Genomic DNA, 72,089 nt, shown 5'->3' with positions numbered 1-72,089 from the left:
TTCATATCGATAACATCAGAAGAATGTATTAGCTACCCCGGAATCCTATAGGTTTTTATGCATAAGAAGATGCAAGTCTTAGATATCCGTAACTTTCTATTGTTTAAGTACCTATAGCTGTTATGTTTTGCTTGAACTTCCTCCAACCTTTTCTTTCCTTTCTCACATTTTTGTTATTAAAATAGCATATTGCAGCTATCCACAACTTGAGCAATTTGAGATAGAATTTAACTAATTGGGATACTATCCATGCCAATAGTCGGGCTCCAATGCGGGTACCGGATACCGGGTGAGAAACTAAAAAAAAAATAAAAAATTGATATGGTCTATTTATATTTTGAAGCGCTTATTGTCTGGTCTAAATTTTAAAACATTGAAATTATACGTGCTTTTGAAACGCTAATTGATGTGTTTGGTCTAAATTCTAAAACAATGAAATTGTACATGCATATTTGGTATGAGTGAGAAGAATTTCATGGAAAATATTTTTTACGAGGAAATCATTTTTTAGTATTTGGTTACAAGAAAATTTTCTATCAAAAGGGGGAAAGCATACTCCCTCCCTTTTCATTTTCTTTTCAAACATTTAAATCTTACTCCATATCATTTGGTCCAACCAACAGTTAGACGTAATTATCAATCTTTATACTCAAAAATTTCATCAAGACAGTATTCAATTTGCTGACATTATCATCCATCTTTAATTAATATTTTCTGGATTTCAACTTGCCAACCAAATTCTAGAAAGTGGGACAACCACTTTTCTTCTGGAAAATCTTATAGAACATTTGTCACGGAAAACATTTTCTTTATATTTAACTCACCAAACTTAACTGATCTGATCTGATTTGCTTTTTCAACAACAACCCAGTATAATCCCACTAGTGGAGTCTGGGGAGGATAGTGTGTACGCAGACCTTACCCCTACCCTGAGGTAGAGAGGCTGTTTCCAAATAGACCCTCGCATCCTTCCCTCCAAGAACTCCCCCACCTTGCTCTTGGGATGACTCGAACTCACAACCTCTTGGTTGGAAGTGGAGGTTCTTTTCAACATTGTTTTCTTATTACTGATGGTTGATCAACCATCACTGAATTGCAGGATAAAACTCAGTGTCCGAGGGCCATTATTTATGGACAACTATATAACCATTACTAACCTGTGGAGTAAGTTGGGTGGGTTTTGAATTATCACTGAAATGAGAAAACTCTATTGAATTTTTTTTATCAACGTGAGGAAGTGGATAGCAGCACAGTGATGTAGGAGTCAAATGTGCAGACGTCTTCTTGAATTAATGTAATATCAGGACATTTCACTTGGATATTTTACTTGCTAGAAAGCCGTAGCAGTCAGAAAGCATCAATTTCTGATGGAGTGGAACGATGCAAAGTGATAAAGGTGAAGAACCTTTCTCCCTACTAATAAAATTGTCATGGAAAACAGTTTAGAAAAACGTTTTTGTCACTGTACTTCTTTAGGGTTGTAGGTTAGGTTGTAGGAAGCTAGTCTGGAAGTGTTTTGTCTTAGGATGTTAGTGGCTCTTGTTGTGTCCATATTATTCCATTGTGTATGTAGTACTGCGCCGTTGTTGTTTATTATTACTTTTCTCTCTATTTTCTGGTTATTGCGTTGTTGGTGTTATCTTTTTGGATTCCTTTGCTGTTACTGCTACACTGTCTCGTTTTCAATCTTATTGTGTCGAGGGTCTATCGGAAACAGCTTCTCTACTCCTCCGAAGTAGGGTAAGGTCTGCATACACACTACCCTCCCAAGACCCCACTTGTGGGATCTGGGGGGTTGTTGGGGAATAACCATATGGTATTTGGAACCTGCTGGTCCGACTATTGCAGATTCGCATTTTATAGGGCCCATTAAAGTTGAAGTGCTTCATATCAGGAGTTTTTCCATTTCGAGTACTCAAGCCCGATACCTGTGATTAAGGGTGGATGAATCTCATGTATCTTACACAAAGTCACACACCCATTGGTGGTCATATACTGTTATAGTTAATGTGAAAGGTTAGTCGAAAGAAATCTTTATCATAACTGCTGTGCTATCTGTTTTGGGTTCTACAGAATATTTGCTGAATAAAAGTATTGTCGGGCTATTACGTAGTGAGGCCTACTAATGGTGAACAATTACAACCAACGGGTTCTGGTCACCACCATTTCTGTCCTTTTTTGTATGGCCTACAATTTCTTTTAAGACGCCCATGAGTATATCTACTCCAAATAGCGTGCAAATCGTAGGTGTTCGGAATTTTTTTTGGTAAAAGTTAAAAAAAAGTATTTGAAGTAAAAGTTGAAAAAAGAGTACTTGGATTAACATGATCAATATGCCTAAATGACTAGGATTAACCATGAGCGGAATTTTGAACGTGTAAAACTGCAACTTGAATAGTAATTTTTTGGCGATTGAATTGTGCTCTAATCAACCTGTTGTATGAATGTTAGATGGAGATAAACGTATTCGATGAATTTTGTTAGTCCTATTTCATCAACAAAAATGTTCTTGACAATTTTCTCACTTCGTTTGCCAGATTTCTTTGGCAAGAAGATTAGCCATAAAAACTGTTCACTTGAATGACAAATCGATACAACCCAATTGGTGTTTGATACCTTCTTTCTATAATTCTATTTTTGGCTTGTTGGTCTCATGATTGGTATTGGCTGGCTGATTCTCTTTGTAAGTTATTAAGGTGTTACGATCAAAAAAGAATAGAGCCACGGAATCTTGAGTCTTTCTTTATCGCCTGCAGCTCTTTTTATTGGGGTTGACACAGCTACCCACAAAAACAAAACTATTTACCCTTATCTATCCATTTATTTTTCTACCCATAAACTAATTATATTTCCTATCCATAGTAGTTTTGTGGGGAATTTTTTCTTTATTCTCTATTTCTTTTTTATTTCTATGCTTCTTTTCTTCCTTTTTTCTTTTTTTTTCTTTTCTGCTTTTCTTTTTTCTCGTTTTCTTCTTATTTTTTTTTCTTTTTTCCTTTTCTAATTTCATTTAACTTCTTGTTTTTTTTATATTCTTTTTCTCTTCATAATCTAATTTCATTTACCTTTTCATTATTTTTTATTATACTTTTTTTATACAATAAGAAAAATAATTGATATAGTAAATATTTGTTCACCTTTTTTAATATAACTAGTACAATATACCTTTTTTTTCTTTCTCATTTTTTAAATTCAATTATTAAACTGAAATAATATCAGTTGTCACTTGATCTAGTACACTGAATACTGTTTTTGAGCACCATAAATTACATAATCAGATTCTAAGAATCAACACGTGATTGTCATGCAAACCTTGATCTCCTTCCCTATAAATATCAATACACACTCTACCATTAGCAGTAATACAACCAGTTATAGAGCAAGAAAACATAATCTACGGCAACCGAATCTCCATATATACTAGTTAGAATAAAAATGATAATAAAATACTAAAAAATACAACAAAAGTGTAAGTAGCGAAAAAGACTTCTAGTACCATGTGATACCAATATGGTATATATGTATACCAACAGAGCATATGAATTCTCTAGAATATTGCTACAACTATCTGCGACTATATTACTCTACCAAAACATTAAAGGACACAATAAAAGTATGAGAAAATTACATGCTCGTATTACAAGCTAAATATTCGCAAAACAACTTGCTCATTTCGGATACTAAGAGGGTATATAGTTGTATGGGGTCATTCCAACGATTGCTTATAACTATAAAAACTATTAATACACATAATTTATGTCCACCAACGCTTAAAAATTCCAGCATTATTGCAACTCATGTTGATATAAATAATTTCATAATAGAATTCACTTAAAATTCAGCTAAAACAACCAAAACAATGTTCAAACTACCATATGATACCAATATGGCATATAACTATGCGAACATGGTATACAGTTTTACTAGTTAATTCCCGACAACTATATGACTATACTACTATTACATAACACACATGCATAAAGAGAAAAATAAAAAACTAGTGTACCACATATTAATATAATAAGGTATTTCAAGATATTGTACTATATTACTATTATTAAAAGAAAATCAAATATTGTACCAATTAAATGCAGCTAATACAACCAAAAAATAATTCAACTAGCATATGATACCAATATACTATATAGCTATACTAATATGGTATATAGTTGGAATGAATTGTATACTAAAATGGTATATTTGTATACTATTTGGGTATACAATACAAATTCGTCTTCTTCTCTGGTTCAACTATATTTCAACCCAAATTTCTAAAATTTACTACAAAATCTCCACCAAATTGACTAAAACTTTAGCTACAACCTCCAATCAACTTTCCAAACTAACCCATACAGGATCGGATCAAAACAATTAAAAATTCAAACAAACCAAGTTATGAGTTTCAAGCTTCAAGATCTGTCAATAATGGATTTAAATTTTTGTACAATAAATCTCCAAAAATATGTAACTTTTATCTCTTAAGAAAGCTATAGAAAAAAGATACTAAAGAAGTTCAATGTGCTCGATTTTAACCTTGTGAACACACTGAATGCCTATTTATACGAATGCCTCAAGTTTGGCTGCATGCCAATTTTCTCTTTATAAATATATAAATTTTACTTTGTCAGGAACAAATTATCTAATTGAAAAAAAAGAACCAAAAGGGAGAACAAAAAATAGAAGAACCTAACTCGTCTTTTAAACTAAGTTTTGCGTGAAAAAAGAATCTTTAAAATTGGAGACTCATTATTATTTGAAACAGCGAATTTCATTGTTGAAGTTGGATTGGAGTTTCTTTTAGCAATAAGCTTTACTCCTGATTCAGCTCACAGTTACAATTATTAAACCATCTGGGCGGGTAAATAGTATTGATTGCATAGGTAGGAAAAGTAAATAGTTTAGGTATGGGTATTTAAGGGTAAATAGTTTGAATTTAATGGGTATAAAGTGAGATTTTCTCCTTTTTATTAGCCTACCTTGTGAAGATCTCTTGGGGTGTCTACTGCTAAATCTATCCGTCACATGTTTGCATTAGGGTAGACTGTCTACATTATATCTTATTGAGGTGCGGTCTTTCCTCGGACCTTGCGTGAATGCAGGATGCTTCGTGCACTAGCTGCTATTTTTCTTCTCTTCAAAGTGTCTTCAGGAAGATAAGTCTTTTCTGTTGTTGAAAGGTATCGTAACGACAATTGAATTTGTCTAGTAAATTACTCGAGGTTCCTTATGGTTTAATAAAAAGGTGAAAAATATAGGGGCTTTTGCATCTATATCTGGTTTTGGGGTCACAATTTAACCTATACCCATTTTGCAAAAAAGTTTGCAAGCGTACCCACTTTACGATCAAATTCAGATTTATCGAGTCTGAAGTTAAAAAAAAATTAGTCTGAAGTGAAAAAATCGCACTTCAAATGCACTTAAGACCAAATAGGTCTGAAGTGCAACCAATGGTTTCATGCACTTAAGGTTAATAAGTCTGAAGTGAAAATTTGCACTTCAAATGTACTTAAGGCCAAAAAGTCTGAAGTGCAACAAATATTTTCATTCATTTAAGGCCAATAAGTCTGAAGTGAAAATTTGCACTTCAGATGCACTTAAAGCCAAAAAGTCTGAAATGCAACACACGTTTTGCTGCACTTAAGGCTAATACGTCTGAAGTGAACAATTGCACTTCAGATGCACTTAAGGCCAAAAGGTCTGAAGTGCAACTAGCGTCTTCATGCATTTAAGGCCAAATAGGCCTGGAGTGCAAATTGCTCAAAAACAGAAATTTGTTCTTCGAATTATAACAATCCAATATACAATTTCATACCTAAATCTACTCCAAATGAGCTCAACTTTAAAACATAACCTCCAAATATCATTAGGAACAAACTCCAATCATCAATTTGTCAAAGCAACAATAAATCTAATGAACCCATTTTGCAATTAAGAAAAAGAAGTAGAAGAAACCTTAAGCAATAGTAGAAAATAAAGCGTCATAACAACTCACCATTGTAAAACATCATAAAATATATTCACAACCACCATGTAAAATCATTGTCACCCAAAGAAGAAGAAGAAGAAAAAGAAGAAGGAGAAGAAGAAGAAAATGAAGGAGGAGGAGAAAGAGCCCGGAGTTGTTTAAAAAGTAGGTACAAGTTATAACTTTTAAAAAAAATGAGTATATGTTAAATAGGGTGACCAAATAAGGCGCCTCTGCAATGTTTACAAAAATGTAATTAGTATTAAGATCGAATAGGCAGAAAGTATTGAAAGCTTGCCGCCTGTCCTTTATCCCTTCTCTCGACCAACTTTTCTCGTCTCCAATTAACTTTTGAAATTTCTATTCATGATAGCTACTCATACATGCCAAAGTAACTTATTACATGGTTGTGAAGAAACAGACACGAGCAAACGTGGACCCAATGTCTCACATGGAGGTTTGTTATGCTCTGTATGCAATTATATATTTGCCAGAGTTTTCTTATTAGGATGAAGAACCCCATGTGGGCTTACATTAGTTATGGATAAGTCTTTTTCCTTTCTTTTTTCTTCTTAAAAAAAAGGGCGAAATAATAGACATAACATGCAAATCATAGAAACCAGGAAGCACATCATCAATCTAGTTTTGTAGAAAATCATGCATTATTAATCTGTTATTTATTTATTTATTTATTTATTCGTTTTTTCCTTAATTCGAACTTCAATATTTTATTATCATATTCATAATTTTGCACGACACATATTGAGTTGTACGAAGTGGTTATGACAAAGAGTGAAGTCAAATAATTGAATAAGCCATTATGTATATAAAAGTAATAGTTAGCATTCCTAGATTATTTTTTTCACCGTCCTAGATTTAGTTGGGGTGATGAATTAAATGTGTTTTGAGTTTTTATCATTTTACTGTACTTTCGTGACCATGACATGTATACTGAGTTCATTAATGTTATAAAATTATTCCTAATGAATTAGTAATGCTTGGTTTTGAGTTTTAACACCACAATATTCCACATTGCTGCCTTGTTCCACTAATTATTTTAACACTTTATTGTTTGCATTTGCACGTGGTCTATTAGCTTATTATCCACCTATTTGAAATTAGCACTGAATGGTAGAATTTCAAGGTCTAAGAAATCCTCATCCATCCATAGCACAAATTTTTATCGTTCTATATTTTATTTGCTTCGATGACATAGCCTATATTTCCAAATCGCAAACACAAGGATAATTGAAAAGTGAAGTAAAAAAGATGAACTGAATGAAAAATTACGTTCACTATCAATATATTTTAATTTTTCATAGAAAATAAGTTGATTGATTTTTCATAATTACTAATTCCCTTTTTATGAACAATGATCCGTTGACAGTGGTGGTATTGTGTTGAGAGAAAGTTGCGGCGGCCAGGGTTATTGAAGCTCTCAGATGATAACAAATGAGAGAAAGCAATACACAAAGCTATCTCTGTATTAGAGAAAATTGAGTTAACATTTGGAATTAATTATGTGGCTGAAATGATAAGACACGTGGATCAATAAAATAGTGACAACTATCAAAGAATATTTAAGGAGACGCGAGCCTTAATAGGTATGGGCAAAAGTTCAAGAAAACAAGAAAGAACGGTTACTCAGATCTCTTGATAATTTGAATAGACATCGCTGGAATGAACCTAGATAGCAAAAAGTACAGATACGTATTATCTGCAATTAATGAGCATAAATGATGGGAAATGTTATAGAATCTTCACGAAACAGTTACGATTGCAATTATAACGTTTTATTAATGCCATTAATAGCTCATAATGACTCTATTATGAGAGAAAAGAAACGTAGTACTTAGAAATAGCTATAAAAGGAGAGAAATAACATTTGTATTGGACACACTGATTATTATTGGAATATACTTGTTTGCATTGCTTTAAATTGCTTACTCGGCTACTTCTCAGTCCAATTTTTCTTCTCTTGTTACGTAATTATTTCCTTATTTGATTATCAGTAACCCGAGTTCTTCTAAAATTACGCTTTGACCGAAATTCCTATTTTTTGGTTAAACAAATTGGTTCCATTGCCGAGAATCTGATAATATTTTACTTTCTAAATCAACTCTTTTGTCAAAATAATCATGTCAAATGTCAACGACAACGACCAACAAAATTTACAGCACCAACAAAATTAGCAAATTCAGGAGAATCAACAAGGTGATGGAACTCCAGTCACCTCACAACGAAACTCTCTTCGACATTCTCGAGAAGGGTCTCCTGCCAGATTCAAATCAAATATGAAGGAGCAGTTCGAGATTGATAAGGCTATTGATGGAATTTTGAAAAAATTAATCACTCAACAGGCCGACAATGATCTTCAGGCTTTTGCTAACCAGTTTCCGGTTATACCACCAACACCAACTCCAAACAAAAACACCTTAGAAAATCCTCTCTCAGGACTCGTTAACTCAGGCAGTGGAGGAACTCCCAGCGAATCTCGTGATGGAGGGTCAGGTAACCCAGTTAATTCTGATTTGTAACGTTTAGTACTAACTTTGTAGAAACAGCTCAAGGAGAAGAGCGATCGCATAGAGCACATACCTGGAGTGCCGGCTGTAATCAAGGGGATAGATATGGAGAAATACTCTCAATAACCTTGGAAGCCAAGTGCCGCTCCTTTACCAATTTCAAAGAAATTCAAGATGCCCGATATTCCGAAATATAATGGAACAACTGATCCACGAGATCACGTAACTACATTTCCAAATGTAGTAAAAAACAACGATTTGACCAAGCAAGAAATTGAATCAGTGTTGGTCAAAAAATTTGGAGAAACACTCACGAAGGGAGCATTGACATGGTACTCTCTTTTACCTGAGAATTCTATTGATTCTTTTGCTGAGCTTGCAAATTCATTTATCAAAGCACACTCGGGAGCTCAAAAAGTTGAAAAGCGAATGGAGTACATTTTCAAGATAAAACAAGGAGATACGGAGCTGCTCAGGAATTCATAGACAAATTCCAGCGTGAAAGGATGATGTTGCCACGTGTACCTGATAACTGAGCGGCTATGGCCTTTGCCAGTAATCTAAATGAAAAAAGCCCAGAAGGCACGAGGAGACTCAAAGAAATCTTGCAAGAATTTCCAGCAATAACTTGGAATGATATTTATAATTGATACAACACAAAACTGCGGATAGAAGAGGACACTATCATTCAGTCTCGAAAAGATGAAAAAGTGAGTTCAAGACGAGCTGAAACTGAAAAAGGTCCGATAAAAATAGGTACGAACCTTACATGGGTCCAGCAGGAAGGGATTCTCGTTCGAAATAGGAAAACCCAAGGTATGATCCTAGATCAAGAGATAGAGAGTCAGGTTCATCATCAAGGTTCGGAAAAGAACGAAACATGCGAGATACACGAGATGATGACAGAAGCTCGAAAGCAAAAATCGGCGCTACAGTTTTAATGTTAGCATATCCGAGTTGGTGGCTGTTTTAAGAAGTATGGGAGACAAGGTACGCTGGCCAAAAGAAATGAGATCAAACCCAAACAGGCGAAATCCCGACTATTGGTGCGAGTTTCACAACGATCACAGTCACAAAACTGTGGATTGCAGATTGTTACAAGGTGAAGTGGAACATTTATTAAAACAAGGGTACTTAACTAAATTGTTTAGTGAAAAGGGAAATCAAGCATATATGAAGAATAGGCAGGAATCGCCAAAACCTCCTTCACCAAAAAGGACGGTTAATGTCATAAGTGGAGGGGAAGAGATCAATGGCATAATGTATATGACATCAAAGATGTTGTCAAAAATTATAGTTACCCACGGGAAGCGAGTTCGACAGGTTTTGGAAGAAGATAGTATAACATTTGATGATGTAGATGGCGTACTGACCCCGCATAATGATGCACTGGTAATATCTTTAATTGTTCATGACACTAATGTAAAACGAGTTTTGATTGAGCCAGGTAGTGTTGTGAATATCATTCTGTTGAGAGTGGTAAACGAGATGCAAGCCAATGATAAGCTGATACGCAAGGCACACACCTTGTCTGATTTTGACAACTCGAGCGTCGTAACAAAAGGGGAGATAATACTCACCACATTCGCAGAAGGAGTAGTCAAAGACACCAAATTTCAAGTAGTAGAAATGGATATGGCTTACAATATGATTCTCGGCAGACCATGGATTCACGAAATGGATGTTGTTCCATCTACTTTACATCAAATTATCAAGTTTCCTTCATAATAGGGAATATAGAAAATCCGTGGTGACCAACAAGCTTCTCGAAGCATTAACTCCGTGGCAGATTCAAGCGCAAAAAGTGAAGAAAAATAGCAATCACAAAATTCAGTTGAGGATGCAGCAACACGAACCTCAACTGAAGACGGGCAAATAGATGTAGACTCAAGGCCTGATACTATTCAAGAACCAGAAGAAAATGAAAACATCAAAAAAACAATCGAGGAATTGGAAGTTGTGGTACTATTTGTACATTGGCCGGACAGAAAACTCTATATTGGAACTAACCTCAGCTTAGAGATGAAACGTAAGTTGATTGAATTTTTAAAGGCTAACACAAATTGTTTTTCTTGGTCCCATTAAGCTATGATAGGTATACCACCGGAGGTAATTACTCACAAATTAAATGAAGATCCATCATACCCACCTGTCAAAAAAAAGAAAAAGAAGCAAGGCTCATTCAAGAATCAGGTGATTCAAGATGAGGTGCAAAAACTTTTAAAAATCGGGTCCATCCGCGAGGTAAAGTATCCAGATTAGTTGGCTAATACTGTAGTAGTGCCCAAAAAGAATGGTAAGTGGAGAGTTTGTGTAGATTATACTGATCTAAATAAAGCTTACCCTAAAGATTCTTTTCCATTACCGCACATAGATCAATTAATTGATGCTACTGCAGGGCATGAATTATTAAATTTTTTAGATGGCTATTCAGGATATAATCAGATTAAAATGGATCCTCTAGATGAAGAAAAAACTTTCTTTATCACAGACAGGGGGACTTACTGTTACAAAGTTACGCCTTTCGGCCTAAAGAATGTTGGGGCCACATACCAAAGGCTAGTGACCAAAATATTTCAACAAGACCTAGGAAAAATCATGGAGGTGTATATAGATGATATGCTGGTCAAATCACAACAAGCAGGGGATCATATTCAACACTTGACGGATACATTTCAGATTCTTTGCAAATTTAACATGAAGTTAAATTCTGATAAATGTGTATTTGGCGTGTCATCAGGTAAGTTCTTGGGATTCCTTGTTTCTAACCGTGACATTGAAGTAAATACCGCACAGATTAAAGCTATTGAGGAAATTCGGATATACTTACGAGCAAAAAAGAAGTACAGAGGCTGACAGGAAGAACAATAGCTTTGGGAAGGTCTATTTCCAAGTCATCGGAAAAGTGCTTCAAGTTCTTTTCAGCCCTAAAAAGAAAAATCAATTTGAATGGTCTGAAGAATGTCAACATGCGCTTAAAAATTTAAAAGTGTACTTGTCAAATCCACCATTGCTGGCCAAATCAAAGGATAGGGAAAAACTACTCATCTACCTCGTTGTTTCAGAAGTAGCGGTAAGTGCCGTATTAGTTCGAGAGGACCAAGGTAAACAATCTCTAATTTATTATGTTAGCAAGTCTTTATTAGATGTTGAGACTCGGTATCCTCATTTAGAAAAACTTGCACTAGCATTAATTATGGCATCTAGGAAATTAAAACTTTATTTCCAATGTCATCCAATCTCTATAGTAACTGCCTACCCTTTACGTAATATATTGCATAAACAAGAGTTATCGGGTAGATTAGCCAAGTGGGCTATAGAGCTAAGTGAATATGACATTACATATCAATCTAGAACTGCAATAAAGTCACAAGTTTTAGCAGATTTTGTTGCAGATTTTAGCCAAGGGATATAAGTAGAAGCAGAAAAAGAATTGCAGGTATTTAACGGGTCTAATCCAGGTACTTGGACCTTATTTACTAATGGTTCATCAAATGTAAAAGGAGTAGGTCTAGGCATTGTCTTGGTCCCTCCTGCGAGAGAAACCATATGACAAGCCATAAAATGTCATCCTATCACTAATAATGAGGTAGATTATGAAGCTGTGATTGCAGGTTTAGAATTGGCACGAGAGCTCGGAATAGAGTAGGTCATAATCAAAAGCGATTCGCAACTCGTAGTAAACCAAATGCAGGGGACTTATATAGCTAGAGAGGCAAGGATACAACAATACTAGGAAAAGGCACGAGACTTAGTCAGACAATTCCAAACTTGGAAAGTCAAGCAGATACCAAGGGAAGAGAATGTCGAGGCAGACGCTTTGGCTAATCTTGCATCCACTGCAGAAGTGACAAATGAAGAGAAACCCTTCCGTAATACATTTGTTTCATTCAGTGCTTGATCAAGATAAAAACGAGGTAAATTACAATAATCTAACTTGGGATTGAAGAAACGAGATTATCAATTTTTTGTAGTGTGGAATACTACCTGAAGACAAGAAAAAGGCTCAGGCACTTCACCAAAAGGCTGCTCGTTACTGTTTAAATTAGGTAATTGATATCGAAAAATGTTTGGTAGCCCTCTAGCAAGATGTCTCGGGCCTTCTCAAACGGAATATGTGATGAAAGAAATACATGAGGGACATTGTGGAAATCACGCTGGAGGAAGAGCTTTGGTAAAAACTATAATTAGAGCTGGCTATTACTGGCCAAAAATGGAAGAAGAGGCAGAAAATTTTGTGGCTAAATGTGACAAGTGCCAAAGATATGGAAACAACATGCATCGACCAGCTGAATTATTACAGCCGGTTGTTGCACCATGGCCTTTTATGAAGTGTGGGATAGATATCATAGGTACACTACCACAAGCCAAAGACAAGGTAAGATTTATGTTAGTACTCACTAACTATTTTACTAAATGGGTAGAAGTAGGAGCCTTCAAATTGGTACGAGAAAAAGAGGTCAGAGACTTCATCTGGCGAAACATTATATGCCGGTTTGGGGTTCCAAAAGAGATCGTGTGCGATAACGGCCCGCAATTCATAGGTGCACAAATCATAGAATTCTTCCAAAGTTGGAAAATTAAAAGGATTACCTCGACACCTTATCATCCAGTGGCCAATGGACAAGCTGAATCAGCAAATAAAGTTATTATCAACAACTTAAAGAAAAGACTAGAAGAATCAAAGGGCAAGTGACCAGAGGTACTACCTGGAGTCTTGTGGGCTTACCGAACCACAACAAAAACAAGTACGGGAGAGACACCGTTCTCACTTGTATACGCTGTTGAAGCCTTAATTCCAGTCGAAATAGGGGATCCAAGTACGAGATATACTCAAGCTACTGAAGAGTCGAATGAAGAAGAGATGCGGGTAAATCTGGATTTGCTTGAAGAAAGGAAGGAAACTGCCTTAATAAGGATGGCAGCGCAAAAACAAGTTATTGAGCGGTATTACAATCGAAAAACTTGTCTCAGATACTTCAAGATTAGGGACTACATACTCAAGAAGTTTTCCAATCCACAAGGGCAGCCAATGTAGGAAAGTTAAGTCCAAATTGGGAGAGGCCTTACAAGATTCATGGTATCGCAGGAAAAAGGTGCATATGAGCTTGAAACCCTGGATGGCAAGATTATACCTTCAAGTTGGAATGTTGCTCATCTAAAGAAGTACTATTTCTAAAGGAAGAAAATACCAACGGTCAGGTATCCCCACTTACGATTTTTATTTTTGAATTGTTAAAGTTGTACTAACAATTTTAGATGATAGGCAAAAAGCTAGCCCACACTAAATGATGACTTTAGACCTGAAAGACACGCGAAAGGAACATAATTCCCGGTCTAGGGTTACAACTATTCTGATAGAAATGTAATGATTTAAGCAGTTTTCATCTAAAATTATATCTCCGAGTCCCGTATGTTTTTCCTTTTCAGGACAAAAGGACCGCATGGAAGGAATAATCAAGTGCTCGAGATTTCATACTTCAAAGCTCAAACACTTGGGGGACTATATAATATACATATAATATATGTATAAGAAAGGCAAAGAAGGCTGAAACAATTCAATTTCAAGTCAAGCCTAAAGTCTACTCAACAAATATTAAGTTAAGAGTAAAGTCACGAGTCAAAAACGTAAGCTTGATCCAAAAACCTGTGATGAATACACTCGTGGATACAAATTTTAAAATCTTACGAATGTTTAGGTTAAAGGCAGTATTTAGCCACGGGTCATAAAGAAACCCTTGGATTTTCTTTTTTACAAATCTGTTGTAAAGAAAACAGTTACGGAACTGTTATAGAAGATATTTAAATACATGTAAGGTGTTATTTAAGCTTGAAAAAGTTCGAATGAAAACTTTTATCAAAGTTATTCCAAGAAACATGTGTGTTCCTATTTCTCCTTTCGTATGTTTACACCATTATGAAGTTGAGACATCTTCTTCATTAAGTGTCGTATATAAAAGGGCCCTCTTTTATAATTCATGCTTGATTCAAAAATCCACGAAATTAACTAAGCACTTTTAAATGCAAAAAGTTAAAAGGGTAAAACAAAAACCTACATATTAAAATTGAAATAGAAGCAAGACCCTGAACTTTTAAAGAAACAAGGCAAGATCAAATCATTAAAAGAGTATAACAGAAACTCAATCAAAGGCATTATAAAAAGTTGAAGCAAAAACTTTATAATATTTAGTTGAAACTAAGTATGAACTTAGTCCTAACTTAATTTGTCATTATTAATCCCCGAAAAGACCTGGGGATATGTTGTTACCAAAAATATTACCCTAAATGGGACCAGGGGTAAAACCACCAAATATTCCACCAACAAAATAAATAAAAAAAAGTTAAACTTCACAAACAAACTTTCACTATGGAGCAGGTTCTGAAGAAGAATTCAAGATGACATTATCAGCAGCAGAAGACTCGATATGATCAGAAGGAGCTGGGACATCCAACGCACCAGGATTAGCTTCAACATTTTCGGGAGTATCAGCCATGGGTGAAGAAAAACCTTGGCTTTGCTGAGTTTTTTCAATTGTTTTTTCTTAATCTTTGCTAACTCAGCATCAAAGTTAAAACCTTCCTGGCTTACCTCTATAAGAGTATCATGACGCGTGTTCAAAATTGCCCAACTTACTTCAACATCAGCCTTGTCCTCAAGAGCCTCGTAGTCTCTTTTCCAATGATCAATTTCACTTCTGAGCTCCTCCCTCTCAGCTAATAGCAGCATCATAACAAGTCTGTAAAGGGGCAAGTGAACTCTCCAAGAACTTGACCTTATCGGAAGACACTCGGAGATCTTCTTGGGTCTGGGTGAGTGTTTGAACAAGCTCACCAGCATAAACCTCTTTCTCATTCAACATGGCCTTTAGACCTCTGATCTCTTCTGTAACTTTGGAGAGTTGTTCAGCAAAAGACGACTCGAGAAGGTTTTTATCCTTGCCCGCCTGGTTGGAAGAAGCTTTCTCAACAGCTAGGTCCGATGCAATGACTCTTAGTTGTTGCTCCAAGGTACATTTGTTTTCTTCTAAAACTTCTATCTCAAGATGGAGGCTTTCTGTCACGACCCTGGTTCGCTCTCCGTGAACCATCATGACGACAACTAGTCTCTACGACAAGGTAATCCTAACAATACGGAATATAAACAAAAATCGCGGAAGAAAATAATATATAACTGAAATAACAATTGAAATAGCGTTTAAGATGCTGCCTGACACATAACAGTACAAGAATCTCAACCTAATACTTCCCAAAATCCGGAACCCCATGAATCACAATCTAAGAGATACATAAGGGACTCCTCGGTCTGCAGACGCCGCAGATATACCTCGAAGTCTCTACAGAAGCGCCTCGCCTCAAGGATGATAAGACTAAGTGGAAGTACCTGGATCTGCACATGAAAAACATGTGCAGAAAGGGCATGAGTACACCACAACGGTACTCAGTAAGTGTCAATCCTATCCTCGGTCGGGTAGTGATGAGGAAGGTCAGAGCCCTACTGAGGTTAAATAAAATATAAGACTTAACAGTATAGAACAAAACAATATAAATGAGTACAACAGTAAAAGTAACACAGGATATAAAGGACAATAACAACTACCACAGAGGCCAAGTAAACACAGAAAAAAATACAGTTCAGTACAAGGATAACAACCGGGGATCTCCCAGGATCCCGTCCTATAGTCCCAAATTATAAATATCCAGTAGATCTCCCGGGATACTGTCCTGTAGTCCAACTCATAATGCGAGGGGATCTCCCGAATACCGATCCATAATCCCAAATGTAAATACTCAGTACAGGGGGAATCTACCGGGTGCAGTCCCATAGTTCTAATGTAAATGTGCAGGGGGGTCTCCTGGAATACCGTTCCATAATCCCAAAGTAAACTTATAGGGGGATCTCCCGGGATACCATCCCGTAGTCCCAAAGTAAACACACACAACAACAAGAAGAGTACACGGTTCATTTCAAGTTCCATACCAAGGTAAAACAGGTGTTTCTAACCTAGCATGCTGCATGTAATCCAAATTAGGCAGTTTGAGCAAGTAAGGCAATTAAGTCAATTAGACATGCTTTCCTAGGCTAACAACAAGCTTAAATTGCAAGTAGTATAAATAGGAAAAGGAACATAATGGTAATTACTTACTGAAAAACTGGATTTTCAACAATTAGCACAAGTACGCACTTGTCACCTCACGTACAAGGCATCTCAATTATCAATAATACCAAATCCTAAGAGGAAGGTCCCCAACACAAGGTTAGGCAAGCCACTTACCTCGAACTGGCTCAAAGTCAACCCGAAACCACGTTCTTTCCACGAGTACTCAACTCCAAATGGCCCAAATCTATTCAATTCAATTGTATAATGTAATTAACACTTAAAGTAACTTATTCTACAAAGAATTTCTAATATAATACGCAAAATTAGGTAAAATGATCAAAATACCCCTCGGGCCCACGTCTCGGAATCAGATAAAATTTACATTTTCAGAATCCTTACTCTCACGAGTTCAGTCATACCAAAAGTACCAAAATCAGACCTCAAATGGTCCCTCAAATCATCACTCAAAAGTCTCTAACTAATCAAGCCCTAACCCCAAAATTACCACTGATTTTCCTCAAATTTTCATGCTTATAATGATAAAAATCACCTCAATAACAAGTTTAGGGACCAAAGACCTTGCCTCAATGAATTTCTCTGAAAATCTCCCTTGAAAATGCTCACCAAGGCTTCTCCCCGTTTGAAAAGAGGTGAAAATAACTCAAATTCGCGAAGACAACTATTTATATATTCTGCCCAGCTAATCCGCTTCTACGGTCATGGGACCGCACCTGCGGTCCCGCTTTTGCGGAACAAAGGTCGCATATGCGACAAATCACTAAACTCAGCTTTCCGTACCTACGACTCCCCTATGCAGATGTGGTACCGCTTCTGCGGTGAAGCTCCCGCTTCTGTGGTTCCTGCTGGTTCTCCCCCTTTTACGCTTCTGCGATGATGCCGATGCTTCTGCGGCTACACACCTGTGGGACCCAACTGCATGTGCGTTTATGACAGAAGATCAGCAGCTGAAGCTGCTCAAACAACTCTCAATTCTTCCGACAACCTTCCGAAACCAGCCTGAGGCCCCCGGGACCTCAACCAAAAACACAAACAAGTCTAGTACCACTGTCCAAACTTATACCATTCCTTAAAACACCTAAAACAATATCAAAACAATGAATTAACCACGGATTCAAGCCTAAGAACTCTAAAACTCTAAATTTATGCTTTCGATCAAAAAGTCTATCAAACCTCATCCAAATGACCTGAAATTTTGAACACAAATCATATTCAACACTACAGAGCTACTTCAACTTTCGTAATTCCATTCTGACTCTCGGATCAAAATCTCACTATGGAACCGGAAATTTCAAAATTTGACTTTCGGCATTTCAAGCCTAAATTAGTTACGGACCTCCAAAACACAATCCGAACACGCCCCTAAGCCCGAAATCACCCAACGAAGCTAACAGAACCATCGTAATTCCATTCCGAGGCCGTCTTCACACTGTTCCAACTATGGTTAAATTTCCAAAACTTAAGCTCTCATTTAGGGACTAAGTGTCCCAAAACTCTCTGAAACTCAAAACTGAACATCCCAGCAAATCAAAATAGCAGAAATAAATACGGAGAAAGCAGTTAATAGGGGATTGGGGCATTAATTCTTAAAATAACCGGCCGGGTCGTTACACTTTCATACTGCTCTTTCCAATTATCTGCCTCAATCTGGTAATCATGCATCAATTACTCTGTATGGGAAACCCTTTCATCATCTCCATGCCGATGAGATTGATCTACATAAAAAAAAGTGGATAACAATCCTAGTAGAAGGAAAATGGTATACGATATGAAAAGAAATTTATACCTTCAATGATGATTGCACGATGTCATTCATCCAAGTCAAAGAACTGTGACTTTCTAGCTTGGACTTTTCAACCGGACCAATCAAGGTATTTAATCACACTCAGCCTGGCTTGACTTCTTTAGAAGATTACCATCGGCAGGAACTTCAATGGTAATTTGCTTCATTACCCTTCTTCTACTTGAAGAACCAATTTCAGTATGAGAAATATTGGTAGCAGGGACAGCAGACAAAGTCATAATGGCTTGAGGCGGAGCAGAAATAACAGCAGTAAGAACATGCAAGTGGAATTCCATTGGCACAGATACAGGGAAGGAGGCAAGAGGTACTTCCTCAAACACCAAATCAAAGCCTTCATTATCAAACCCACACGAAAAGAAGTGTTCGGCAGAGTCACGAGGTGCCATGGGAGTTTCTTCATCAGAGCTCACTAAAGTGGCTTCAACAGGCTCGGTCACGGGAACAGAACGAGGAGGAGTAACTTCGTCATCCGAAATGATGCGTCTACCCGCGACTTTCTAACCAAAGAACTTCCATCCCACTCCTCTTTATCTTCAGAATCTTGAGGTCTGTCAGCTTTCCTTTTCAATGAAGAACTCAAGATTATCTCCTGAGCTCTCGCCAAAGAAAGTCTAGAAGCTGCGATTGACTTGCGCTTACACCAGGAATATGATACCCTGATAAAAAGAAGGGTTAAATACATTCTAATGAAAGAATGAACAAAAATAGAAGGGAAAGAATAATTTTTTTACCGTGAGTCTTAACTTTCCAACCAAACCTATTGAGAGTTACTTCCAAGTTCTAACTTCCATCGGAACAATAGTCAACAATTTCTCTACCCAACCATGGAAATTGAGAATTTCTTCAACAGTTTCCATGGTTGCTGACAAAAGAAAAGTGAAACACTCACGGGAAGTATAAATTCTTAAAAAAAAGAGACGAGAGAAAGTTGTAAAGAAAACTTACGTGCAAAATTCCACTTTTCAGGGAATGTCATATTTTCTTCACCTACTAACCCTATCATAGGAGTAGCAACAAATCGGGCATACCAGCCACGATCTTTATCGTCCTCAGGACTGACTAAAACTCTCTTACTCCTCGCCACCAAAGTAAATATTCCATGACGGAACAACTTAAGGGAGTAGAGATGGATTAGATGAAAAAAGGTGAAAGTCAATTGAGCCAAATTAGCCAAATACCCTAAACATGCAACAACCCTCCATATAATAGGGCCAATTTGTCCTTAACACACCTTGAAGAAGTGGCAGAATTCAATAATGACTGGATTAATAGGGGGTCTAAAGTCCAATGTAAAGGGGTATGTATACACAAAAGAAAAAAAACAACTTTGAAAGAAATGATCATTTGATTTGCATTAGGTATCAGAATTGGGAAATCGAACTTCCAATAACAATCTCTATGAACAATAGAGATCAAACCTTCAGTAATATGTGAAGGGTAAATATCGGCACGATCATGAGAGGACATAGAGGAAACCTAGTTTCTAATCGATTCTCTATCAATATAAAAAGAAAGTTCAGAAAGGATAATCTCGTCTATTGTAGGTTCACAGATTGGCTCATTGGAATCTCTACTTCTGGCAGAAGACCTATGTGGAAGAGAAGCCCTAGTTCTAGAAGATGAAGGAAGAGTGGAACTAGGTTGAGAAGAAGAAGAACCTCGAATAGAAACTGACCCTAAACTACGCAACCTTCCCCCTCTCCTGCTTCTAGTAGGACCAAAGGGAAGTTCATCTACGATAAGAACTTTTTGAGGATCAGGGTTTGAAGAAGACACAGTTGTACGAAGAAGAAGAGAAGATTGAATAGTCAAAGATGGAAAACTTTTCTATGAAAGAAAATACAAAGGATATATTTATACTCAGAAGCAACCGTCAAACAAAAAGATATTGATGTGAACGCCATAATGAAAACTGTCACTTTGTGATTGATGTAGCCGTAAAAAAGCCTTAAAAGACGCTGAAGAACTACAGAACCAATCAAAAATCACCACGTGTCATATGCATTAAATGGAAGTGACATGCGAAACGTCAGTTCTGGAAAAAGTATAATGATATGTGGGAATGACGGCAAAAATTCTCGCTTTAATAAGATCCACTTCCCAGATATTCAATTGCTGAATAAATGGCAAGTGGGGGGACTATCTGTATTGGGGAAAATCGAGTTAACATTTGGAATTAATTATGTGCTGACATGTCAAGACACGTGGATCAATAAAAGAGTGAGAGCTATCAAAGAGTATTCAAAGAGACTCGAGCCTTAATAGGTACGGGCAAAGGTTCAAAAAAATAAGAAGGAACGGTTACTCGAATCTCTTGATAATTTGAAGAGACATCAGTGAAATGAACCTAGATAGCAAAAGTACAAATACATATTATCTGCAATTAATGAGCATAAATTATGGGAAATATTATAGAATCTTCACGAAACAGTTACGATTGCCAATTATAATGTTACATTAATGCCATTAATTATTCACAATGGCTCTATTATGAGAGGAAAGAAACGTAGTACTTAGAAATAACTATAAAAGGAGAGAAATAATATTTGTATTGGACACACTGATTATTATTGGAATATACTTATTTACAATGCTTTAAATTGCTTACTCGGCTACTTCTCAGTCCATTTTTTCTTCTCTTGTTACGTAATTATTTTCTTATTTGATTATCAGTAACCCGAGTTCTTCTAAAATTACGCTTTGACCGAAATTCTTATTTTTTGGTTAAACAACCTCATTAAACAATAGCAGGGACACATGGACTGATCATAACCTTTGTTCATTAAGTAATGTGTTTTGTTCTCAACCATAGGATATGTATCTAGAAGCTTCTTGTGTAAGGACTCAACATCATTATTTATGCACACACGTGAGAATATAGGGGAGCATGTGATAGGCAGTTGGTATGGTTGATGTGTGTATATAATAAGATATTGTACATGCATTTTATTTTGAGCCGAATGAAATTAATTTTCTTCTTCCCCAAGTTTTACATGGTATCAGAGCAAATCAATTTCATCATATCTAGTTTAGATTTTTTTACAGAAATTTCTAGAAATCTTAGAAATTCCTTGATTTTCTTCTGTTGAATATGGTCTTGATTGAGGATTCTGCTTCAGTGATTCTGCTGCTTCTGTTCCTCCTCTAATGGCGAAAATCGATCGTCTTCATCCTTACTATCTTCATGCATCAGACTCGCTAGGTATGGCTTTGGTATTCTCTGCTTTTGACAGCACTGGATATGAATCATGGAGGAAATCTATCTTACTCTCTTTATCTGCTAAAAACAAGCTTGGTTTCATTGACGAGACCTTGGTGAAGCCAAAGGAAAATTCTGAATTTTTCAATCTATGTACGAGATGTAATGATATGGTATTTGCTTGGATATTGAATTATCTCACCAAGAAATTAGATGCAGTATAATTCACTCCAAATATGTGCATGATTTGTGGAAACAGCTTAAGAAAAGATATGGACAGTCTAACCTAGCATAATTATTTGAGCTATAAAAGCAAATAATGAAAACTGTACAAGGGTCAAACAATATCGCGACATATTTCAATAACATGAAAGTTATATGGGATGAAATTAATCTACTCAATGCTAGGGCAGTATGCAGTTCTGTTGACGATAAGTGTGGAGCTGTGGAGAAAAATAGTGCACTTGAGAAAAGACAAAATTTAGTGCAATTTTTAATGGGACTCAATGAACGTATACTGCTTGTAGAGGTAACATAATGATGATGAATCCCTCACCAGACATTGACCGAGCATACTTTCTGCTACTACAAGAGGAGAGGCAAAAAAGTATACAACCTATGGAAAATTTACCTACAGAGTCTAGTTCTTTCTCTGTTGCTAGACAATCATTCACCATAGGGTAATGAAATCAGAGGTTCAATATGCAACAAGGGGAATCTTGCAACACCTCAAAACCAAACTCCTATCAGGACTACAAGGGCAATTCTAATTGCAAATATTGCAAAAATCCATGACATACTATAAAAAAATATTTCAAACTTCATGGTTATCCCACGAATTTTAACAAGGAGGCTTTAAGAACAACAAACCAAGGTAGAATACACAACCAACATTCTATAATTCAGCACATAGTAATGCAATAAGTACTGAAGCAGAATCTACTTAATCTCCAAGTACTGATGTTACTGTTGGATCGAATCAAGAGCAAATTTCTCAGTTATTGGAAGTACTACACCAAGTCAAAATTGCACAATAAGACACATCTGGTTCTGAAGCAAATGTGACAGTTAACTGTGCTGGTATTACTTTCTTTACTATCTTAACTACTCCTAAAAACTCTATTTGTCATTTTTGGATAATGACTCTGGGGCTTCAGAACACTTCACCTTTGATGAGTCCATTCTATTCAACATTATGCCCTTACAACAATCTATATTTGGTAACCTACCTAACTTCTTTAGGATTAAAGTCACTCATGCAGGTCAATCTTTTATTCACCTGAATTAACTCTAAACAGAGTCCTTTTCGTTCCTAGTTTCAAATTCAACCTATTATCAGTTCAAAAATTATGTTTGCAATTTAAAGCTTGTTTACCTTCTCCGCTACTTGTTTCTTACACGGCCCATCCTTGAGGAAGCCTCTGGATCTTGGTAGAGTGAAAGATGGGCTTTATCCGCTGCAAACTTTTCACCCTATTTCTGTTAATAACCTGCAGACAAATAAGACAAACTCATCATCTGTAAATAATTTGTCATCAGTCTGTTTGCACTTCATTGTCTAGTTCTGAAATTTCATGTGGCAATCTATGGCATGTAAGACGTAGGCATATGCACACTTCCAGTATGAAACACATTTCTGCATTGTCACAGAATGCTTTTACTACTGATTCTTTTCTTTGTTCTATTTGTCCCTTAGTCAGGCAACATAAGCTACCATTTCCCAACAGTACTACCTCTACATCACACATTTTTAAACTTCTACATATCGATACTGGGGACCTTACAAAATAACTACCCATTATGGTTTTAGGTACTTTCTCACTATAGTTGATGATTTTAGTAGGGGTATTTGGACCTATCTTTTGAGCACAAAAGGAAATGCATTTAGTGTTCTCAAATCTTTTATTGCTATGATAGAAAGGCTATTTGCCACCAAAAATTAAAATCATTAGATCTGATAATGCCTTAGAACTGGGGAGTGGTGCTATTGCTGCCACCTATTTTCAATCCAAAGGTATCTTTCAACAAACTAGTTATGTGGCCACCCCTCAACAAAATAGTATTGTTGAAAGGAAACACAAATACTTGCTTGAAACTTGTAGAACTTTGCTATTTCAATCTAAAGTTCCTACTATTTACTAGGGTGAGTGCCTTTTGACAACCACTTTCCTTATCAACAAATATCCTACCAAATTGCTTCACTACAAAACACCCTATGAGGTTCTTTTTGGCAAATCTCCTGGTTATAATTTTCCTAAGTGTTTTGACTGCCTATATTTTTCCTCTACTATGTCTCAACACAGAGGGAAACTTGATCCTAGGGCTATTGCTTGTGTCTTTCTTGGTTACCCTTATGGAAAGAAAGATTACAAGCTAGTGAACTTACAAACTAACCGTATCTTTATTTCTAATAATATTGTTTTTCATGAGTCTATCTTCCCCATCTTTATTCTACCTTCTGTTTCTTCCCCACTATTTTCTGAATCCCCTACTGTACCTTTTTCCTCATATCCTCTCTATATACATATTACTGCTTCATCTCTTATTCCCTCACCTTCTCCTCTCCTTCCTTCTAATCCTTCCTCTCCTTTCCCTGTATTCAGGTCATGATCTTCTGCCCCATCATCTTCTGGTTCTACATCTTTGGTTGTCTTGCCTCCTTACAGATCTTTTCGTACCTCCCACTCTGCCTATTCCTCTTCATTCTGATAGTCAGGCCGCGATTTACATCGCCAAAAACCCCGTCTTTCACGACCAGACAAAACACGTCGAACTTGGTTGCCATTTCGTCCGTCGACAGTTTCAATGTGGCCTCATTTCTCTTTTTTTTTTCTTCCCACTCGTTCTCAGTTAGCGAACATTTTTACCAAACCTCTTTCTGGGTCTTCTCATCGTGAGCTTCTGAGCAAGTTGGGGGTCATTCTTCCCCCTTCAACTTGCGCGGGGGTGGGGGTGGGGGGTGGGGGAGGGGTGGGGAGGGTGCTGACAGTGGTGGTATTGTGTTGAGATAAGGTTGTGGCGGCTAGGGTTATTGAAGCTCTTGGATGATAACAAATGAGAGAAAGCAATACACAAAGCTGCCTCATTAAGCAATAGCAAGGACACGTGGACTGATCATAGCTTTGTTCATTAAGTAATGTGTTTTGTTCTCAACCATAGAATCTGTATCTAGAAGCTTTTTGTGTAAAGACTCAACATAATTATTTATGCACACACGTGAGAATATAAGGGAGCACGTGATAGACGGTTGGGTTGGTTGATGCGTGTATACAATAAGACACTGTATAGACATTTCATTTTGAGCAGAATGAAATCAATTCTCTTCTCCAACTAATTTTCTTCTTCCCCAATTTTTACATGATCTGTATTTATTATTAGAAGTAAATGATTTAATAATATAAATATTCTGTTAAATTTGAATTTCATAGAAGTTAAACTCCTACAATAATGAATAAAAGGTCATTCTTTGGAGTAAATATAAACAGCCACTTATGTACACAAAAGGGAACAAAGATGTGATGGTAAATTAAGCCCTTTGGCCTTTGTCCCGATAAATGGATCACACTGTACGATCTTTGACATTGAGTAACAAAATAATTCCAGGTGTAGCGGGATTTGAACTTTGACCGGAATAAGAAAGTCATCGTCAGTTGAAACCGTGGGAAATTTTATACGATGATTATTTTATCCAATCCATTAAACCAAACGAGTCCTCATAGTTTTCGTGGTTAATTATCAACCCGGAGAAATTCCGAATAGAGGCCTAAATCGTTCGTAAAGACAGATTTTTTTGGATACTAAGATCTAAAGCTGAGAGGAAACTAACTCAGACCTCAAATTGTACGCTAAGGTACCTAAGCAATCATTTAGTAAAAAAGGAAGTGATCGAGCGATGATAACCAAAGCACAGCTAAGTCAATTTCCCGAAGAAAAGAGAGGATAGATTGCCAAAGAGGAGCAATCATCTACTTTAGAAATAACTATTCAGAGTTCTTAGAGCTCTTCGGCTTGCTGAAAACCCCGTTGTTGGACTTGATTAATCGGCCTTTGATGTTCACACTGAATCGTTTCGTTTTTGTCACATTGACATTCCGCATTTGCTCACTTAGAGTCAATTACTTGGAAGCAACTTCATCCTTACACCACGTAGATAAGAAATTCTCTAACTTCAATAATTCAATCAAGCGTCTGAACAGCAAATTAGCTACTAAAAAAAATCCCAGGAACTTATTCTCTCTTTTATTTTGTTTATTTTTTTGGGAGGGGTGGGGAGGTCCCTCCTCCTTTAATATCGTACTAACCCATGCACAGCATGGTATTAAATTTAGTATATTATTATGTATATTATTACTATTAAAAGTTTATACTTAATTAAGTATTTTTTAAAATTAGTGAATGTAGATTTCAAATATTATACAAAAAATTAATAAAGATAAAATATTATTCTAGTAGGAAAGGAGTTCAAAAATTATTATATCTTTTATATTATTGTAAAAGTACTAAACCCCAATGCAGAAAAATAAAATTATTTTTTTAATATTGAGAACAATAATTAAATCTTTGAATTAATTACTCCCTCAGTTTCAGTTTATATAAAACCTTTTACTTTTTCGAGATTCAAATTATATAAAATTTGACCAAAATATTTGAATCTTTTTCATCGTATTGACATGAAAATATTGCAACTTATAGTATTTCTCGTATAATTTTTGAATATCTAAAATTTAACTTTAAAATATCAAATTAAGCTAATCCAATTTAGCTTCAAAGATTAGTCAAATTAACTCTTGAAAGGCGAAATATTCACATAAACTAGAAAGGAGGGAGTAATGACAAACATTTTTAAAATTATCATATAAATATAACTATTTATTAAATTTATGAAACTCTTAAGGTACATAAATTTATTTTCACAAGAAGAGCATTGACGATTAAAAAAATAAAAAATAGAGCAAAATTGATTATGTTATAGTCTAACTTGTTATTTGTTTTTCATATTAGGTAACAAAAATAACAATAATGTTAATTTTTTTTATTTAGTGAACTAGCTAAATTGGATCAATATTTATATTTTTTTTAAAGTTTAGATCTTTTTCCTTAATTTTTGTTCAATAACTCAATATAGTTAACTATTTTTGAAAAAATTATATACTCATGATATAGGTACACACGCTAAGTGCGTACCCTAAGACTAATATATATATATATATATATATATATATATATATATATAGAGAGAGAGAGAGAGAGAGAGAGAACGACTTTTGGCGAATTGATGAAGCTTTGAATGACTGCATATATTGTTCACCGTCTGATTCTCCAAACTAAGTCTTTTATTAGCACATGTGAAAATATCTATAAATATAATATTTCTCCATTCACTCCCAATAAATTCAAATTTATTAACTAGAATTAAAACAGATCTGGCATTTCTCTGCATATCGATTATCTTATAACCACAAAATCTACTTAAGAATTAGTTTTAGACTTTAATATTGAGTGGATTGCACAAATTTGGAAGTACTTTTTTAAATGTTCAACTGAACTGTTCCAAATAAGAAGGAAGTAAAATCTTTTATCTTCTTCTTTTTTTGTTTTGTTTCCACCCGGTGTCTGGTACTCGCATTGGAGATCGATTATATTCGGATTCTAGCCGCGTAGTGCCCCATTCGGGGAGAAGCGCTCCCTACCAAAATTTTTTCCATACCCAAGGCTCGAACTCAAAACCTCTGATTAAGGGAAGAACATCTTAAATTACAAGCATGTTACAATGTCTTTTAGTCTTTGTTAATTATCATTTCTCATCTAAAATTGAACTTAACTACGTGTATCAAATTCTTTGACTTTCTGAGTGAAACTAAAATAAAATGGCAACTTTGACATTCCTAGGAGAAGCAAGGAGTGAATTTCGATATCTATCTATTTTCAGTATTACAGAATTTTAAAAACTATCAATACCATTTAATCGATTTAGAAAAATACACAATCATTCACGGTATGATTGACCGAGGAGCTCCGATAAATACCGCAAAATGTTGTAATAGAATGATAAGCATTTCTCAATTCTTAATTAATGGTTTTGAGTTCGAACCTTAAGAATGAAGTTGACTTGGATAAAAAAACCTTCTCTCCTAAAGTAAAACTTTCCGATATAAATCTAATTAATCAAGCGAGCGAATACTGAACATCTTAAGCAAAAAAAAGTGCTCCAATAAAGAAATGGCTGAGGTGCAAAAGCAGATCCAGAATTTAAATTTTATGAGTTCAGCATTTAAAATTCTAAACATTGAACTCATCGTATCTTTAAAATTATGAGTTCTTATCAATTAATTATTACAAGTTTAATGAATTTCTTTTTCATAAATATATAGACAACCGCCTCTGCTGAGGTGGACGTACGTGGTGGTCCTACAGCTGATGCGGTGAATGAATTTAAGTAAATATGGTCAAATTTTATTTGTCAGACAGCTCGCGAGGAAGAGAAATGGAACAGTGTAACATTTGCAGTGTCCGGCACGTGAGTGACCGACGCATTGACACGTGAGAGAAGACTACAGTCAAACTGGATATAATGTAGAAAGTTGAAAAGGAGTGACAGTCATTTTGAGGGGCGGCTCTAAAGACTTGGCCCCATTACCTTAAGGCCCCAAAATTTAAATGACCCAAATTTACTTAATACTCTCCCTCTCCCTGTTTCAAATTATGTGAACCTATTTGAATGGACACGAAGTTTAAAAAAATAATTTTTTTTAGAATTTGTGATCCTAAACAAGTCAAAAAGTGGCCTAAGAGTATTTGTGTGGTTATAAAAGCTTCTCATTAAGGGTAAAAATGTAAGTTTAATCTAAATTGTTACCAAATTTAGAAGAGATCATTCTTTTTGAAACGGACAAAAAAAATAGGTTCATATAAACTGGAACAGAGAGAGTATCTTATTACTATGATTATTATATACTATAGAATTTATATAAGTAATTATTATAAAGAAAAGTATTATAGTATATCTTTTTGTTATTTGATTGAGGTTATTTTATACCAATAAGTTCATAAATTATAATAATTTTCTCACTTATTGATTAATTAGTATATTTGCTTCACTTTTCAATTTCACTTTTATCCTTTTTAAATATGAATTAAGATATATATCGACAACATAATGAATTTCTTTTACAATCTTCTTTGAAGTTGCATGAACACAAAATCCTTCATGCACCGGTTTTCTTTTAATGTAATTTAACATATTATATTAGGTTATTTACAATTAATTTTAGATATTCACCAATATGTGCTTCTAATTAATAGAATGAACTATAATTATTATTAAAAATTGATCATAATGAATAGATATTTTTGGCAGTGTCAATACTCAAAACTTAAGTTAAGTATTACGTTATGTATGTTATTTTTTTTTTTTGATTGTGACGATAGCCAAAATAAAATTTTCATTTTGAGTTTTGGACCTCAACATCCGATAATCCACCACTTTATTCTTTGTGCTCCCCCCCCCCCCCTTTTTGAAATTCGCTATTTTGTGTCTTAAACGATTAATTTGTTGTTTAGAAAGCAAAGTTGTTATTAGTGTAAAAATTTTATAAAATAAATTTAAGGGTTTCTCAATACGGTTTCGCTTAAGCCACAAGAACTATTGAGCCGCCCCTGATCAGTTTGTGGCCGTTATGTTTAAGATAAAGATTAATTAACTCTAATTGAAAACTTTAGTTGGAAACTGACGTAGATGGGGCAGCTCGATGCATAAAGCTCTTGCTTTGCACGATGTCCGGAAAAAAGTCAGACTACAAGGGTTTATTATACGTAGTCTTACCCTGCATTTATGCAAGAGGCTATTTTCATGACTAGAACCCGTAACCTCCTGGTCACATGCCATATATGAGCAGAATGACTATTAATTAACTATAATATTTATTAATTTAACACTATTAATGGCAAACATGAATTAATTTTTATTGAACGAGTACAAATTTTCTACTAAATTATACAAAATATTTTTTATATCTTCGCTTGCTACGGTTACTAGTTGTTGTTACTGCTTCTTTTTTACTTTTGTTTCTCTTGAGCCGAGGGTCTATCGGAAATAATCTCTCTGTCTTCGTAAGTAGGGATAAAGTCTATGTACACTTTACATTCCTCCGACCCACTTTGTGGGATTACAGTGAGTTTATTGTTGTTATTGTTGTTGTCATCAACAGAACAAACTTTAATTAACTAATCGGATTTAAACATGCAAATATGTACAATTAGTTGATAAGCTTAAGTTTATTAATTTAAGTACTCCAATAATGATAAACCAGAGATTAATAAGTATAATGAACAATATCAAAAGGTGGACAACTATTGGATGTTTACCTCTGTCTCTCTCTTTAGGCCTATATAATGTTTCCTCCATTGAAGCTTTTTCTTTCACTCATTTTGCCCTCATTTATTCATTCATTTCTAAACAGAATCAGCCACATTTTACATTCACATTTTCCTTTGCCAAAACAGAGAGAGACTCGGAAAATTCTAGAGATTCTTTTCAATGGCAACCGCTCTGTATTTTCTTTGTCCATTGCTAATTATGATGATGCTTTTCATCACTGCCACAGCCAGTAAAAGGTAATTATGCTCTTTTTCGACAATGTGGATAGCAAATTAGTTCTCTTAATTCCTCACTTCATATAATTCCTCTTTTTTAATTCGACATTTTCTGAATTTGCGTGCTTATCAACTCTGTTTCTGTTTTTCGATTACTCATTGGATTTTTACTTTTTCAATATCAGTATTGAAGAAGAAAAGCAATTTCAGAGCTTAAGGAACTCGACTATGGTGAACAGGTTAGCTTCGTTTTCACTTTTTTCGCTTATCACTGAAATGTACAGTAAATTAGCAATTGCATCAGAGAAGAATTCGTAGTTCTTTTCTTCTTTGTAATCCTGATCGTATAGATTGGATCTGGAATTAATTTGGTTATATTTTCCTTTTTTCAGTTTTTAATTTTAAATTATTTAAGTTTTGCAGGTTAAGTGAAAATGATGAACTCAGGCATGAACATGCTGAAGTTGATCCAGAAGCTATTGCTTCTATGGTTGCTATGTGAGTTCTTTCCCTATCACAATATGCATTTAATTAATAAAATTAAATTCTTCATTATGTTTAATGTTTTATCCCCCGTCCTTTCAGCATTCATGTGTTTAAACTTTAAAGTTAATGATATACTCCATTAAGAGGCTTATTGAAAAACAAAGTCAATAGAGTATTAATATACTCACTACTCTTTTATGAATTTAAAATATTTAGGATTTTTTTCTAAATATGGATAGTTTGAGTAGAGAGACAAGTGTACCCACATCCATTGCAAAAATCGCTCGTAACGTCTCGTTTTATGTGAAGGTATTTAACATATACATTATTTCAAAAATTTAAATATTCCCTCCGATTACTTTCACTTATCCATTATATTAAAAATGTATTTTTACATTTACTTGTTGGTTTTAGCAAATCATGTCATTAACTGCCCTCACATGATCTGTAGTACAACATCACCCACAAATTAAAAGCAATGTCACAATTCTCTTTAATTTAATGTGCAACATTTTCCACCTACCAAAGCATTTCCATACAATTCTCAGTACTTCCACTCTGCTGGGATTCCCTTTCCAAATTCATCTCCTCTCTCTTTTCCTTGTTGCTGATAGTTAAAAGAAGTTACTGATTATCATGAGACTCCCTTGAGGAATATTGCACATGCAATGCGACAGGCTCTCTTTATGGCAGCTTTTATAAGCGTATCATTGATTAATTAATTAAATTAAGCATACCAATTCTGTGAATTTTCTTTGATAACCGTGGTATTCGGGTCAGCTAATTTCACAGGTAATTGCTATCTCTTACCTGAGTACCACGGTAATATTGTCCACCAAGGCTTAGACGAATGAAAAAAAATCATTAACTGTTTTTGTCTCTACTGAAATTTGAACTTGAAACCTCATGGTTCTCAAATCACTTTACTGATACTATTAAATTTATTCCTTCGGATTATGTGTTGAGTAAAATCTATAATAGACATCCAATCTGGTATGATAATGTTGTCAGCAATGTATTGGTCCAAAACTCGAAGTGCCTTTTTGGGTTGTTAATCATATGATTAAAATGGCCATGTTAGCATAATTAGTTGCATTCTCTTCCCTAATCCATTTGGCTTCCACATGCCTCCGTTGGGAGATTCGCGCATCAACGCACATTATAGTTTATCTCGTGTCATTTTCATTTCATGTTATCTATGTTTCTCGTAGAAACTGAAGGTTGCTTTACATGCCGGTGCACATTATATTGTTTGTTCTATTTTGGGTTTGCTAATCCTTTATCATGTTACTCTCCTAATTATGATTTTATAAAATGTAGTGCCTCATACTTTTGTATGTCCATGGCGCCATTGGCCACATTATATCGAGTCACAGGCTAAAGTAGAGACGGCTAGAGTATAAGTTTAATAGGTTCATCTGAATCCAATATTTTCACTACAGAGCGTGTACGCGCACATAATTTTAAATGTGGGCTTATAATTTTAAAAGTGGAATGGGTTCATACTAATGCTTCCTCTTGCTAGAGACTCAACAAATGCCTCCATTAGCTAAAACAGAGTGTGTCGTGATAATATAACATTAATTTAAAAATAGGGATGAATTTAATAGTTAAGTTAGTGGATGCAGGCAATTGCATCTACTCTTTTGTGTCAAAGGGTGCAAATGCCCTTTATATATGTATATTAAATTTTCAGCTACATATATTTTGAGCTGAAAGCGTGGCTGCGTTCACGTCCATAGTTCAAGAAAAATATCAGGGAGTTGCAGCCTTGAAGTGTACATTAGTTCTTGAAAATATATTTTCCTTATGTTAAATAAAGTAAAATGGTGTTAATGCCTACTTAAATCCTAGACTATCCTAATATTACAGTACCACTTTATGGAATATCATGTGCGCCAAAAGTTTTATGTTAGTGATTTATATGCTAGTATATACTTCAAGTGCTAAAACAAATTAACTTTATAACATTGGATCAAGACGGGCTTAATTGATCCCGACCACCAAAGCTTGTAGAGGGATGGATAGGATCCTTCATGTTTAATCAGATATTTCGGGTTTGAGCCATGAGAATAAAAAAAATCCTGATAGCGAGTGATTCTTTCTTTAATGGGTCTTATCTGGCCCGAATCAATATTAATCCGGACCTCAACAAGGATACCTAAATCAGTGGAAAACCAAAAGAAAATTTGATCCTAGTTTATTTGGATTGAGACATAATATTATTGTAGAAGTTAATAGAATACACACTCCTGGGACCATATGCATGAGAAGAGTCACAAAAATCTTTCTTCTTATGCCCCACTAATCGAAGGCCTCATTAATTTTTCCTTCACTCTGTCCTTGTCCCCTGCCCCAGCCTGGCAAATGGCATAAGAACTAAGAAGAGATCAGATCTGGGGCTCAATTCCGGCAAATTTAGGGATGCCTCAGCTGGCTGTACTGACAAACCCATCACCATATATTAAATGACTTTTGGCTATCAATAAATAGTTTCTCCTACCGACACATCATAAATTCATAATGCATTTATCTGCCCACCTTTTGCATTTATTTGGGACTTCTCTTACGTATTTAGTTATGTTTATACTTAGAATGATTGAAAAGTACTGGTTCCGTATTGACCGTATTCCTCTATCTACTGTTTATCTCATTACATTAATTAACTTGACCCTAAAAGGCATGTTTGAGTGGATCAGCTTCCTCCCTTAAATAGGCTTATATCAAAGTAGTCACCCGTGAATCTTCTTGGTTTTGTTTGTTTCTTATAACATAATAATAATTTCGAATACAATTTAAAAGAATCAAAATATCTTTACTAAATTTCACTGCCTGATAAATACTGATCCACTATCAAATTTCTTGGACGCATGGATTATTTGTTATAATACAGTAACAAACTCAGTGTAATTTCAAAACTGAGATCTGGGGAGGGTAGTATGTATGCAGACTTTACCCTATACCCTACCTTCTGAAGGTAGAGAAGTTATTTCTAATTGACCCTCGGCTCAAGACAAGCAAAGGCGGATCCAAGATTTAAACTTTATAGGTTCAACTCTTAAGGTTTTTAACATTGAACCCATTATTTTCTTTAAAGTTATGAGTTCATATCTACTATTTGCAATTTTAGTAAATTTTTACATAAATTTTTTTACTCCGTTTCGAAAGTAATTGAAGCCATTACTAGAATACTACATCCGCCCCTGAAGACAATCATAATCAGAACAGTAATGAAAAGAAATACGATAGTGGAGAATCCATGAAAAGTAGCAGGAACAACAAGATAGTAAGATATCCGAAGCACAAGAAACAACCGATAGTAATAAAAATCTCCGAAAAAGAAAATATGTGAATAATATAGATACAACATGTCTGAAAAAGAAAGACGCTCGACTACCTGCGAGCGTTTTGCTGAAGCATGGATTATTTGGTATCTTTAATAATATTAGGTACAATAGTGCAGTAAAATTGTTCAGATGAGTGGATTAGCCTTTAATAATTTATCTAATCTGCATTGTTATACAGGAGCATTAGGAATAGCACAGAGAGGAGGAAATTAGGCTACTTCTCATGTACAACAGGAAATCCAATAGATGATTGTTGGCGTTGTGATCGCCATTGGGTACGTAACCGCAAACGCTTAGCTGACTGTTCTATTGGCTTTGGACGCAATGCCATTGGTGGTCGTGATGGCAGGTATATTCAGACGTAAATCTAGAGCGAGTTCGAGTTCTGTAGCTTCAACCGAATCCATTGCTTTCAGAAAAAATAAAAAATAAAATGTATACATACAATTAGATCATAGTAATTCTCAACACACCAAATCTATGCATGCAGGTATTATGTTGTGACTGACTCAGGTGATGACGATCCAATAAATCCCCGACCTGGAACACTTCGTCATGCAGTAATTCAAGACGAACCATTATGGATAGTGTTTAAACATGATATGGTCATCACACTTAAGCAAGAACTTATGATGAACAGTTTCAAGACAATTGATGCTCGTGGTGTGAATGTACAAATTGCATATGGGGCTTGTATTACTATCCAATTTGTTACGAATATCATCATTCACGGCCTTCATATTCATGACTGTAAACCCACTGGTAATGCCATGGTTCGAAACTCACCATCACACTATGGTTGGAGGACAATGGCTGATGGCGATGGCATTTCCATTTTCGGTTCGAGTCATATTTGGATTGACCACAATTCTCTTTCTAATTGTGCTGATGGTCTCATTGATGCTATCATGGGTTCAACTGCAATTACCATTTCAAACAATTACTTCACCCACCACAATGAGGTCCATTTTTACCCAAGCATAATCTTTTTACCACATTGTAATGAGTGATACTTTAGTTCAAAGACTAAATATTCACTTATCCAACTTTGTGCAGGTGATTTTATTGGGGCACAGCGACTCCTATATCAGAGATAAGGTTATGCAGGTGACTATTGCCTTCAACCATTTTGGTGAGGGTCTGATCCAGAGAATGCCAAGGTATCAATGTGAAAATATTAGTCTTTTTTTCTATCCATCTGATTTAGTTGCACTTATCTTTGCCATAATATTGGACAGAGATGTCCTTACATAAAGTAAGGATTCATATAGCCGACTATAACTTGCTTGGAATTGACGCGTAATTATTGTTGTTGTTGTATTAATCTTTGCCATGTCGTCTTGGACTAAAATTGTATGGCCTAAATTCATATGCAGATGTAGGCATGGTTATTTCCATGTGGTGAACAATGACTATACACACTGGGAGATGTATGCAATTGGTGGTAGCGCTGATCCTACAATTAACAGCCAGGGCAACAGATACCTTGCCCCAGTGAACCCTTTTGCCAAAGAGGTAATTAGCTCAAAATCAGAGGTGAATCCAAGATTTAAAGTTTATGGGTTCCTACGATATTCTCAAATTAATATACAATAATAACTGGGTTCACAATCAGATATTTATATATGTCTAGTCGATTAGTTAATAGAAATATAGGGTTTACGCAAAAGTAACTGGGTTCCCGGAAACCCATATACAATGCTCTAAATCCGCCATTGCTCAAAACTAACTTGGATTGATGAACTTTTACTGATAATATCTCAAAATGAGAAATATAAGGAGGGCCAAACTTTACCTTACGAAATTACTGAACTTTATGCAGGTGACGAAAAGAGTGGAACCATGGGAAGGATCATGGAAGCACTGGAACTGGAGATCAGAGGGAGACCTTATGCTGAATGGAGCATACTTTACTGCGTCTGGACGCGCCGCTCCACGTAGTTATGCAAGAGCCTCAAGCTTAGCTGCTAAATCCTCTTCTATGGTGGGAACTATTACATCAAATGCTGGTGCACTTTCTTGTCACATTGGCTTCCAATGTTGATTTCAAACACATTGGACACATCTGGTGAAGAGCATTACCACATTACTTTTGCATGTCCATTGAGTTCATCAATCGAGCCTATTTTCACCAATTTCTCTTTCTTTTCCTTGTTTATGTCCGTCCCTGCTCACCCTTGAGCAGGGGGCGCACTCACAGTATTGTGGATGGGCTCAATTCAACCCCCACCATTTTCAGCTTAAAACTTAGATGTATATCCGAAAAATCTTGAAAGTAATATGAATATTAAGTTCTGAATTTATATGTTCAAAGAGCGCAGAAACTTAAACCTATTAAAGTAAAATCCTGAATCCATGTCATCTCTTGAGCATGAGGATTTTGTCCATTGCTCCACTTGTCTTTATGTACCGAGTGCTCAACCTTGTCCTGAGCAGGTTTCTGAAAATGTTGTATTCTTCACATATCAGTTTAAAAATCTTGCTCACCAAACAATATCTCTTGCTTTTGGTTCAGAGGAACTGGATCTCTCTATTCCCTCTCTTCTCCATAAGTTCAATTCAGATATGCATAGCATCAGAAAGATTGTGAAAAGAAAAAAGAAGGAAAAAAAATGAAAGTCAATTTTTAAGTTGTTTTCTTCTTATTGATGTTCAGCTTCAAGATATTGTTGTAATTGTTATCTTTATATAGTGAATGTAACTACTATGAATTCTGCTTCAATTTCATATCTATTAGAGGTGTATTCAATGAACAAGCTATAGGTTCATCTGAACCCCTAACTTTCAGCTTAAACTATGTATATTTGTTAAAAGATCCACTAAATATAACAACAACAATTCAGTGAAATCCCACAAGTGGGGTCTAGGGAGGGTAGTGAGTACGTAGACCTTACTCCTACCCCGAGAGAGTAGAGAGGTTGTTTCCGAAAGACCCTCGGCTCAAGAAGACGAAAAGAGATAAATACATCAGTACCATCAATAGAAAACATAGAAATAATAACAGCGACATAAGAACCAGAAAATAGATAAAAACAATAACAATAACAAGTAAATAAGGCCCTACACTATGAAAAATAGAAGAATAGTGAGAACACAACATTAACCACTAGCAACCTAAGATGAAACCCTATCAGGCTAGCCTCACACCCTGTACGAAGTAAAAATTGTTTAACTACCTCCTAACCTACAACTCTAACCCTTGAACTCCACACCTTCCTATCAAGGGCCATGTCCTCGGAAATCTGAAGTCACGACATGTCTTGCCTGATCACCTCTCTGTAGACATGCGATTTTTGACCCTCCCCGAAATTTCACCCATTTTAGCATGTAAATATTTAGTTTAGGCCTAATATCGCTATTTCAGCTAATTTTGACTCTTTTACTTTATTTCGTCACAAAAAATGAAAATTACAAAAAATATTTTAGTTTACGTGTCTTTCATAAATTTAAATAAAAAATATACAAAAATAGTACCTTATCTTTATTTTTATATAATCTTGAAAACACAAAAAATAGTTCTATATTTTATAGTTTAGTTCAATTAATTAAAATCAATTTTATATTTTTATATTATAATTATACATAATTTTAGAAGGAGGAATTAGTTTTAGATTGGTTTATCCCGTCTTTATAAATCTTGTAGTCCATTTTTCTAGTCTTGGCCCAATTACCTAGCTCATAATTCCTAGGCCCATACCCCTAACCTAATCCCTACCCCTATATAATAGTACCTAACACCTAAATATAGAGACACAAAAAAAAAACGCCTAAAAACCTAGAGTATCAGCCGTTTTCCATCAAGGCTACAATTTTCTTCTTCATTTTGGAAACAAAAACCAAGAACCAAAAGAACTTCTTGGACTTCTAAAGAACGGTAACCATTAGCTTGAAATCTCAAAAATTTCCTATACCAAAAAAAGGGAAAAGGCAGTGATCTCCCTTTGTTGGAGAAAGGATCTTTGATCTTAATTTCAAAAACAAAAAACGGCAACTAGCTTTTGGGATTTGGAAAACAACTCAACAATTTTGGATTCTTACACAAGAAAGAGGAGTTGCCGGCTGTCTTCAACAAAAGAAACACGCTCCATTTCCTGTCCGACGAGCTCGTTCTTTGGACAAAGTAGAGAAATTCTCTTCTGATTTTCATTTTTAATTTTCTTGTATAAAATTATCAAAAATAAAATTCTGTTCATTCTTACCACAAAAAATGGAGTTTGGTACTTTGATTGAAGTTTTCTGTCAGATTTTTAAGGTCGTAGTTGGGTCCGGCTCGTCGATCTCCGTATTTTGACCCGGTTTCCTTCCCAGCAGTAAGTCCGTGTAATTGTCGCAACTCAATTAATCGGAAAGCTCTAATTGAGGTTCAATTCTTCAATACTCTACTCATTTTATTCTAGCTTAATGTTAATTGTTGGTTTGATGATATCTGAAGACGAAGTATGAAGCTAATTTCCTTTTCTTTCCATATATTGAAGTTTTAAGTTTCAAATTGTCTGATAGGTAGACCATGAAGGCATATCTGGAAAAATTCATTAAAGCATTAGAGAAAAGTTTTTCTTTGTTTAGGCCACATTTTGTCGCTTGAATAATTGAATGTCTTAGGCCCTATTTTCATCATTATTCATGATACTTTCCGCTGAGCCTAAGTCTATTGTGTTAAAGGTTATGCACTATCTTGGTAATCTGAAGTAGAGCTCGTGTATCCCTTTTATGTTGGTTGTGTGCTTGTGTTTGTAAAGTAATTCTTCTGGTAGTAAATTTTAAAGTTTGGTTTCACTTGTTTGATTATTTAAAAGCTACTCCAAGATCAGCCATGCTTCATGATCACTTAAAAGTCGGAGTTTGCTACATTGCTAATTATTTTTGACTATATGTTTAGGACCTTTAGGTCGTAGGAGTACGATTTTGGACGATTTCACTTTCTATAAACTGAGTCATCTTATTTAATGAACATTTTGCACAATTTAGATGTACCATTGGCCTTGTCATGTAAACTAAACACTACCCTTTTTCTACAATAATTTCCATAAGCCCATGGCCCTCACAAAACTAGTTAGCCCTTAAAATTAGAATCGAGGTGTGCCGTGCCAAATAAAACCTTAAATTGCATGACCCTCGTTTAATTAATCTTGTTTATCCTTAAAAATCGAGGCACACCATTTAGTTGAATTTTCATGGCCCTCGCAAAGTTGAAAGTACGTAGTTGCTTTGGGCGCGCTATTTAAAAATTATCTTCCTAAACTCGGGTGTGCATTTCATGTGACCCAACTCCAATTCTCAACAACGTTAAATAAAATATGTCGTGGACCGCGGGTGCATTTCATGTAGCGTGGTTCAAGGCGTGTTTTATATAACGTTGAATCATCCTAAAATTAATTAAAAGCGGTTTAAAGTTAAAATGCACATAGGTTTAAAAGCGTACTAAAATCAGATAATAGGCCAATTGTAACAGTTGAGCGACCGTGCTAGAACCACGGAACCCGGGAATGCCTAACACCTTCTCCCGGGTTAACAAAATTCATTACCCGGATTTCTGGTTCGCGGACTGTATAACAGAGTCAATCTTTTCCTCGATTCGGGATTTAAACCGCTGACTTGGGACACCATAAATTATCCCAAGTGACGACTCTGAATTTAATAAATAAATAATCCTGTTTCGATTGTCACTTTAAGTTGGAAAAAACTCCCTTATATACCCCTTCTCGGGGTGTAGTAAAAGGAGGTATGACAGCTCTGGCGACTCTGCTGGGGAACGAACCCAGAATCTCTGGTTCAGGGTTCAGAATTCGAGCTTAGAATAGCTGTTGTGATTGGCTTTTATTTGTTATATGATTTTTACATGTTTGAGCCTAATGTGCTAAATGCCGCTTTTTACCTATTTGATATTATTTGGACTGTATATAAATTGTTACGAAACCTTCCTCTCTCTGAGTCTTCTAAATCATCTGGGAAGTGTGCACTTCGTGTGACTTCTTTTCTGTTAGAGTCATATCCCAATTTTAGAACGAGGTTCAGACAAGTTGCAAAGCCGGTGAAACTTCTGTATTCCCGGTACGCTACCCCCCTCTGCTTGAGCTGTCCGCTCGGGTAAGCCAGGTCTAGAACAATACACCCAAGTTTAAAACCTAGAATAACATAGCCTCGTGCCGGATCCCTAGTAGGAACGCTCGTTTGCATCACGTGCATTTGACTTTGGGGACTCAACACAGGGGTTGGGTCCGTCTAGGACAAGTGTACCCGAATTAAAAGACCATCCTGATGCATCTTACGTGCTACTTGTGTATCTGTCTGTTTCGACTTGCATGTTGACTGGCTTCTAGAATAGGGAAATAAAATAAATAAAAAAAGAGAAAAAAAATCAAAAACGAAAAAAAAGAAAAAAAATCAAGAGTGAGAGGTAGGTATTTGCAATATCCTGAAACTCTGCCGAATTTTTGAAAAAAAAGTCATTTCAAAATAAGTCATGTTTTTCCTGTTCCGTCAAAATTGGGTGAACTACGCGAGTCTGATTCTCACCGGATGTGAGATACGTAGGCAAACCTCATCGGTTCCGGCCCATAATTTTCAAAAAATCCAAAAATATTTTCCTTTACTTCCTCTCTAGAAAAGTTTTTTTTTGAGACCCCAATTTTCAAAAAATCCAAAAATATTTTCCATTACTTGCTTCTTTAGAAAGCCTTTCTTTTAGACCCTAATTGTTTTTTAAAAAAAATATATAAAAAAATATTTTCTTTTAATTTCTTCCAAAAAATCCAAAAATATTTTCATTCTTCTTTCAAAATTGAAAAGAAAATTCAAAATTCAAAAATATTTTCTTTTTTTAGAAGCATTTCTTTCATAAATTCAAAATAAAATTTCAAAAATATTTTCTTTCTTCTTTAGAAGTTTTTCTTTCGAAATTCCAGAAAAAAAATTCAAAAAAAAAAATCTTTCTTCTTTAGAAGTCTTTCTTTGCAAAAATGCTGAAGAAAAATTGATATCAATAAATATTTTCTTTCTTCTTTATAAGTCTTTCTTTCGGAAATTAAAAAAATAAAAAATTCAAAAAAATAGTTAGTTTATTTACTTTATTCATGATCTTCCCGAACTATGCAAGATCTGATTCATGTTCCTACATGATACGTAGGCAACCCACAACAGGTTCGATCAACCATTGAAAAGAAAGATGAGAAAAAAATGAAAAAAAGAAAAAAAATGAAAAAACAAAAATGAAAAAATATGGATAATAATAAGGACCGACTGAGTCCATTCTAACATGTTTTGTTTTGAATTGTGAAGAAAGTTGAGGTGGTCGGTTTGTGGTAAGCTGGAAACACAAGATCCAAGGAAAAATGATAACTGACATCGAAGTTGTTACAAGTGCTCAAGAAACTCAGGGTCAGAGGGTTCAACAAGAGTCTGCTGTGTTTGAGAAAAATAGAACACTGAAACAGCAAATGATCGAAATGTGTCAACCATGGACCAGTGGTCAAGGATAGCCTCGTCATGAGTCACAATTTACTACACAGCAAGAGCAGTACCACTATCCTGAGTACCACTCGTACTCGTTTGATAGCCTCGTCATGAGTCACAATTTACTACACAGCAAGAGCAGTACCACTATCCTGAGTACCACTCGTACTCGTTTGATCTTCCTGCAAACATTGAGAAGCCTGCCCGAAAGATGGTACAGGAAGAAATGACCCAAAGAGTGAAAAGCTTAGAGCAACGGTCGAAAAATATACAAGGGTTGGCAGGTCAAAAGAGTATTGCCTTCAAAGATCTATGTATGTTCCCCAATGTCCACTTGCCGCCTGGTTTCAAGACTCCCAAATTTGAAAAGTATGATGGACATGGAGATCCTATAGCCCACCTGAAAAGGCATTGCAACCAACTGAGAGGTGCGAGAAGAAAGGAAGAATTGTTGATGGCTTATTTTGGGGAAAGCCTCACGGGAGTAGCCTCTGAATGGTTTATGGATCAAGACACGTCTCGCTGGTATGCCTGGGATGACATGGCACAAGCCTTTGTCAAACGGTTCCAATACAACATTGACATTGCCCCGACCTCAATTCCTTTTCAAACTTGAAGAAAAAACCAACTGAAAGTTTCAGGGAATATGCCATTAAATGGAGAGAGAAAGCAGCCAGAGTTAAGCCACCCATGGATGAGCACGAGTTAATCACTGTCTTCCTTCAGGCTCAAGAGCCAGATTATTTTCAAAACATGATGTCCGCGGTGGGTAAATCCTTCTCGGAAGCAATCAAAATGGGGGAAATGATTGAGAATGGTCTTAAGACATACAAAATTATAAGTCAAGCAATTCTCAAAACCGCAACTCAGGCTGTCCCGATTGAATCCGATAATTTTAGTGACATGAATGAGAAGCACGAAGAAATCATGATGACATCAGGGTTGAGAAGAGGTCCCAGGAGAACATCTCGAAGGTATGAGTAGCCTCTTCAAGTTTTCCATGACTCCCCTGAGCAGTATTATCCACCTCAGAACCCTCAATACTCTGTCGCTCCACCTTAGTATGTTGTCCAGCCACCAAAACACCCTAGAAGGCGAGCACGAGCATCACGAAATCTCCAATAGCCTCCACAAAGTTTTCAGGTGCCCTATAACCCACATCCAAGTCAGAGGTATTAAGGGGAACAAAGGTTGAAAGATAATTTTACAGCAATAGGAGAGTCCTATGCAAGCTTATTTGAGAAGTTAAAGCATTATGACATGATTGCACCTATTCCTCCAAATCATGTGGACCCACGTGCGAGAATCTTTGACCCTTCTAAAAGGTGTGAATACCATTCAAATGCCCAGGGACACAATGTTGAACGTTGTCGGGATTTGAAAAGAGAAATAGAAAGGATGATCCAGGAAAACCTGATTGTGATCCAAGACAGTGACATCCAGAATATCGCGCAGAATCCTTTACCTGCACATCATGATGCACACTTTGTAAGGATGATGCCTGGTGACATGGAGTATTAGAATCCTCTCGGGAACTTGCTAACTGAAGTTAATGATGTTGAAATTGGAGAAGGCTCTGCTGATTCTGATGAGCAAATTTGTGGCAAAATGCCAAGCCTAGCAATTGAAAAGTCATTCCCTCCTCACTAGGAAGGAATCTTGGTAGCTTGTTTTGATGTTTTTTCTATTATCTAGGTTATTTTAGGGTTGTGATCCAGATTTTATTTGTTTTATTGAGTCAAAGCCTTCTATCCCTCCATTCTGTTTGTGTGAGTCTTGTCTGTCTGTTCTGTTGCTTTTTTTTCATTATTCGGGTTATTTTAGGGTTGTAACTCGTATTTTAGGTTGCTTGTTTAGTTGTAAAACCCTTTCATCATTTACTCAATAAAATACAGTTTGTCCTTTTGTGTCATTCTGTTCCTAGTTTTTTTCTCGCTAGTTCTAATGACATGACATGCATGCGAAAATTTTGGCCAGATCTTAAGACTAATTTAATCTGGAATTCGATAACTAAAAAAAAAAAAATACTTTTGAGGATGAATAAAGAGTTGGAATACTTTGGAACTAAGGTCGAGTAAAATTCACCTTCAAATCATTGTGAAGATCGGGCTTGAGGATGTTTAATCAATTGAAGTTTGTTGGAAAGTTTGTCACTAAGGGATGAAAAAATGTCTTGTAACCACGGCACACCAAGAAGATAGACATGTTCGTTAATGCTGTGATCGCGAAAAGATACCATGTTTGACGTTCTTGAGGTTGTGAGGCCCTTTTTCTGCTACCCAAACACTTTATATCATTTGCTACCCCTTTTGAGCCTGTGTTATTTTTCTTTGACTACCCTCTTTTGGAATCAAGTTTAGAGTAAAAAAAAAAAAAGAAAACAAATCTATGTCCCAAGAGTACAAACTGGGGCAATTCTTAGAAAGTTCAGAAAAAAAAAGAATTGTCAAAAGTTCATACCCTCAAAGAAGCTGGGGCAAAAAAAAAAAAGAGAAAAGAAAAAAAAGAAAAGGAAAAAAAAAGAGAAAAGGAAAAGAGAAACAGAAAGAAAGATGAAAAATAGTTTAGGTCAGATGTTTGAACTACGTTAGACCTGATTCCTTTAAAAAGGATACGTAGACAGCCTCACGGTTCAGTCCAACCAAATAAGAATTCAGAAAAGAGAAAAAAAATCCAAAAAAAAAATCCCCTGTATCTGAAACTGGGGCAAAGATTTTGTTTTATTTTTGAAAGAGTCGATTCCAAGAGTGGTAAGTCTACCTCCCTTTATTTTGAGTCTATATTGAGCCTTCAGTGCCCAACCCTATCCAAAACACTTCCAAATAAAGACCTCCCGATATGCTTTCAAGAATGCCAAGAAAAGCATGCAATGAGCAACGGTTGTCACGCGACATAGAACACTATCAAGTTGCCCACACAATAAAGCAACAGAAAGAAAAAGAAAAAGAAAAATGAGAGAGTCTTACTAGTGAAAACCTTCACGTGCACTGTAAGGCGACAGTAAGCAGAGATGAATAAATGAGAGAGACTTGTTGGTGAAAACTCCTCGGGGCACCACTAGTCGAAAGTGAGTCATGAAGTTGATGCGAAGAATTGGCATAAACAAGCTCGACTTCAAAGGTCATAAGAATGGTAAAAGGGAAGTTTGGTAGATCGACCGTTAAGTCCAAAATGCATGTCATGATCATTAAGGCTAGTTATTGAAAAAAAAAGAACTCTTCCTTCTGTCTTTCCGACAGGGGCATTTCTTGTTAATACTTGTTTCTTTGCATCATTGTGTCCTTCACTCCTAGTCGATCCTTGTCAAAACAAGCAAGAAAAGATTTCAAAATCTGCTACCAGCTTTTCAATTGCATAAAGAAAATTTGGCCAGCACTAAGTTGTTTCTGTCAATATACCTTGAGGATTTATACAAAGGCTTCCCCAAAAAGACTCTTCTCAGCCTACGTGGTTCAAGAAAGATAACTGGTGATCCTCTTTAACAGACAAATTGCTCAAAAAGCAGAAAGTCATTCAAGATATCGGAAAGGGTCACCTAGGCAAAGATCTCCAGTTGAGATAAGGCTGATTGAGCCGCAAATACAAATTATACTAGGTGTGAAACAATTAATATTGATGTAGAGCAAAAGTCTCTTGAAGCCGACTCAAGCTGATTGAGTAGAAGCCAAGCTGCCCAAGACTCAAGGCCACAAACCGACCACCATTTTTCAAAACTGACAAGTATTTCTTTGTATGAAACAGGAACAAAGCGGTGCAAGGAAAGTGATTCAAAAAATGAAAAAAAGAAAAAACAACAAAAAAAAGAAGAAAAAGAAAAGACGAGAAGAGCCGACAAAGGGAAGTTTCTCAAATCTTTGCCTTTATTTGTCTTGCTATTGTGCATAAAATCTTGCCATTGATCTTCACATTTTTCCTCCTGGGATAAAAAGTCCTAGTCTGATGGATTTTCCTCTCAATATAAATCTTAGTCTGATGAATCTTTCTACTAAGATAGAAAACCTAGTCTGATGAATTTTCTCCTAGGATCAAAATCTTAGTCTGCTGAATTTTCTCCTAGGATAAACGTCTTAGTCGGATGAATCTTTCTCCTAAGATACCAAAAAAACAAAAAAAAAAAATAAAAAAAAAAATGAAAAAGGACCTAGTCTGATGAATTTTCTCCTAGGATTAACGTCTTAGTCTGATGAATCTTCTCCTAAGATAGAAAACCTAGTATGACGAATTTTCTCCTAGGATATTTTGAAAAAAAAGAAGAAGTCTGAATTTGAAAAAAAAGAGGGGTCAATTTTTAGTTTTCTTAAGTCATCAATGTTTAGTTTTCTTGAAATCAGGGGTCCCGCCTGGAGAATAGGGCCAGTCTTTACTTTAGTCAAGCTTAATTTATAGTTTTCCGCAAGCTCAATCACTTTTAGGAGACGTACATCCTAGTCTAGTTTTTAGTTTACTCATCATTGCATCAATAGTATAAGTGGTTTACAATATTGCTAACAACTCATAAATCTTCCTAGTGCAAACCGGGGCAGAAAATTTCGTTTGTTTTGTTGGTTTTGATTGCACGCACCCACATGGAAAACAAGGGAACACAGAAAGTTTCAGCAAACAGGCGCCCACCTGGAGAACAAGGGAAAATGGTTCCAGTTTCACAGGAAGACAGGTCAAGTTCAGCAATCAGGTGCCCAGTTGGATAACAAGGGAAGATAGTTCAAGTTTCAAGGAAAAACAGTTTCGAAGGAAGACAGTTCAAGTTCCAAGGGAAAACAGTTCGAGTTTCAATGGAAAACATTTCAAGTTTCAAAGGAAGTCAGTTCAAGTTTAGCAATCAGGCGCCCACTTGGAAAAAAGGGAATTCAATTCAGAATGCAATTCAGGTCAGCAACAAACGAAGCTCACGTCAAGAATGTGAGTCAGTAGTCCGAGATGATCAACAGAAGTTTGTCACAATCCAGAATAAAAAGAAAAAAAAACAACAACAAAAAGAAAGATAAGAAGTGAATCCAAATGCAGAAGTTAATGAAAGATGTGAGCTGCTCAAGACAGGGCTGAGGTCACAAGCTCTGCATGTCCCGTCTTGGTTTGAAAAGCTGAAGAAGATTGAACCAACACTTGCGGCTAACAAGCATCAAGATTCAGATCAGGGTCCGTATGAAGAACCAACCAAGACTTAAGACCAAGCTTCAGAAGACTCATAGATAGGAATCTTGTAACTCGTAGCTGATAGGCTTTGTTAGTCTTTTTCATTTTTGGTTTTGATGTAATAACGGGACCGCGGACCGGAACCTCAGCGGAACGGCACCTCGACCGGCTCTCCACCTCAGTATATTCCATCACTGTTTTTACTTCTGAACTACACGTGGCCTGATTCCTTTATAGCCAAGCATATGTAGGCAGCTCAGATATCAGGGCTCAGTCACATTTTCCTTTCTTTTAGCTTTCGGTTTCCCTAAATAAGGGTCGGGTCAAAAAATCTGTCTAGTCGTTCTTTGTCTGAAAACTCTTCGCGTTTTCAGTCAAGGAGGGGCAACTGTAGACATGCGATTTTTGACCCTCCCTGAAATTTCACCCATTTTAGCATGTAAATATTTAGTTTAGGCCTAATATCTCTATTTCAGCTAATTTTGACTCTTTTACTTTATTTCGTCACAAAAAATAAAAATTACAAAAAATATTTTATTTTACGTATCTTTCGTAAATTTAAATAAAAAATATACAAAAATAGTACCTTATCTTTATTTTTATATAATCTTGAAAACACAAAAAATAGTTCTATATTTTATAGTTTAGTTCAATTAATTAAAATCAGTTTTATATTTTTATATTATAATTATACATAATTTTAAAAGGAGGAATTAGTTTTAGGTTGGTTTATCCCGTCTTTATAAATCTTGTAGTCCATTTTTCTAGTCTTGGCCCAATTACCTAGCCCATAATTTCTAGGCCCATACCCGTAACCTAATCCCTACCCCTATATAATAGTACTTAACACCTAAATATAGAGACACAAAAAAAACGCCTAAAAACCTAGAGTATCAGCCGTTTTCCATCAAGGCTAGAGTTTTCTTCTTCATTTTGGAAACAAAAACCAAGAACCAAAAGAACTTCTTGGACTTCTATAGAACGGCAACCATTAATTTGAAATCTCAAAAATTTCTTACACCAAAAAAGGGAAATGGCAGCGATCTCCCTTTGTTGGAGAAAGGATCTTTGATCCTAATTTCAAAAACAAAAAAGGGCAACTAGCTTTTGGGATTTGGAAAACAACTCAACAATTTTGGATTCTTACACAAGAAAGAGGAGCCGCCGACTGTCTTCAACAAAAGAAACGCCCTCCATTTCCTGTCCGACGAGCTCGTTCTTTGGACAAAGTAGAGAAATTCTCTTCTGATTTTCAGTTTTAATTTTCTTGTATAAAATTATCAAAAATAAAATTCTGTTCATTCTCACCACAAAAAATGGAGTTTGGTACTTTGGTTGAAGTTTTCTGTCGGATTTTTGAGGTCGTAGTTGGGTCCGGCTTGTCGGTCTCCATGTTTTGACCCGGTTTCCTTCCCAGTAGTAAGTCCGTATAATTGTCGCAACTCAATTAATCGAAAAGCTCTAATTGAGGTTCAATTCTTCAATCCGCTACTCATTTTATTCTAGCTTAATGTTAATTGTTGGTTTGATGATATCTGAAAATGAAGTATGAAGTTAATTTCCTTTTCTTTCCATATATTGAAGTTTTAAGTTTCAAATTGTCTGATAGGTAGACCATGAAGGCATATCTGGAAAAATTCATTAAAGCATTAGAGAAAAGTTTTTCTTTGTTTAGGCCACATTTTGTCGCTTTAATAATTGGATGTCTTAGGCCATGTTTTCATCATTATTCATGATACTTTCCGCTGAGTCTAAGTCTATTGTGTTATAGGTTATGCACTATCTTGGTAATCTGAAACAGAGCTCGTGGATCCCTTTTATGTTGGTTGTGTGTTTGTGTTTGTAAAGTAATTCTTCTGGTAGTCAATTTTAAAGTTTGATTTCACTTGTTTGATTATTTAAAAGCTACTCCAAGATCAACCATGCTTCATGATCACTTAGAAGTCGGAGTTTGCTACATTGCTAATTAATTTTGACTATATGTTTAGGACCTTTAGGCCGTAGGAGTACGATTTTGGACGATTTCACTTTCTATAAACTGAGTCATCTTATTTAATGAACATTTTGCACAATTTAGATGTACCATTGGCCTTGTCATGTAAATTAAACACTACCCTCATTCTACAATAATTTTCATAAGCCCATGACCCTCACAAAACTAGTTAGACCTTAAAATTAGAATCGAGGTGTGCCGTGGCAAATAAAACTTTAAATTGCATGGCCCTCATTTAATTAATCTTGTTTATCCTTAAAAATCGAGGCACGCCATTTAGTTGAATTTTCATGGCCCTCGCAAAGTTGAAAGTGCGTAGTTGTTTTGGGCGCGCTATTTAAAAATTACCTTCCTAAACTCGGGTGTGCATTTCATGTGACCGAACTCCAATTCTCAACAACGTTAAATAAAATATGTCATGGACCGCGGGTGCATTTCATGTGGCGTGGTTCAAGGCGTGTTTTAAATAACGTTGAATCATCCTAAAATTAATTAAAAGCGATTTAAAGTTAAAATAGGTTTAAAAGCGTACTAAAATCAGATAATAGGCCAATTGTAAAAGTTGAGCGACCGTGCTAGAACCACGGAACCTGAAAATGCCTAACACCTTTTTCCGGGTTAACAGAATTCCTTACCCGGATTTTTGGTTCGCGGACTGTATAAGAGAGTCAATATTTTCCTCGATTCAGGATTTAAACCGGTGACTTGGGACACCATAAATTATCCCAAGTGGCGACTCTGAATTTAATAAATAAATAATCCAGTTTCGATTGTCACTTTAAGTTGGAAATAACTCCCTTATATACCCCTTCTCGAGGTGTAGTGAAAAAGGAGGTGTGACACTCCCCCAAATACTTCTTAGGCCGCCTACTACGTCTTCTTGTACCTGCCAAAGCCAACCGCTCTGGGGCATCTAGGCTTCTCCTCCACACGTGCCCCAATCATCTGAGTCTCGCTTTCCGTATCCTATCATCAGCCACGCCCACCTTCTCCCGAATAGCTTCATTCCTAATCTTATCCATCGTAGTGTGCCCGGACATCCACCTTAACATCCTCATTTCTGCTCCTTTTATCTTCTGGATATATGAATTTTTCATTGGCCAACACTCTACCCCATACAACATGGATGGTCTAACTACCGCTCTATAAAACTTATCTTTGAGTAACAATGGCACTTTCTCGTTACAAAGGACTCCAAATGCTAACCTCCATTTTATCCACCCCACCCCTATACGGTGTGCGACATCCTCGTCGATCTCCATATTCCCTTGGATAACCGACCCTAGGTACTTGAAACTGCCTCTCTTGGGGATGACCTGTGATTCCAGCCTCAAGTCCACTCCCGCTTCCCTTGACTCGGCGCTGAACTTGCACTCCAAGTATTCTATCTTAGTCATGCTTAGCTTGAAGCCCTTAGACTCAAGGGCTTGTCTCCAAACCTCCAGCCTCTCATTAATGCTGCCTCGCGTCTCATCAATCAGAATTATGGTTAAGCGAATAACATACACCATGGCACCTCCTTTTGAATATGGTGCATTAGTGCGTCCATCACCAGGGCAAATAAGAACGGGCTAAGCGCAAATCTTTGGTGCAGCCCCATAACAATCAGTAAATGCTCAGATTCGCCTCTCACTGTTCTTACCTGAGTCTTAGCTCCATCATACATGTTCTTAATCGCCCTAATATAAGCGACTGACACACCTTTAGCCTCCAGACATCTCCAAAGAACCTCCTTAGGCACCTTTTCATACGCTTTCTCTAGGTCAATAAACACCATGTGCATATCTTTCTTCCACTAAATATGTCCCAATAATACATTTTGATGGTAGGATTACGAATTGGACTCATAAAGGTCAAATCCTGGATCCGCCTCTACAACCCCAGATTTTATGCATGTTGACTTATGATGATGGTAATTACAATATTCATGTCCTTGTTGGTCATTGTTAGCATAAAGTAAGTAGTTGCATGTTGCTGGAATTTTAGCAAAACCAGGGAACATCGTGTCCATTCGTTAAGTTCATTCTGAAGTTTAATAGCAAAAAGATGGCGCAACAGACTTGTGATGGAGTATGGTGAGTGTTTTTACTGTTCGACAGTACAGGTCAATTGTATACCTTTGACACTGGTTCTATTGATGGTAGAAAATCGAGCTATGAGAAAGAATTTTACAGAAAAGAAACCCTAGAAAATAGAAAGAGAAGAGAGCATTTTTATTTCATTGATATTGTCTCTGAATATACAGAAATGAATCACTATCTTTTTTTTAAACCATGTAAACATTACCATTGACAAACAAATACTTACACTTAAAGAGCACTTGATCTCGCACACATACAAAGATCAAGCCTCTAACAGACAAACAAAGAAAAGACTAATTACATTTGCAGCTGCTCCACAAAGCTCCTACATCTATGAGCTTTCTGAGATGAGCTAATTGTGTCTACTCTAGCTAGAATCTCCCTTTTTATCTGTATAACTATTCCTGCCGCCTGTACATGTATCCCTTTAAACAATTTCCAGTTTCTTGCCTTCCAAGTGTGATAAACCATTGCTCCCCATGTTGCTGCAACCAGCTCTCTTTAGAATTTCTTCCATTTCTTATTTTTGATGCACTGTAGTACTGTCTTCAAACTTCCTATCTTTTTGATAAATCACTATCTTTCTAGACCATTCTATCACTATATATACATGAGGTATTACTAAAAGATACATGGACTAAACTGTAATAAAAGAAAGTTGTAGTATAGTTAATTGGGCTGCTGGGTATCAACTATTGTTGGGCCTAAAGTTGGGCTCCCGTTGACACCCCCCTCAAGCTAGAGGGTGAAAACACTCCTAGCTTGCCCAAGATAAAATGATGAAGAGGACCATGCAAGGCTTTAGTCATAATGTCTGCCAGTTGATCAGAACTACGAACAAACTGAAGAGAAATCAGGCCAGAAGAGAGACAATCGCGGACATAATGGAAATCCACCTTGATGTGCTTCGTACGCTCATGAAAGGCAGGGTTCTTTCAATATATAAAGCAGCCTGGCTGTCACAAAACACAGGTACGGGAGAAGTAATAGAAAGCCCAAGATCACCAAAAAATCAAACAAGCCAAGATACTTCAGCCACTACCTTCCTCAAAGCCCTATACTCTACTTCAGCAGATGAAAGGGAAATAGTAGGTTGCTTACTCTTCCAAGAAATGGGGCAACCATCAAGGTAATAAAAAAACCAGTGACATATCTCCTTGAGAAAGCACAAGTGGCCCAGTCAAATCAACAAGAGAAAAATCAGTTGTATTGGACAACAGAACCCCCTGATCAGGAGCAGTCATAAGGTATCTCAAGACATGTAGGGTAGCTAACATATGAGGAACCCTGGGAGTCTGTAGAAATTGACTCAAATGCTGAATAGAATAAGCAATATCAGGCCGGGTATGTTGCAAGATGTTTAGCTTGCCAACCAGTCTACTGTAAAGACTAAGGTCTGGAAGAAGGTCACCCATGTCAACTTAATAGAAGGATCCAAAGGGGTGGAAAAAGGAGAAAGATGAGAACGCTTGAATTTCTCCAACAAGTCTGAAGTATACTTGTGTTGATGCAGAACATAACCATCAGAATGGGAGGAAACTTCAAGACCCAAAAAATAATGGACCAAACCAAGGTCTTTGATCTTAAATTGATCATCCAGAAACCGTTTTAAAGCAGTCATTTCAGCAATATCAGAACCAGCAAGAAGAATGTCATCCACATAGACCACAAGGATGACCAAAGAAGCATCAGAAGACTTGGTGAATAGGGAGTAATCATTATTGCTGGCAATGTAGCCTTTTGAGAGCAAGGCATCAGACAGCTTAGAAAACCACTTCCTGGAAGCCTGCTTAAGGCCATATAAAGACTTCCTGAGTTTATAAACCAAAGGAGAAGTAGTGGAAGAAGAAGAGGAAGAGATTTGAAGACCAGTAGGGATTCCCATATACACTTCCTCATGGAGATCCCCATGAAGGAAGGCATTATTGACATCAAGCTAAAAAACAGTCCAATGTCTCTTGACAGCCAAAGAAAGGAGACACTTAACAGTAGTGAGCTTGACAACTGGAGAGAAAGTCTCAGTATAATCAATACCCTCCTTATGAGTATCACCCCTAATGACAATCCTGGTTTTGTATCTCTCAATGGAGCCATTAGACCTCTGCTTAATCTTGTATACCCACTTGCAGTGAATGACCTTCTTATGAGAAGGTAGGGGGACAATGTCCCATGTATGATTAGCCTCAAGAGCTTGGAATTCCTGTAGCATGGCATTTTTCCAAGCAAGATGAGATGCAACCTGTTGGTAATATTGAGGCTCAAGCATGTGCAAATCAGAGATGGAAACCTTGTGATTCAGGGAGACAGGTAGGGAAGGGGATGTGATAATAGAGGAGCAAACATAATATGATAGGTAGACATGTGGGTTAAGAACTCTGCTTGATCTCCTAAGATCAGGAAGATTGGGGGGGGGAGGATCAAAAGTGGAAGGTGGAAGAGAAGAAGAAGTGGGTGTAGAAAAAGTGTTAAGAGGTATCAAGGGAGAAGAGACACAAGATGCTAGGGAAGGAGAGGCAATAGGAGAGAGATCAGAGTCAACAAAATCAGTGGGAGGAGAAGGGAAAGAAGAGGAAGGAGGAAGGTGGTAAGGAAAGATGTGTTCATGGAAGAACACATCCCTAGAAAAGAATACAGAATGAGTAGAAAGATTAAGAAGTTTATAACCCTTCTTCCCATAGGGGTATCCGAAAAACACACAAGAGATGTCTCTAGGTTTGAATTTATCCGTGCCATGCTTGGGACTATTGGCATAGTAAAAGCATCCAAAAGACCTCAAATGATCAAAGGAAGGGGGATAGTCATGTAGTTTTCCAAATGGAGAAAGGTTGTGAAGAACAATGGAAGGTAACCTATTAATCAAATAAGTGGCTGTGAGAACACAGTCACCCCAATACTTGAGGGGAAGTTTAGATGAAACAAAAGAGCCCTAGACACTTTCAATAGATGTTTATGTTTTCTTTCAACCACTCCATTTTGTTGGGGAGTGTGAAGGATACTAGTCTGATGGAGAATGCCATTGGCAGAAAAAAATTGTTGGGCTTCAGAGGTAGTACCTAGCTCATAGGAATTATCAAACCTAAAAGACTGGACAGTTGAGTTAAAATGAACTTTCACCATTGCATGAAAAGCCTTAAGCACAGAAAGGGAATTGCTCTTGCATGACAATAGGTGAGTCCAAGTACTCTAGAAAAATCATCTACCAAGGTTAAAAAAATACCTGAACCCATTATAGGTCTGAGTATTGTATGGACCCTAGATGTCAATATGAATAAGCTGGAAAGGGGTAGAGGAATGAATAGAGCTGTCAAAGAATGTCAATCTCTGTTGTCTTGCCATTGGGCAAATATCACAAGAAAATGTTTGTTTAGGTGAAATCTTATCAGACAAAAAAGTGATAGATTTCATTCTATTAAAAGGAACATGTCCCAATCTTTAATGCCAAATCACATCATTTTTATTAAGATCAGAAGAAATACTAGTACAATGTGTAAAAGAAACATTTGCAGGAGTAGATTGAACATTATAAGAAGCACTAGAATTATTACATTGAACAGGATTAGAAACATTGATAGGAAAAGAAATAACAAACATAGGAGATGAAGTCATAGCAGGATGCAAGAAGTATAACTCATTTGCAGCTTTACCAATTTTCAGTGGCCTCCTCAGAGAAGGGCCCTGTAAAATACAAGCAGAATGGTAAGAGTTGCAATGCATCTGAATTGAACAAGGAGTTTGTGAATAGATATGAGATTGAAATGAAAAGAAGGAACTAACAGAACATTATGTAAGATCATGTCTGTCCGGAGTGGCATAGACCTAGTAGATATGACTTTCACTTTATATCCATTAGGCAAAGTTATTAAGAAAGGAGTGGTGAGTGGTGTTAAGTTGATTAAAAGGTGTGTGTGTTGTGTCATGTGGTTAGTAGCACCTGAATCTAGAATCCAAGGATTTGAACCTAAGTTTGAAATTACACATGCCTGAAAAGCAGCAGAATGCACTTCAGGATGATTAAACACACCTGCAAAGTGAGCAAAACCAATATTTTCTCAACCAGGAGTTTCAGGATGTATGACAGAAGGATGATTCAACTGTTGGAAAAGGGTTATGAGATGGTCATATTGCTCCTTGCTGAAGCTATGACCAGTGGTCTCAGAAGACTGTCCATCAATGTGAGCATGATGAGGAAAAGGACCTTCAGATTGCATACAAGCAGCAGTCCTTTGTCTTTGGTGAATTTGAAGTCAGGGGGAAACCCATGAAGTTTGTAATACTTCTCAATAGTATGACCAGTCTTTTTGCAGTATTTGCAAGACAATTGAGAGGAAGAACCTAAGCCTCTCTTTTGGTCAAACTGGAACTTTTGAATAAAAGGTCTAGCAGATGCCTGGACAGGGCTGCTAGAAGCATTGAAAGAGGCTGATTCATTTGAGAAGCTGGAGATAGGAGCTGAAGTCTCCTTTTTCTTTTCATCATGTTGAAGCATATAATAGGCTTTGCTTAGGGATGGAAGGGATGTCATCATCAGAATATTACTCTAGTAGAATAGGACCCATTTAAACCACTAAGGAATTGGTATATTTTCTGTTGTTCAATGAATTTTGGTAAGGCTCCACAAGTACATACTGGTCTTACATAGAAAGTAATATGTTCATCCCAAAGACCCCTCAATTTTATAAAGTAAGTAGCAATATCTAATGGACTTTGAGAAGCAACACTGATTTCCCTTTGTATTTGGATATATTTTGAACCATTTGATGTCCCAAATCTTTCATTTATATCATCCCAAATGTCTTTAGCAGTGTCAAACCCCATGACACTATTTGCTATGTCTTTAGATAATGAATTTGTTAACCATGCAATTACTATGTCGTTACATCTTTCCCAAAAGGAATAATAAGGAGAGTTAATTTGAGGTTTAGAAACTTTTCCAGTTATGAGCCCTAGTTTGTTTTTTGCGGACAGAGCAGTAAGCATATTTTTATGCCAAATAACAAAACTATACCCATCGAAAGGTGGAGACACTAAGTGTGCTCCAGGACTATCAGATGGATGTACATAGAATGGGTGAGATGGATGTACAGTAAAGGCATCAAATCCATCTATCACAGAAGAAGAGCTAACATCTGGACTTCCCATGATTTAACCCTAGATTTTTAAAATTCCTAAAGTTGATACAAGAAACACTCGATTTTCACCAATATGTAGCAGGATTGAGGAGAATATTTCCGTCCTTCTTTGCAACCTAAAGAAGGTAAGGCCTTGAAATCGATAATATTGCTGAAATCGGCGAGAGTGAAGAAATACCGGAGAACAATACCGGAGAGCGGAAATCACCAAAATTACCGTAAAAACTCTAAATAGTTGCAATGCAGAATCAGATAACACCGTATCCCAAATCTTCACTTTAAAATATGAGGACAGATAGGATTGACGGAACCGAAAAACTCCATGAAAATCGATGAGGGTACCATCGGTCGAAAGAGAAAATCAAGGATCATTGATTCCTTGCTCTGATACCCATGTTAATGGTAGAAAATCGAGCTATGAGAAAGAATTTTATAGAAAAGAAACCCTAAAAAATAGAAAGAGAAGAGAGCGTTTTTATTTCATTGATATTGTCTCTGAATACATAGAAATGAATCACTATCTTTCAAGACCATTCTATCACTATATATAGATGAGGTATTACGAAAAATTACATGGACTAAACTGTAATAAAAAAAAGTTATAGTATAGTTAATTGGGCTGCTGGGTATCAGCTATTGTCGGGCCTGAAGTTGGGCTCCCGTTGACAGGTTCAAGTATGACAAACGATTTGGAAAGGCTAGCTTGATATTGTAACATGAAAAATAGAGTATTAGTCTGTAATATCCGATTAAATTTCACTGGTAGTATAAAAATTCTTTGCACTGTCATCAGTGTATATTAACTTAAAACTAGATTACAGATGATGGTCAATATATATTGCCTAAACATAGAAAATAGAGATACAACTCATTCAAGATTACAACTTACATACTATTTCTCTACATTAGAGAGCGGCGATCCTGAGCCCCTAAGTAACAATTAGGAACCCCACAAATGTACTCTTTGCATGAGTCAAGGTCATGTACAGAGAATTCTAGTTTACAAAATGATATTAGTAATATCTTGTAAATAAGATTGAACAGAAGATTCTCACTTGTTGAAATTAATTTCTCTTAAGCTCCATCAACTATCTAACTGCTTGTGCAACTGGAGAGCTAATAGCAGCTGTAGATGACAAATTACGAATGTTTTTCTTTGCTGGTTTCTTGCCCTCTGATTCTGGTCCACTCTGCCTCACTTTTACTCCTCGTATCAACTGATATATATCATTCAATAATTTTAACTCAAATGGCAACATAATTACGCGCTTAAAGTGACAACAAAATAATAAAGATATAACTTACATATTTGCCACACTTCATGTCCGCGTATATTACAATGAAATCGCCTTCTTGAAGTCCATTAGCTCGAACAAAATCGCCTTTTAGAATGGAAAAAGATTGCAATGAAAAGAGATTAGTACTTATATTTTTACTGAAATGCAAGTTAAGAGCTGTGGTCGACTGTGTCCACACCTGTGTTCTCAAGAAGGTACATCCTGCTTTTGTTATTTGGCCAAAATCTGGAAAACAAAACACAAGACCAATAAGCACAAAAAGGAAGACGAGTATAAATGATAAGGGATAAGAATAGATTGAGCAATGTAATTAAAACTAGCTTGACCATGGACAACTACTTCGAGTCCACGTACCTATATTTCATGTTCCAAACGCGAGAAGTTCCAACGTCTTCCACGGCGATTGAAATTCCATCTCTTGATTCAAGTTGAGGGAGATGAGTTTCTGCTTCTCTCTGCATATAAACAAAATTTCAAGAATCCACTTAATCATACTTTTAATTAGATCACAATTTATGACGACGTAGCTAAAGTACCTTCGGCAACACAATTCTTCCAAGATTGCCAACATCGCTCTGCTTCAGCACTTTTTGCAGGAGAAATTTTAGATTCTTCTCTGTTTTGCAAGCCTATGGAAGAACATCCACGCGAAATTTGATGAACATCCGCACAAAATATAAAGCAACACATTTATACAACAAAGTTTCATAAATATTAAACTTACAATAGACATTAGGGAGAGGATATAACTTATATTCATAGCCAGAGGCGGACCTATCCTATTCCGAGAGGGGTCATCGGCACCCGTAAAGTTAGGCAAATATTCCATGTATAAATGTATGTGTTTAGAAAATAGTTACTATATATTAGTAGTGGGTACACTATATATAAAGCAGATTGTGGTTGAATCCAAAAGTGCACCCCGACCTTCAAATCTTTGGTCCGTCTCTATTCACAACATGTATGAAGGGTGAGCCAAGAGCTTTTTATAATGGATTTTTGTTCAACTATATACCCCGAGCTCACCTATATCTTATTTCTGTTCTAGCTGGTGGATTCTCTCTTGTATCAATTTTGTAAAGAATTTCTTCATGTTGTAGCAGATAATCTATCTTATTTCTAATCTATCAATTCCACCTTTTAATGGACTACTGGTAGTTAATATAAAAGAGGGAAGAGGTGCACAAAGCATCCCGCATTCACGCAGGGTCCGAGGAAGGGCCGCACCCCAAGGGGGTATAATATAGGCAGTCTACCTGATGCTTCATCATTGGCGGATTCCACGGCTAGGTCATACAAAGACAACTTAACCGTTGCCCCAAGACTCCGCTTCTGACTACTTGTAGTTATATATTAGATGATTAAACTCGTACATTGTTAGTTGCATAAAAGTTGAACTCGAAAAGGATTTTGGCTGAAACTAAGGAAACCAACCTGTCTTTTGTCTGCCAAACTATGCTTCTGATGGTTCTGTGATCGCAGAGCTGGCCTCTCAGTAGAATATGATTGTGGAGAATCAGCCGGTGGAACCATCACCATTGGCGAAGCAGCAGCAGCAGTAGGAGGCCAATATATCCAATTTCCTGGACTGTTACCTGTATCTATTGCAGAATTCTCTCCAATCATTACACTTTGGTCATTAATTTGTCTTTGATTCTGAACTTGGTGGCGATAATGGTGCACCGGTAATCGTCTCTGCCTTGCCATTCTGTTCTTCCTAGCCTCTTTAGATCCCAACCTTGCCAATCTCTCACCATTCCCGTCTAAAAGTTGGTACGGATATTGCGTACCAAATAAAGATTGAGGCTGATCAACAACAGCAACATTATTAGCACTATCACTATAGTCAGGAAATTTGTTATACTGAGAAGCAGCCGCCACAGCAAATTGCGATGGCGACCACGATCGAGTATAGTCCATGGGTTGATATTCTGTTGAAGCTGGTGAACTTGCACTTCCACTCATTGTTTGATTAAACGGGGGCACAAATAACGATCCGTTAGTGTAAGGATCACCAATGTACCCCGGTATCTGCCCCGCCATTACAGAGGCGGAATCGGGGAAATTAGGGATGTTATAAGCAGCAGTTGCCATCCAAGGTGACTGATAAAAGCAAGCATTTGGATCAGCCGCAACAGTATTATAATGGAAATTGGAGTTTGGGGCAGAAATCTGAAAACTTTCTTGATTTGCTGCAGCTTCACTCATTTGTTTCTTTTGCAATCTGTGTTGTTCAACCCAATCAAGAATGAGTCTCAACAACTGTTTTTTACCTTCTTTTGTACTTCCTAATCGTTTCGAAGCGCTTTCAATTGTTGAACGTTTGAGCTTAATACTCCTCATATCTTCAGCAGAAATGTAGTCTTTGTTTTGCTTTAACCATTCAAAGAACATAAGTGCAAGTTCACTATCCCCTTGAAATATAGAAAGTTGCTCATTTTCAAACTGGACTTCCCCTTGTTGTTGTTGTTGTTGGTGTTGTTGGTGTTTTTCTGGATTTTCACTTTGGGAAAAAGAGTTCATAGGATCAAGAAACTTATGATTTCCATCAATTAAATCCATGTAACCAAGATTTTCTATCACATTTAGACAATCTTGGTCGCCATTTATTGTGTTATCAAATTGGATTTTCTTGTGGAAAGATAAAGAATCTGTAGGAGGGGAATTAGAAGTTGAGGAGGAAGAGGACATGCATGGAAAATCAGGAAGAGGAGGAAAATCAGTAGAGAAATTAATGTAATTATTGTCATTGACGTTAAAATGACGTTGTTCTTCATTTCCATTATTGAGCCAAATATCTGTATCATCCATAGGATCAAAATCAGTTGGCTGCTGCTGTTGCCTCTGAATATCATCATCCACTGTCACCATATTAATATTCTCAAATCCATGCATTTCTTGATTATTATTACCATATAGCTGCTGTAACTCTCTTTTCATTCTTGTTTTCTGGATTTTTGACTAGAGATGAAATGTGTATAATGGATATGTATCTGATTAAGGAAGCAAGCTAAGTTAAGACAAGAAAAATTAATGGTTTTCTTTAATTTCTCTCCTCATTAGGATCTTGAGTGGTTTTTGCAACATAAAACTATCTGAGGTTTTGGAATTTATATATCCAAAAAATAAATAGTACTACCAAATCTGAAGAAAGCGACTCTTAATTAATAAACTTTAACTAATTAAAATACTCACTATCACTGTATAATAAACTTATGTAAGTACCTGTATAATAAGGATTACTCTTACAAATATTTATGCAGGAATATTCTTTATAAATGGAAGATAGAAACAAGAAATTTCAAAGAACTGAACTATGTATCCTTGTGTTTTAGAAGACAAAAACACCACCAAACTTCAACAAACTAAAATTGTCTCATACCCCAAATAACCAAAACAACACTTGTAGACAGTTCAGATAAGTTTCAACACTCTTTTACTATTTTCTGTTTTTATTTAAAGGGATTTTGAACCAAAAATAAGACAGAAAAACTTTGAAAGGCAAAAAGAAATAGAGGTTACAAAAACTTTTATAAATGAGAGAGATGAGATATATAAGAGTGAAACACTCAAAAGAAAACTTGGTGCCGATGGTTTTTCTTTTTCCACTAATTAATTCAAATTTCCAGATTTTACGCCATAAGGCCATACGTTGTAACCTGAATGGTGCAAGCCAACGGTGATCAGTTTTTATACTACAAAAAATGAGGTGAAAAAAGACTTAATGTTTTTATTCCTCCATTGATGACATGACACAAGCAGCTCAATTCTCTTTCTAATACAAGTATATACAACACATCAGAACATGGTCTAAAAATATTAAAACATGGAAAAGATTGAACCGACTGGGAAATAGTAATGTCAAAAGAAGTAAAGAACAGATCTTTCTTTGGTCATAGGGTTTTGTCTCCATTCGTGAGTGAAAACGGTGGACTTCTTCTTTTGCTGCTACGTGTCTCTTCACTTCTGACCAAGCTACGTTAACATTAACATAACATAAAAACAAAGATACCGACCAGGGATTGTGGTGGAGTGATAAGTACTCATTCATCTATCACCGAAGATTTTGGGTTCGAGTTCCTGGGTATAAAGTCGCCTTTATTAGAGAGCACTTTACCTCTCAATATGGAACTTTTCGATGCGAATCTAGATTTATTCGGGATCCAACGTGGGTATCGAATACTAGGTGAAAAACCAAAAAAAATATAAAAACAACGATTTATCTTATAATGGTATAAAAATTAGTTGATATTATGCATGCTTGATTTGAGCCGAAGGTATATAAAAAATAACTTTTTTACCTGCACAAAGTATAAGGATAAGATTGTGCATTCACTATTTTCTTCAATCTTTTTTGTGAAATTATACGGAGTATATTATTAATGTTATTGGTATAAATTGTAAAACATCACGACAAGCTGGTTAAAGATGAAGGAAGATCGGACAAAATTGATCAGCGTGAAAACATGGGATTTCACTACAAGAAATAGGGGATACGTATAAATGTCGTATTATGGTGCTTAAATATCATAAATTTAATTGCCGATATTTAATTTATATTTGACCTAAATATCGTAAATTCACTGTCGGAAATTTTCCGACATTTAGGTAAATGTCGTAGAAAGATTTGCGATATTTATTTATAGACTTTTATGAAAATGTCACTTGAATTTTCTGACATTTAAGGTAATATTGGTAAAATATTTACGATATTTATTATAGACATTAAGAAATGTCACATGTATTTTCAAACATTTAGGTTAATGTCAATAAAAACATTTACGATATTTCTTTAGAACTTTATGAAATGTCATTAAAATTTTTGACTTTCCTGAAAGATAATAATAATCAGTTATTTAGTTCACTATTCATGACACTAATACTTATTCGTGCATTTGTAAATATCAAACATCATACACAATGTAACAAACACAAATTATATGTAAAGTGAATGCTTTCAGTACTGTATCCAAAGAACAAAAGTAGTGATCGAGTAATTGTACTCGGTACAAATTTGAACAATTTAAAAGATGTCAACATAAAATTGCACCAAGATCGCTCATAACTCAAATTAAGTCCTTTAACTTGTACAATAAATACAACGACAACGTGGATCCATCTTTTCACAACTCAAGCATTTCCTTGCCAGTAATTGAACTGACATCCTTCAAAAGCTACACAAAAATTCCACATAAAAAGAATTATAACAATATAATAAAGGAAAAAAAGTAAAAGTGCCCTGTATATTTTTTTTTCAATTCCATTATTTCTAGTCTTATGGATTGTAACAAGCAAGAACTATTATAATAATAGTACTTCGATAGATTAAGGAATTCAAAGCTAAGAACTTTACCAGGAACATGACAAACTATTGCAACTCATGTAAGCTGTTGTATCATTCTGCTTCTGGTGCAAAAACGGAGGACATCAGTTAGAAGAAATTTTCCAAAGCAACAAAGATCTCATAAAACTTCTACTAAACATACGATAAGTGATCATCGCAAACTTGAATCTATCTTTTCCGAAATTGATACTAGCATAAAAGTTAACATATTCAAGTACCATAAGGCAAGACATCTCCATTTCTTTCAAAGGTCTTTTTTTTTTCAACTGAAACATGAGGAAGAAAAAGTGTCACAATCTCAAAAGGATGACAACTTGTCTTATTCTTTTCCGCAACTCATTTAAAAGCGAAAATTGAATAAGTAAGACATGTCATGGCTACATTACCACTTATCAGTGTCAAGAATGTTAGCATCCATCTTACGGTGACATAAAACGTATGAAGAAGGGATAAAACAGAGCAATACTTTTATAATATCATAACTATAGTCGATAAAGATCCTTAATAACACCAAAAGCACCTTAAGAGGAAAGAGGGAAGATTTGATTAACTATTATCTTACTTTCAGAAGCAGTAAAAATTGAAATAGTCAAACGAACAACAGCTTCAACAATACCAATCTGTAATAAAACAACTACAACAATATATACCAAAATACATGCATCTAAACCCTAGAACACACACCATATAATTGACCCAACGGCATAGCCTATCATTCTAAACATCAATTATTCAACAACATAAGTAATTAAAAAGAAAAGGAACGAAAAAATATATATAAAAAACCAAATAATTAAACAAATTATTTAATAATATTCAGATAAGACTGATTGATTTTGAATAAATATATATATATATATATATATATATATATATATATATATATATATATATATATATATATATATATATATATATATGGGAGTAAACAATAACGACAAAAGTTGCTGAAATCAGAATCGTCGTGATGGCAGAAAAAGATATAGACATTAAAATTGATATAGCGATAGAGAGAGATGAGTTAGGATTACCTCATGATGTGGCCGTCGATTATGGGAGAAAAGGGAAAGTGCGGCAATCGTTATAAGAGAATTGACGGCGTGGGGAGCAAAATGAGGCAAAGGCGGGGTTTGAATTATTAGTAATCTTATTGTGGAGGGAATAGGAGGAAAAAAATTTACATTTTAACTTTTAATTATTACTATCTTTTAGTGGTTATTTCCTCCAAATATTGACTGATATGATGACACTATAACTAAAAGTGTCACTAATTTCCATCTAAATATAACATTTAAGTTAATAGTCGCAATATTTTGTGACATTTTAAACAAAATGTCACTGTTTTGTGACATTTCTAAAGAAAATGTCAGGAAATTATATATTTTTCGACATTTACGTCAAATGTCACTAAATAAATGTCGTCGTATCTATGATTTCTTATAGTGATTTTCTAGTCGACGCTAGGAAAATAAAGAGAAGGATGGGTAGTATAGGCCATAGAACAAAAAGATTGAAATTGAAAATTTGATAGAATTTAAGAATTTAATTAATGAATTTAATTTTTTTAATTTTTAAGATTAGACTGATTGTTCTTTTAAAATTATATATATGTTCAATATTTCTATCCTCTTTGTTTACATATTTACCTATTTTATATATATAAAAAAATTAAATTTAGTTGAGCTTCTATCGATTTTAGTTGGGAAGAACGGTTCTTGTCCCATGCAGCGGGGAAAAATAGCTATTCATTGGTTGGTTTAGTTTAAATTCGTGCTCAGTGTGGTTATTTGGCCTTAAGTCCCTCGACTTAATTAGCTTAGCTATTTAATAATCTTGAAACATCGCTAATTTTTTCCTAAGTCTTGAATATGAAGTTGTATTTGTTAGAAAATATATTATTATTATAAAAAATTTGGCACAATTTTTAAATTTTTGGGGGTCTAATAGTGCAATGGTGTAGTCATATGCATTGAAGAGTGGTGTATATATAACCTTATATTGTGTGTATAGGTCAAAATTATTTTTATATGTATATATTAAATTTTAAATATTCTTTGCGAAATTTTTGACTTTATTACTACCATAATGTATAGGGTGAAAAAATACGTATCTAATTTCTCTTTTGTTAGTTTTTTCTCTCTCGTGGATCGCTCAATTCGCTCGAATTCTTGGGGAAAATGAGAGAGTAGAATTTGATATATCGAAACGGATCTCTATTCCTTCAATCAAATCTTTGAATTCATTTTTTCAGTAAAGTCAATTGATTCAAAGGAGAATATGAAATTCATTGGGCATGAGCGTCAACAACTTTCTCATACAGTCTTTGCTTGCCACGTGGCACTCCATCCGGTCCATAATAAGTGACCAATTTGTTTTTGACACGCCTATTAAGAAAATACAAAAATTCTATACAAAAATATCTAGTATGACTAAACTACTCTTAATTAAATATTTAATGTGAGGAGTAAAAAAACTTTTTAGGGATATGTACATAAGAGTAATTTGTAAAAACAAATTGAATTCTTTCTTGATTATATAAATTGACACTTAATTTGGACAAAAATAAAACAATAAATTGGTCACTTATTATGGACCGGAGGGAGCTACATTATAAATTTACTCGAGGTAACAGCATAAAGGAGTCATATATCTGCAACTACAGAAAATACATCAAACTCGCAAACTCTTCGGTCTGCGGTTTCAGCTAACTGAAAATTAAAGAAAAAAACAAGTCTTAATATTGTCAAACATAAAGGAAAAAAATATTATAAGGAAGAGATAATGTCTCTATTCATTGAAATGTTATGCTTTAACTCAGTTCTTGCTGTTCATGCTCTTATTGACATTTTCCTTTATAACCTCTGTGGATTCTTCAGCCTTTCCCTTCACTGTATCTTTCATTTTTTGTGTGGTTTCCTTAACTGAATCCCATGTTTGCTTTGCCTTTCCAGCCACCTCTTGTGCTGTGTCTGCTACCTTATCTCCCATTGCTTTCGTCTTGCGTATTGCCTTTCATATACACATCGAAAATAAGTATATATTGACTGATAACTTTAAATGAACGGTAAGTAATTCTTATAATATAACAAGTTATACAATCATATCATTAAAAAATAGAATTATAGATGACTACATACTATTAGACATTTATATAGCAGTCATCCTTTATAATAACAATTTACTATAATTAATAGTTAAATTTTTTGGAATCAAATTTTCATGTTATATTATAGTATATGTTTTTTATAATAGTACTTCACTATAGCAGTCAAAAAAATATCAAAACAAACCGATTGTTATAGAAAAATTTGACTGATAACAAGTATTGATTGATAATTGGCTGAGAAAACCCAAGTCTATCTACCAACGGCTAATGCTATGCTGCTTCAATTCACCATTCTTTGGATCAAATAAAGACAAATGAAGATATTAATCAAGTGCTCTAGCACATTGACAAAGCACTAGATCTTAGAGGACATGAAATTTCTAACTTTTATGTCAATATATTCGTGTAAAATTTCTTTAAACTGCTATACATAAATCATATATAATGAAATATATGTTACAAAAATTATATGTTCATCACAAGAAGTATAGATGAAATCAGAGGTGGACCAAGAATTTTAAGGGGACGAAGGCATAATATTATGTTCAATTAGTCGCCCCTAAAAACTTTTAGCTAGCTTAGCGTTAAGGATGTCAAGTAATTTATTAAATTTACTATTTTCAATATATACACAAATATTTACTAGTATAAAATTTCTGTCGAAATTTACGAGATTTGATGACCCTTCAACATAACACATAGGTCCGTCTCTGAATGACACGATATATTGTATATAGACATTATAGGTAAACACCGGGTGCCTGTAAATTTATATTACCTCGTCAGCAGCAGAAGCAGTCTCGCTTTTAACTTCTTGGCTGGCTCTCTTGGCGGCATCAGCCCCTTGCTTCATTGCATCAGCACCCTTTCGTACTGAGTTTTGAGCCTCATCTTTAAACGCCGTGGCTAGGTGACGATTTGTTGTCCGCTGCACAATTTCATGTATTACACATTAATTAATGCTTAAAGAAAGTACCTTATTAATGGCGATATGAATTATTAATAGCAACATGGCAGAGCCGGATGTGTGATTATAGGTCATAGATTCGAGCCGTGAAAGCAATCAATAATGCTTGCATTAGGTTAGCCTGTCTACATTCACATCCCTTGAGGTGTGGCCCTTTACGTGACCCCGCATGAACGCGGGATGTCTTGTGCACCGAGCTGCCTAACGTGGCAGAGACACTTTGTACAAGACTGTCATGATATATATATATATATATATATATCCAGTGAAATTTCACGAATGAGATCTGGGGAGGATAGTGTGTACGTAAATCTTACCCCTACCTTAACGGATAGAAAGATTGTTTCTGATAGATCCTCGGCTCAGGAAATATATATACGATGTAACATTAATTTAGAACACGAAGGCAAGCTTTAGACCAAGTTATAATTTAATAATAGGTCGATATTGCTTACACAAAATCTCATGTACGGCACTATCTTCTCAAAAACTTTAATATGGATTTACATCCGATAGATAGATCATAAATTCAAGTTATATTGGAAAGTAAAAAAGAATTAGGGGGAAAAAACAATAAGCACCTGGAAAGTTCTGAATGCTCCACTAAAAATAACTCTACTAAGAGCAGACGTCATGCTTGCCATATCTCTCTAATTGAATTTTTTTTTAAATTTGTTTCTTGAAATTAATTTGCTTCTTCTATTCTTTTTTTACTCTACTTTCTAGTAGAGTTATAAATAGGGAAAGATTGCCAATATTTTCTCTATTTTAATGGCTGACAAAAATTCCCTTAGGATTTGAGGTAATTTCAATGCCTTTCTCCCGAGTTTAAGCTAACCATAGTTGGGGAACTTACAGGAGCAATACACGGATCACTGTCTACTTTAATGCCTCTAAATCTTTTTTTTTTCCTTTTTTAAACCAAATAAATAGTACCATAAATAAATCGAGTATTTAGAACAATTTTTTTCTGTTGCTAAATCTCTTTCTTCTTTTCAGGTTATTTACTCATACCCGATTCTTACACCAAATCATACTAATTTATTATTTTTGGAATATAATATTAATTAACCATAATTAGTGATAAAATGCAAACTCCTATATAAGTGAGTAAGTTTTTTTTTTCTTTTAGAAATATATATTTTTAGCCGATTTAAAAAATAATAACCGACAATATATATATTTTTTGTATTTATGTGTACTATATATAGAGAATGTACATATTTTATACACTTATTGACTAGCGAATGCAATTAATTCTGACCGACTAGCTAATTTTGTATTTTGCCCAAGTGTTTTTCCGATTCCATTCTTTATACGTTTTTGGTATTCAAATATAAAAAAAAAAAAAAAAGAGAGAGAGAGAGAGAAATAGTCCACGTTCAATCATAACGATTAGTCATAGAAGATAAGGATTAGTTGACAGAAATGAACTGATAGAATGTATATAAAGGACTTTCATTATATTAATTGATCATACTGAATATATGGATTTTGGAACATCCAAAAACTGTGGAGAATACAAATTATTCATGATCAAATAAAATAGCAGTAATTAAAAAGTAATTTAACTAAGGATCAGCACAATAACAGCCCAAAATCCCAGCACCAATCTTGGTACAAACACCATTCTGATATCCTTCCTTAATACAAGCTGCATTACAATCTGGAAATTGAGAACATGGTCCCAAAAGGATCACATCTGCTGCTTCACTTGAAATCAAAAGAAGAGCCAAACAAAAGAATCCAATTAGTAAAATAGATGTGTTAATGGCATTCACCTTTCCTTTAGCCATTTTACTGTCTGTTCTGTTCTGTTCTGACTGTCTATCTGTTTGTCTCGTCCTGTGTACAAGCATGTATATCTTGAAATGTTTATTTATACAAAAAAATTGGTCCTCTTTTGGAATATTCTTAACACTATATATTATGTTAGATTATGTTCATTGTATAAAATCAACTGAATAGACCTCCTATAGAAATTTTATTTTTTACTTGCTATAATAAAATATTTTCTATATAAAAGGAGCTGAACCGGATCTTGATTGGTCAATTCAGGTAGTTATGGTAACACACTAATGTGCCAAAGTTCCCTATTAACCGTGAAAATGCTATTACGTATCAATATCAAACTCTCCAAATAAGCAAAACTAATAATATGGCGAAAACAAATACTGAAAGATAATTAAGGGGCAATCTACTAATTTTTACTACTTTGCAACATCCAAATCGTTCCTTTTTCAATGTACATTTTATGTCTAATATTGGTCAAATTTTGATCCTTTTTTTTTTCTGTCGCTAGTCAAATCTTAACGTGACCTTTGCATTTTTCTATAGGAGACATTGTCAAGAGAAGCTGCCATTTTTAAAAGTTTTTTCTGGCCAGTTTCTGTACAGAGATACATACAAGAAAGTTGAGCGAAACTGCAAACGACACAAAGGTCCTAAATATACTAGGTATCAAATGCACATTTCAAGAAAAACTTTTAACAATACACTTTGTACCATCTTGTTAATTAGAAAATCCAAATTAGATGAGAAAGTCAATAATTTCCCAAAATTAATTGGCTCTCTTTAACGTGTGCATTGCATATTACAATGTCTGTAAGGTGTATCATCGACAAATTACTTGGAAATCTAATTAATACTGATATTAATTTTTTTTCTATAAAATCTTTCATTGCAAGTCCTTGCGTTTTCTGCAATCATGCCCTGAGCGGGCTTGTTGAGGACGCTTGTGTAACGATCCGGCCGATCGGTTTGAGAGTTATAGACCCGTTCCCCCATTTACTGCTCATTTTATGATTAATTATTGTTATGGGACTTGCCGGGGTAGTTGATTCGGTTCCGAGGATGTTTCAGAATGAGTTGAGACACTTAGTCTCAAGGTTGGAAGCTTAAGTCGAAAAGGTTGACCGGATGTTGACTTATGTATAAACGACTCCAGAATGGAGTTTTGATGGTTCTGTTAGCTCCATTGGGTGATTTTGGACTTAGGAGTGTGTCAGGATAGTGATTTGGAGGTCCATAGTTGAATTAGACTTGCAATGACGAAAGTTGAAAATGTAGAAATTTGACCAAAAGTTGATTTTATAGTTACCAGGCTCGGATTGAGGTTTCGGGAGTTGGAGTAAGTCCGTTGTATTATTTGTAACTTGTGTGCAAAATTTGAGGTCAATCTGACGTGATTTGAAGGGTTCGACATCGAATGTAGAAGTTAGAAGTTCAAAAGTTTATTATGCTTGAATTGATGAGCGATTAGTGGTTTTAGCGTTGTTTGATGTGATTTGAGAGCTCGACTAAGTTCGTATTGTATTTTAGGACTTGCTAGTGTGTTTGGTTGAGGTCCCGGGGGCCTCGGGTGAGTTTTGGATAGTTAACGGATCAATATTTGGACTTGAAAGAATACTGAAGATTTCTGGTGTTCAGGTATGGTTTTCTTATACGCGATCGCGTGGGAAGGTCCGCGATCGGTAGGCTTAATTGGGCAGTAGAGGTCTTTGTTCTACGCGTTCGCGAGATAGGGACTGCCATCGCATAGTTGTGGGATGCAGTGGATCACGAACGCGTGGTTAAGGTCGCGTTCGCGTAGAGTATATGAGACAGCAATTGAGGTCACACGTTTGTTCCATGCAAATGCGTGCGTTTATCCACGATCGCGTAGGCTTGGGAAGCCTATGCTTCGCGTTCGCGTGAGTTTGTATGCGATCGCGTAGAGGAAGTTCTGGGGGGGGGGGGTAGTTGATAACTAGGGATTTTGATACATTTTATACTCCTTCATGCTTAAGTTATGATTAGAAATGTGTACAAATAGTCCCAAAAGGCCTACAAGTTGTGCTTGATTACAGGTTTGATCAACAAGGTGACAAAATGTCAAAGATCAGCTCAAAAAGGAGTGAAACCTACACAAGTACCAAGATAAGACAAGCTCAGGCAAAACAGGGCCCGTGCGTCCGCACACCATTCTGTGCGGTCCGGACAAGTGAGGTTCAGAGAGGCTGCTATTCAGGCAAAAAAGGCAATGCAGACACATGAGGTTTTGTGCGGTCCGCACTGGGATCAATGCGGCCGCACTCAATTTAGTGCGGTCCGCAGAGAGAAGGTGCAGAGAGTTGCCAGTTCCAAGTTTGAAGCCTAATACGGTCCGCGCTCCATTTTATACGGACCGCACTAGAGGCCATCGCGGCCGCACTCGATTCTATGCGATCCGCATTGCCCAAGTTCAGAGAGTTGCTTATTCAAGTCCAGAGGCCTAGTGCAGCCGCACGTGATTTTGTGCAGTCCGCACTAACCCCGCAGGGGTATTTTTGTCTAGATTTTTCAGCTTGGTATAAATAGCTTCTTTTCCCATTTTTAGTTCATCAAATAGTTTGTACTGAAGGTTGCGCTCGTGACTTCGATATTTTTAGTTGTTTTGAGTAATTTTAGCTTCATTCCAACATTGAATCTTCTAGTTTAATTTAGCAATTAATTAATATGAATTTTTCTTCATCTATTTCTTTGTTTTCTTCTTCAATTATGAGTAGCTAGACCCATAAGCTAGGGTTGTGGCTCAACCCTAGTGTGGATAATTGATGGGTCTTGTATTTTAGGGCTTGATTGGCTATGTGTGTTTGATATTTGAACTAATTTCATGTTTAATTGCTGAATTAGTGGTTGCAAATACTAATTTGTGTTTAGTTGACTTTGGCTCTTCTTGAGAAAGAGAGTCTAAGTCTCTGAAATTGGTCCAACAAGGAGTTGGGGCGTACTCAAGAGATTTATAGCCCCAATTAAAGGGTTAAACCTAGAGATAGTAATACCCGACTTGAACCTTGATTGCTTGTGCAAATTTGCATACCCAATTGGTCTTGAGAAAGTCAATTTGGGCAAAATTACTCGAACTACCGAGAGGTGTAGAGTGAGTAGAATCGCGCAATGGTTATATCATACTCCTCAAATGAGAAAATCATGTCTTAGACTCAAGTATCCATCAATTGACCACTTAGGCAAAAGTCACTACCCTATTGCCTTTTAACCATTTAAACAACTCGCAATAGTTTAACTTTAGCTTATTTTAGTTTAATTGAGCATTGTAGTTTTATATAATTAGAAGTAAATCAAAACCCAAAAATGTTGAGAGGTGTAATTTGTAGCAATTACACAACTCCGCTTTAGATAGACACCCGACTCCAACTTCTAGCTCCCTATGGAAATCGATCCCGACCTTAATCGGGTAAAAGCTGTTTCGACCTCTCTCGCCACTCAATATAGTGTAGGGTTGGCTTCGATCAACGTTTTGGCGCCGCTGCCGGGGAGCTAACAGTTTTGGCTATCTATCTAAATAGTTTTGTGTATTGTTCTTCTTTCTTTCTTTGTTACTAATTCGTGTGTGTCACAACTTCGGGTACCAAATAGCAGCAAACAACGCTAATGACCCTCTTAGAAATGTGATTGCGAAGGAGGAGGTAGATGATGTCGGAGATGATGAGGTGCCTCTTGTACCTCAGGGACAACCTAGAGGCCGCCAGGACAATGCTAATGCAAATGACAATATTCCAGACCCTCCTCC

The 72,089-nt window shown here is 35.8% G+C and overlaps 6 protein-coding genes across 7 annotated transcripts in view; 3 read left to right on the top strand and 3 right to left on the bottom strand.

Moving 5' to 3' along the window:
- Positions 1-1,639, top strand: part of LOC104245829 (uncharacterized) — an 8,589-nt gene extending 6,950 nt beyond the window's left edge. For both annotated transcript variants that reach the window (XM_070147713.1, XM_070147710.1), the window contains one exon: positions 1,100-1,639. In XM_070147713.1, coding sequence (XP_070003814.1) covers positions 1,100-1,156 — 57 coding nt within the window. In that variant the 3' untranslated portion in view covers positions 1,157-1,639. The remainder of the gene's footprint in view (positions 1-1,099) is intronic.
- Positions 1,640-9,468: 7,829 nt separating this feature from the next.
- Positions 9,469-10,218, top strand: LOC138871833 (uncharacterized). Its single transcript, XM_070149740.1, has one exon. The coding sequence runs from the start codon at positions 9,469-9,471 to the stop codon at positions 10,216-10,218; it is 750 nt and encodes a 249-aa protein (XP_070005841.1).
- Positions 10,219-29,957: 19,739 nt separating this feature from the next.
- LOC104245827 (probable pectate lyase 8) lies at positions 29,958-36,757 on the top strand. The gene is made up of 8 exons (XM_009801515.2): positions 29,958-30,223; positions 30,388-30,441; positions 30,626-30,700; positions 34,214-34,384; positions 34,526-34,997; positions 35,092-35,195; positions 35,412-35,550; positions 35,858-36,757. The coding sequence occupies exons 1-8, from the start codon at positions 30,147-30,149 to the stop codon at positions 36,077-36,079; spliced, it is 1,314 nt and encodes a 437-aa protein (XP_009799817.1). The 5' UTR covers positions 29,958-30,146; the 3' UTR covers positions 36,080-36,757.
- Positions 36,758-52,630: 15,873 nt separating this feature from the next.
- On the bottom strand, positions 52,631-55,833 carry LOC138871832 (uncharacterized). The gene is made up of 4 exons (XM_070149739.1): positions 55,321-55,833; positions 54,839-55,231; positions 54,134-54,369; positions 52,631-53,312 (listed from the first exon to the last, which is right to left on the bottom strand). Exons 1-4 carry the CDS (start codon positions 55,831-55,833, stop codon positions 52,631-52,633), a joined length of 1,824 nt encoding a protein of 607 aa, XP_070005840.1.
- Positions 55,834-56,911: 1,078 nt separating this feature from the next.
- Positions 56,912-60,061, bottom strand: LOC104245412 (B3 domain-containing transcription factor ABI3-like). Its single transcript, XM_070147592.1, has 7 exons — positions 59,990-60,061; positions 58,556-59,953; positions 57,658-57,750; positions 57,476-57,576; positions 57,300-57,346; positions 57,129-57,205; positions 56,912-57,040 (listed from the first exon to the last, which is right to left on the bottom strand). Exons 1-7 carry the CDS (start codon positions 60,059-60,061, stop codon positions 56,912-56,914), a joined length of 1,917 nt encoding a protein of 638 aa, XP_070003693.1.
- Positions 60,062-65,028: 4,967 nt separating this feature from the next.
- LOC104245411 (uncharacterized protein At4g13230-like) lies at positions 65,029-67,253 on the bottom strand. The gene is made up of 3 exons (XM_009801012.2): positions 67,120-67,253; positions 66,350-66,499; positions 65,029-65,474 (listed from the first exon to the last, which is right to left on the bottom strand). The coding sequence occupies exons 1-3, from the start codon at positions 67,180-67,182 to the stop codon at positions 65,280-65,282; spliced, it is 408 nt and encodes a 135-aa protein (XP_009799314.1). The 5' UTR covers positions 67,183-67,253; the 3' UTR covers positions 65,029-65,279.
- Between the last annotated feature and the right edge of the window lie 4,836 nt (positions 67,254-72,089).

Source organism: Nicotiana sylvestris, chromosome 6, assembly GCF_000393655.2.
Source record: "Nicotiana sylvestris chromosome 6, ASM39365v2, whole genome shotgun sequence".
Lineage (NCBI taxonomy): Eukaryota > Viridiplantae > Streptophyta > Magnoliopsida > Solanales > Solanaceae > Nicotiana > Nicotiana sylvestris.
Note: the sequence above shows the minus strand (reverse complement) of the source record. Positions and strands in the feature narration are given on the sequence as shown.

What these genes read in the sequence shown, in the direction of transcription:
- LOC138871832 (XM_070149739.1), bottom strand. Translation starts at nt 55,833, where the DNA reads ATGGGAAGTCCAGATGTTAGCTCTTCTTCTGTGATAGATGGATTTGAT. An exon ending in TTACTTTCTATGTAAGACCA is followed by an intron (nt 55,232 to 55,320) that starts GTATGTACTTGT and finishes CTATTCTACTAG; the next exon opens with AGTAATATTCTGATGATGAC. An exon ending in ACAGTCTTCTGAGACCACTG is followed by an intron (nt 54,370 to 54,838) that starts GTCATAGCTTCA and finishes TGTATTTTACAG; the next exon opens with GGCCCTTCTCTGAGGAGGCC.
- LOC138871833 (XM_070149740.1), top strand. Translation starts at nt 9,469, where the DNA reads ATGGGAGACAAGGTACGCTGGCCAAAAGAAATGAGATCAAACCCAAAC.
- LOC104245827 (XM_009801515.2), top strand. Translation starts at nt 30,147, where the DNA reads ATGGCAACCGCTCTGTATTTTCTTTGTCCATTGCTAATTATGATGATG. An exon ending in ATTGCTTCTATGGTTGCTAT is followed by an intron (nt 30,701 to 34,213) that starts GTGAGTTCTTTC and finishes ATTGTTATACAG; the next exon opens with GAGCATTAGGAATAGCACAG. An exon ending in CTGATCCAGAGAATGCCAAG is followed by an intron (nt 35,196 to 35,411) that starts GTATCAATGTGA and finishes ATTCATATGCAG; the next exon opens with ATGTAGGCATGGTTATTTCC.
- LOC104245411 (XM_009801012.2), bottom strand. Translation starts at nt 67,182, where the DNA reads ATGGCAAGCATGACGTCTGCTCTTAGTAGAGTTATTTTTAGTGGAGCA. An exon ending in GAGCATTCAGAACTTTCCAG is followed by an intron (nt 66,500 to 67,119) that starts GTGCTTATTGTT and finishes GAAATTGTGCAG; the next exon opens with CGGACAACAAATCGTCACCT. An exon ending in CTGCTTCTGCTGCTGACGAG is followed by an intron (nt 65,475 to 66,349) that starts GTAATATAAATT and finishes TGTATATGAAAG; the next exon opens with GCAATACGCAAGACGAAAGC.
- LOC104245412 (XM_070147592.1), bottom strand. Translation starts at nt 60,061, where the DNA reads ATGAAAAGAGAGTTACAGCAGCTATATGGTAATAATAATCAAGAAATG. An exon ending in GTTTGGCAGACAAAAGACAG is followed by an intron (nt 57,751 to 58,555) that starts GTTGGTTTCCTT and finishes GTTCTTCCATAG; the next exon opens with GCTTGCAAAACAGAGAAGAA. An exon ending in ACATGAAGTGTGGCAAATAT is followed by an intron (nt 57,041 to 57,128) that starts GTAAGTTATATC and finishes GATATATATCAG; the next exon opens with TTGATACGAGGAGTAAAAGT.